Source organism: Colletotrichum jinshuiense, chromosome 6 (assembly GCF_051148585.1).
Source record: "Colletotrichum jinshuiense chromosome 6, complete sequence".
NCBI classification, from domain to species: Eukaryota; Fungi; Ascomycota; class Sordariomycetes; order Glomerellales; family Glomerellaceae; genus Colletotrichum; species Colletotrichum jinshuiense.
This window is the reverse complement of record NC_139313.1, coordinates 571248-641691: the sequence shown is the minus strand read 5'-3', so window position 1 is coordinate 641691 and position 70444 is coordinate 571248. Positions and strand designations below refer to the sequence as shown.

The 70444-nt window shown below is 47.2% G+C and overlaps 10 protein-coding genes across 10 annotated transcripts; 4 read left to right on the top strand and 6 right to left on the bottom strand.

Moving 5' to 3' along the window:
- Window positions 1-24245: 24245 nt before the first annotated feature.
- EsH8_VI_000148 (class I SAM-dependent methyltransferase) lies at window positions 24246-25442 on the top strand (the record flags this gene model as incomplete). The annotated part of the gene is made up of 1 exon (XM_083271401.1): window positions 24246-25442. One exon carries the CDS (start codon window positions 24246-24248, stop codon window positions 25440-25442), a length of 1197 nt encoding a protein of 398 aa, XP_083126575.1.
- Window positions 25443-26854: 1412 nt separating this feature from the next.
- On the bottom strand, window positions 26855-31187 carry EsH8_VI_000147 (P-loop containing nucleoside triphosphate hydrolase protein; the record flags this gene model as incomplete). The annotated part of the gene is made up of 3 exons (XM_083271400.1): window positions 26855-29883; window positions 29965-30892; window positions 31080-31187. 3 exons carry the CDS (start codon window positions 31185-31187, stop codon window positions 26855-26857), a joined length of 4065 nt encoding a protein of 1354 aa, XP_083126574.1.
- A 2249-nt stretch (window positions 31188-33436) lies between these two features.
- EsH8_VI_000146 (uncharacterized protein) lies at window positions 33437-35019 on the top strand (the record flags this gene model as incomplete). The annotated part of the gene is made up of 3 exons (XM_083271399.1): window positions 33437-33963; window positions 34031-34681; window positions 34749-35019. 3 exons carry the CDS (start codon window positions 33437-33439, stop codon window positions 35017-35019), a joined length of 1449 nt encoding a protein of 482 aa, XP_083126573.1.
- A 4274-nt stretch (window positions 35020-39293) lies between these two features.
- Window positions 39294-39857, top strand: EsH8_VI_000145 (uncharacterized protein; the record flags this gene model as incomplete). The annotated part of the gene is made up of 1 exon (XM_083271398.1): window positions 39294-39857. The coding sequence occupies one exon, from the start codon at window positions 39294-39296 to the stop codon at window positions 39855-39857; it is 564 nt and encodes a 187-aa protein (XP_083126572.1).
- Window positions 39858-40744: 887 nt separating this feature from the next.
- On the bottom strand, window positions 40745-41935 carry EsH8_VI_000144 (putative cyclase-domain-containing protein; the record flags this gene model as incomplete). Its single annotated transcript, XM_083271397.1, has 3 exons — window positions 40745-40920; window positions 40999-41654; window positions 41733-41935. 3 exons carry the CDS (start codon window positions 41933-41935, stop codon window positions 40745-40747), a joined length of 1035 nt encoding a protein of 344 aa, XP_083126571.1.
- A 1628-nt stretch (window positions 41936-43563) lies between these two features.
- EsH8_VI_000143 (flavin-containing monooxygenase) lies at window positions 43564-45501 on the top strand (the record flags this gene model as incomplete). The annotated part of the gene is made up of 1 exon (XM_083271396.1): window positions 43564-45501. One exon carries the CDS (start codon window positions 43564-43566, stop codon window positions 45499-45501), a length of 1938 nt encoding a protein of 645 aa, XP_083126570.1.
- Window positions 45502-46447: 946 nt separating this feature from the next.
- On the bottom strand, window positions 46448-47054 carry EsH8_VI_000142 (uncharacterized protein; the record flags this gene model as incomplete). Its single annotated transcript, XM_083271395.1, has 2 exons — window positions 46448-46713; window positions 46772-47054. The coding sequence occupies 2 exons, from the start codon at window positions 47052-47054 to the stop codon at window positions 46448-46450; spliced, it is 549 nt and encodes a 182-aa protein (XP_083126569.1).
- A 5406-nt stretch (window positions 47055-52460) lies between these two features.
- Window positions 52461-53835, bottom strand: EsH8_VI_000141 (uncharacterized protein; the record flags this gene model as incomplete). Its single annotated transcript, XM_083271394.1, has 2 exons — window positions 52461-53350; window positions 53526-53835. The coding sequence occupies 2 exons, from the start codon at window positions 53833-53835 to the stop codon at window positions 52461-52463; spliced, it is 1200 nt and encodes a 399-aa protein (XP_083126568.1).
- A 7509-nt stretch (window positions 53836-61344) lies between these two features.
- On the bottom strand, window positions 61345-63081 carry EsH8_VI_000140 (DNA protein crosslink repair co-factor UBX5; the record flags this gene model as incomplete). Its single annotated transcript, XM_083271393.1, has 2 exons — window positions 61345-62432; window positions 62493-63081. 2 exons carry the CDS (start codon window positions 63079-63081, stop codon window positions 61345-61347), a joined length of 1677 nt encoding a protein of 558 aa, XP_083126567.1.
- A 1000-nt stretch (window positions 63082-64081) lies between these two features.
- EsH8_VI_000139 (proteasome stabiliser-domain-containing protein) lies at window positions 64082-69765 on the bottom strand (the record flags this gene model as incomplete). The annotated part of the gene is made up of 3 exons (XM_083271392.1): window positions 64082-69440; window positions 69499-69545; window positions 69598-69765. 3 exons carry the CDS (start codon window positions 69763-69765, stop codon window positions 64082-64084), a joined length of 5574 nt encoding a protein of 1857 aa, XP_083126566.1.
- Between the last annotated feature and the right edge of the window lie 679 nt (window positions 69766-70444).

Below are 70444 nucleotides of genomic sequence, written 5' to 3'. Positions count from 1 at the left end.
TCACTGGGGGGTGCAGCTATTGCTGAATACTATGTAGACTAGGGATCAGTGCATCAGCGCAAGTAAGCGACACGATAAATCACCGGTTGCACCAGCAGCTTCGCATAGATGACAAGCGACAAAAACATCAAACGGCAACCCGAAAGGACGAAGGAAGTCACGGAACGCCCCATAGTCAATACAGTTGACTGAATCATTTCTATTGACGCAAAAGAGACAGTTGATAGCCCCTAAGCGTCACCCACGAAATGGCATCCGGGTGGGATTAACCTGTCGTTTGAGCGTTCAAACATGACATCTCTGTTGATAAGTACTCCTGATACCTGCGCGGCTTTACTAAGAGAAATCCACGCCACCCTGTTCTTCCTTCAAGATACCCTCAAATATGTCGATATTCACATCCCCAGTGCTCACATGCACCAGGCATACTCCGGGCTCTATCCCCCCTGACGTCATTTCTGGTCTCGCCGAGATAAAGTTGCCGTAAGATCTTGCCTGATAGAGTGATTATCTGCATCCTGCTGAATTTGAGGTAAAATGTTTACTGGAATGGATCTGTTTGGGTTACAAGAAGGGAAGCGAATATGAACACTGTGCCCAACGGCAAGAAGAGGATGCCACCAAGGTTTTAGCGTCATCCACCAGGTAGATACTGCAGGTTCTCTGGCCAAAACAGCGTACTATTTCAAGGCTACACTTGACCTGCGAAACATTATCTGAGCAGTTTCCTCGTCTGAACAAAATGATATTTCGGGGAGTTGGTGTCAACGTCTTTTCGTCTAAGTCAACCAGGCTTGGCATAGGACACGTGATGGAACACGTGACCGCAGTGTATATAGACAGATACACGCCAGAACCCATAGGGGGGGGTTCAACCTTAAAGATATCACTTTGCTTATACCTAGCTTTCACTTTGCTGCTTGTGTTGTTTAATCCTTTCTGCTCTATTTACCTGATTTACGTTAACCCTCTATTTGCAACATCTTATAATCCCTCCGGGATTAATCCCGTTCCTATAATAGTCTTACCCCTTCTAGTAGATCTAGAACGGCTGCTAGAAAGACTATAACAAGTAGTAGCACGACCTCTTACAACACTAGGAATTTTCTTTTTGTAACTAGTTACAAGAAGGACTCTAATTCCAACCAACCTTAATATATATACCCTATATTTATTACACTAGGATATATTAAAGAGTACTATAGGTTTACAGCCTAGCGACAGGTGAATCTACAAGATCTATACGTATAGGAACTTAATTAATTTTTCCTTAAGGACGTCTAACGACTATATACACTAGATTAAGACTCAGCCTTTTAACTAATATATATAGAGGAAGAGTAGGAGAATAGATTCTAACTCCTAGTAGGATACAATAGCAACTTATAGGCAGCAACGTTAATAATACGTATAGTAATTAGACTTATATAAGTAGTATAGAAAGACCCTCTTTTTAACGTACAACTTTATAAATACATACTACTGCCAGCCCTTAGTTGTATAAACTTATAGACCTCCTATATAGAAGAATAGATAACACCTCTAAGACTATAATAGATATAGGAACTACTCCTACTTTAAAAACCGCCCCCTATTCTACTAGATGAAGTAACTATAGTAATCCTAATAACTACACTCTAGAACCCCTAGTTAGAGGCATCCTTCTTAAAAGGAAAGGAACCTATAAGACCCCCTTAAACGAGTTAAGGAGATTACGTTATCCCTACAGCCTAACCTCCCGATTTATCTAAGGGATATTATAAATAACTGCTTTAACAGTAAGGGCCTTATAATACACCTTTAGGACTACTCTTAGGACTTCTAGAGTAATATCTAATAACAACTTAGGCCTAATAGGAATATAAGTTATACCCTTAGTAAGGTTTTTAGCAACCCCTACTAGGTCTATATTAATACTAGAGATAAGCCTATATACTAAATATAGTATACTAGAATTTTAACCCTCTACCTAGAATATATCCTAATATCTATAAGTAATATCCCCTAGTATAACCCTTTATACCTAACAGTATACTACTACTCTAGCACCAGGCGGGACCAGCTAGTATGCCTTTAGATAGGATAGTTAGGTAACATCTACTACTATATCTAACAGCGCTTATATAGGTATAATAAAACACCCTACCCTACTCCTAGTAATATATAGGTTATATACTATATAACCTGTAATACTAGGAGATAAATATATACCTTATAGCTATTTTAAACTAGTAAGTTAGTTAGGATATAGTAATCTACTCTTTTGTCTAAGTACTTATAAAAGCCTTAAAAACGACTCCAGCTTTAAGGATATTAACTACGCCCTACTAACTATATATAATAGTAAACCCGGCTATTAGTTACTTCTACCTAGATGCTAATATAAGAAGATATAAAACTAACCCTATATTTACTAATAATAGGGTGATAGTACACCAAGAAGTTAAAACTTAGATATAAGGCGTTAACCTATATATAGTAGACTTAAGCGAGGCCTACTAGCTATATAGTAATATACACCTTTATCTCTAAGGAGCTGCCTGTAACTAGTAGGACTTCTAGCTGCTAGACTTAAAGAAGAACAACCTAAGGGCTAAAGGATAGGCTGTAATTTAGAAATAAATCCGACTTTAGTTTAGACCTTTACTAGTAGATATAGAAAAGTGGTTTTAGGAATATTACTTTATAATAGCTATAATATATAGTAATAGGGACCTATAGTTATTTACTTAAGACTATTTTAAATACGTAAGGGTATAAGGAGACTTACAGCTATATTAGTAGTTAACCTAGTTCTACTAAAACCTTACTTTTATATTCTAATAATTCCTTTATAAGCTAATAGTAATAGATACTATTAACTTCTTCCTTATGCTGGTAGAGGAACGCTAGAAGGCTATCTAAAAAGCCTACTTAGCGGCCCCTACTAGATCTATATTTATTAGTATAGAGGAAAGTAAAGATTACTATACTACAACTTCCTTAAAGGAAGCATATTAGGGTGCTAGATAAGACTAGAACTAGTGCACTAGAAGCTACCCCTATAGTAGGGATTAACTACATGAAAGGTAGAACGACAACTATAACGCTAAACGGCAACTAAACGGAGTTAAAACGTAGCGGATATAGGATAATAACGCTAGATACTACACTTAATACGGAAACATAGGGACGGAATAGCAACTCTAGGACAACCGGTATAACAAACTATAGCAACAGTACTAGCTATAGCAGGACAGACGCCTGTTCTACTAGAACGACCAGGGTAATAGCTGTAGATACGCGTTATACTACTAAAGGAATAGGTATAATATAGATTACGTATAGGTAGTATAGGAAGACGATAAGGACTAAGATAAACGTATTAATAAACTTGTTAATAAAGGATATATACTTAATATAATAGGGAGAGATCTTAAGAATAACAATAAGTATAACCTAGTAGATTTAACTGTTAACTAGACGGATAAACTAAAAACTAATACCTAACGAAATAAACTTATACTACAACTAGGGATATTAGTATTAGACGATATACCTCTATAGACTAATATAGAGGATTACCTATAAGGCGTAGAGGGAGATACTAAAGCTATATTAGCTACAGACAGCACTTACAGCCTACTTAAAATTACTTTTAGAAACTCTACTAACTTTATAATCTTAAAAGGATAGATTCTTAAAGCCTTAATGCAACCCAACCTTAAGAGGCAACGCTACTAATAAATATATCTCTAAATTAACATATAGGCAGACCCTAACGGTAAAGACCACTCTATTTATATTAATATAGAAGCATCTATAATTCTTGTAGATAGGCAGTAGGTGTTCTAGTTTACTAAAAAGGCTTAGATCCATCTAATAGAGCTATAGGTAATAAAAGCAGTTAACTCCTTGTTTAAAGTTAATAAGGTAGCTATATTTAACTTCTACCTCCTAGGGATTATCTATAATACTAACGTAATAGCTTATATTATAATTACTATTAGATTAGTTAATAGCCTAGAAGCTAAACTTCTCCTTAAGATACTATTTTACAACAACTATAGCGTTGTAGTAGACTTTAACAAGAAGTTAGTTATACTCTACTTAGCCTAGAGGATAAATATACTAGCAACTATTAAGTCCTGCTTTCTAGTAATCTATAGAATTACAGCTATAGTAAACTTAATAATACTAATAGGGGTAGTCTACTTAGTTCTAGTAGACTTTATCCTACTCCCTATAAAGGAAGTAACTAATAGTATACCTGCTGTATATATGTTTTATACTACCTATAAGTTCCTTCTTAAAGTAATAGTAGACTATTATATACTACAGCGTATACCTATCTTTAACACTTTAGGCTGGCTAATATATATACGTTAGGGCGTAAAGCTGGGAAGATTAGTCTTATACAGCAGGAAAGAGGTAGCCTAGCTGATTAATAAAGATAATTTAGATAAGATAGCTGCTATAGAATACGTAAACTTTACAGATATACTTAAGAACATTATAACTACTATCCACCAGCTGGAGCAGCTAATAGATTAACTACTAGTATACTAGGAGCCACCGTTATATAGTATATTAAAGCTACGTATATACCTAATAAAGAAAAGCAAGCTAGGTGTAGAAATATACGCTAACGATAAGGATTTCGCCTTATAGCTCCTAGAGTTAATCAACTAAAACGATATATATAAGGATTACAGGATAATTCTTATACTAGATGAGGATAGGATGCGTATTAACTTACTAGATGGATAGTAGAACTAGAAGTAGAACATTAAGCTATTCCTACTTAGCCTAAAAGACTAGAGATTCCTTAATAAGGATATAGATAAACGCTATACAGCTAGGAAAGCCGGGTGGATAATACAGCTAGCAGTAATTACTTGTCTCCTATTTATTATATAGAAATTTAAGGAGGATAAGACTAAATATAAGGGCTATATAGTTAGTAATATACGCCCCCTTAATAGGTAGGTAATTCTAGACGTATACCTACTCCCTAACTAGGAGGATATTATAGGAGTATTATATAGAAAGAAATAAATCTTAATATTTAATATATTTAGGTTCTTCTACTAACTTAGCGTATACTTAAAACATAGGGATAGGATGGTAATAATAAGTCCTAGAGGACTTAAGTACTCTAACGTAGTCCTAATAGGATTTAAGAACGCTTTAGCTTATACCTAGCGATTTATAGATAGACTGTTTTATAAATACCGCTACTTTATTAAGGTATATATTAATAATATTATAATCTTTAGCAACTTAGAGGAGCAACACCTCTAGCACCTAGAGGTAGTCTTGTAAATATTAGATAAGAACTAGATCTATATTAGCGCTTTAAAATCGTTTATTAGGTTTCTATCTATATAATTACTTAGATACGTTGTAGATAGAGATAGAATCTAGAAAACAGATAACTATATAGCTATATTCTAGAAACTAGAGTTCCTATAAAATCTTAAGGCACTTAAGATATATTTCAGAATGTTAGGGTGGTTACGCTATAGGATACCCTAGTATAACGTAATAACTATACTACTTTAGTAATAGAAAACCAACATGTAGGTATAAATATAGGAGAAAGGCAACTTACTTAAGGAACTATCCTAAGCGATATAAGCAGCTTGCTTCACTAAGGCTAAGTTTAAGCTAATAGAGTTAGAGCTTAAGGTATAGCAGGCCCTATAAAACTAACTTTATAACTAAACTATAAGATATTACTACAACCTTAAGAAACCCCTCTTTTTTAAAGTTAACACTTATCTTAATAGGTTCAGCCTTATAGTGTTCCAGCTGGATGAGGAATAGGATGGCGTAAAGATCCCTAGTAGGGATATTATATAGAAATACGTTAAACCTATACTTTTCCTATTACAGACTACTATAACAGCAGAAAAACGTTTTAATGCTACTAAGGTAGAGGTAGCAGCTGTAGTCTAGACTGTAAAGAAACTTAGGAAATTAGTCTAGTTAAATAGGAATAAGGTAAACATCCTTACTAACTATATAGTAACGGTTAGGATTATTACTTATACCTTGTTAAGGACTATAAACCTTAATAAGGTAAACCTTAAACTAGTAAATATAGTAAACTACCTCTTGTAGTTTAGGCTGAAGATCTTTTATATTTTAAGAAAGCTTAATGTAGTTCTAGACGCACTAAGCAGACTAGCTATAATGCACCTAAACATCTCAGCTAGGTTCCTATACTAGGATGAACTAGTAGATATTAATAATAAAGACGATATAGATAAACCTAAAACAGTATACCTAATAGAATAGGGTGGGGTTTAACCTATACGGCCTATATAGACATGTAGACAGCAGGGCTACTTTACCCCTAACTATATTACTATCCTGTCTTTTCCTTAGTTATTAGTAGGTATTTAAACCTAATTAGAGCAGATTAAGCCTAATTAGATATTAGTAGATACTATTACACTAATACTCCTTTCTTTATATAATCTAGAGATCTTCTATAAATTCACTTATATGTATATATAACTGTAGTAGAGGTAACTACTAAGCAATAAGGTAAACTCTTAACCCTCCCTATACAGCCTAGAAAGTATAATTATCTACTTAGAATAAGCCTAATTAAGCCTATCTCTAACAGATAATTAATACTTCTATTACTCTACAGACAGGAAGTTACTTTATAGTAGGCGGAACCTAGGGTGTATAGTAGTCGCTAGGTGTATTATAGTGTTTTACATCCATCTATCCCTACTATTCCACTTTAATAGTACCTTATAGCGGAATTAAACTACTAATCTTCTTATTACGAATAAGAGGTTAATAACCTCTTACACTATAACAACAAACTAAATTCTTTAGCAACAAGATGAATCTAATCTAATTAGAGGAAAACTAATATATACAACTACTTTAGAAGAAGATATTTAACCCTAAAATAATACTAATTAATTAACTAATTAATTTAGTTAACTAATATTTCCTTAGCCCCTATTAATCTATATATTAAAGTAAGGTTGTAAGGAAGTTAAGTTAACTACTAAACGAAAATAATTAACATACTAACATCGTTTAGCCCTCTAGATATTACAGGATATAAGCTAAACTATATTAGTTTTATAGGGGACAGCTAAATTATATCTAGACTCTAGATTTAAATAAATATTAGCCTGATTAGGAGTAAAATATTAATATTAAGTAAAAATATAAAAAGGCGGAGTAGGGTGGTAATAATTAAGTATTAGTAGACTATAGTAAAGTTAGGTTTTAGACTTATCTATATTCCCTAGTGTTAAGATATTATAACCGCCTTACTTTAATTAACTTTAAGATAAGTAGAAAACATTAGAATAAGCCTAATTAGGCTAATTCTAATAGGGGTAGCCGTCTTTATAAAAACTATAAAAGGAATTATTAAAACTGCTATCTAAAAAAGGGGGAACTATTTAAAATATTATAAATAGTAATAATAATAAGATTACTCTATATAATACTAGAATTACCCTTATAGCTAAAAGATAGGCTATAATGTGTTGCTTATTCCTAATCAGGCTATAGCAGTAACGACAGCTTCCTTAAGTGCAGCGCCTACTAAACCAGGCAGCTTGTACTTATTTACTAGTTAGAGGAAACCTAGGCTTTAGATTCCTAATAAAGGAAGCAACAACCTAGACGAAATACTAAGAACTCTACTGCTTATAGAACTTATAATAGTGCTAGAAATAGTATTAATACCTATTAGGTCTAATTAAGCTAGAATAGCTATAATAATAGCTTAATTTACCTAAATACTTAAGAATACTATTAAGGGGGGAAGCAGAAGGTTTACTTCTAGTATTAAAATGCCAGCCTTTAAAACCACTAGAGCACCTATATTTAATAGTTGTAATATATTAGAATTTATAAAAAAGTTTAAAGCACTTACTAGACTATCCTATTACTCTAAGAAAGATATAGCTACTGTATTCCTATAGTATTTACTAGAAGAATATAAAGCAACTATAAAAAACGTAGTTGCAACTAGTAATTAGGAGGCAGTAAAGACCTTTATAATTAATATATATAGGCTACTTAATAAAGAACTTATCCTTAGGCCTAATAAGCAGCTTAGGGACCTAATTAGAGGACCCTTAATCTAGAATAATAATCTAATAACAGCTGCAACACTATTCTAAAAGATTAATAGTATTAAGGCTAAGGTAAAAGTAAGGGGTAAGTCTGTAATCTCTAACCCTAAGCTTATTAAGTTAGTTACTAAGAGGTTTATAGAGAATACCTTTATATAAGTAGCCTAACAACTAGGTATAAAGCCTAGAGATCTATTTAAAGAAGGACGGTTAAGCTCCTTTAAGCTGGTAATACTTTTCTAGATTAATAGAAAGGCTAGGTATAAAGGCGTATTTAGTAATACTTAAAAAGAAGCAGCCGCCCCGCCTACTTTAACGACAACTAGGAAAATAGTATCTAGGCCTAATTAGGGTAAGACTAGCCTGAAAACAGTACTAGAACAGAACGACGTTACTCTATAAGGAAATCCGTCCCTTAATCACCTAGCAGCCTAGATGCAAGCTCTAACTCTAGCTTTCTAAACATTAGGTCTTCTGCTAGTTAAAGTATATACTACTAGTACTATAATACGTAGTAAAGCTAACTATAGGGGATTCTAAAGAGATACTAGTCTAAATAGTTTTAGGAAGCCTGGATTTATATCTAGCCACCTAGATAGATGCTAGTATAATAGGTGTAACTTCTAAACTTTCTAAAGGTGCCTATAGCTCCTTAAGGATAAGAGTGCTAGTCTAATTATTTATTAGGATAACTATTATAAATATAGCCTAATTAGATTATTATCCCTAAATATAACGGAAGTCCCTAATTCTATAATTTAGGATGTAAGATATAGCTTCTAACTAGACCACCCTACTATACTAGCCTATATTACTAACAATATAAGATACCTAAAACTATTAGCTGTAATAAGAACCATCTTAAATAACAACATTAGGCAACTAATATCTGCTACTATAAAATTTATAGCCTCTAAGTTGCCTACTGTTAGTGTCTAGGCGGTTAAGGCGTGCCTCCAGCCTTTATAGATACACACTAGTATGCTTGCAACTTTATATACTAAAATTAATATAGCAATAAGGTCTTAAGTATAATAGAATAAGCCTAATTAGACTAGAATTCTAAAATCCCCCTTAATAGGGTGAGTTAAAAAGTTGAAATAGACACTAAGGCGAAACAGTAATACTAACTAGCTATATAAGTATATACCAAGCAGGCCTAATTCTCTAGAAGTTAAAATAATCTTACAGCCTACTTATAAAGCATCTATAGAAATAATAGACCTTCTAAGCGTAAGGTAGTCTAATTAGGTTAGACTTAATAAGAATTCAGCTGCTATACTTACTATCACCTAGAAATTAACAGGATTAGTAACTATACCCTTTAAAGTTGCTTTTTCTATATAGCTGGCTTTTAAGTAATACATACTAGCCTCTACTAGGCAGTTGCTTAATAATAACAGGTACTAGGATATCTTCCTTAAGGTGCCGGATAAGCTCTTAAGCATAATAAAGCCGTCTAATAAAGAGGCTGCTAAAGCTATTATATATAAGTATAAGGAAGAACGTTATATATTTAACTAAAATACTATATAGGTTAAAGTAATATATACTGTTAACCCTAAACTAATTAACAAACTTTTACTAAACTTTATAATACTACATCTAGTCCTTAAGGTTTTTATAGGAGGAGATACACCTAATTAGAACGTAAAGATTTAGGCTATTCTAGATATAGGAGTAGAAGCTAATATCCTCAACTAATTATATACTACTAAGTACAACCTACTAATAACGCCTATAATAATAAGAATATAGACGTTTACTCCTACTACTATTAGGAGATCTAACTTTAATAGCGTAATATATAAATAGGTTTAAGTTAGTAAATATAAGATCCCTATAACGCTCTTTATTACTAATAATTAAGTAACTACTAATCTATTGCTTTTAGGCGGCCCCTTTTAGGTGTATTCTTATCTTAATTTTAAGTATAATAAAGACCTAATTAGTACCGTCTTAACCTCTAAAACTATAAGGCTATATATTCCAGTAGGTTTTATTAACCTTAGAAGTATAAAAGATTTCAGCTTCTACTTCCTATAATAGGATAAGTATATAGAGGATTTTACTACCGCCCCTACTCCTCTACTCAGCTAGGGAAACTAGAACCTAGCAGTAATACCAGGATGTATACTAGAAGGAAGGAATACCTTAAGCTGGAATTAGAGGAAGACAATAAGGAGGTAATCCTATTAGACGATAAAGACTTTACTAAAGTATTTAGAGTAATTACTTAAGAAACACTTAGACTAGTTTTAAAAAACGTATAGAAGATAATAAATAAACTTAGGCGGTATTCCCCTAACTATACCGACTACTAAACACCATCTAGGTATTAATATACGCCTAATTAGGCCTATTTAAAGATTTATATAATAAAAGCTGTAAAAAGGAAAGATAAACGTATAGTAGAAAGATAAATCAACTCTATTATTATAATAGTAAGAGAAATAGAGGCAGTATAGGATTAATACTAATTACGTATTAAGAACCAACAAGTTATTAATACTATAAACTAAAAGCAACCTACACCTAATCAGGCTATAGTTAAAGCTTATACTATATATAAGATAAAGAATAAGAAAATCAACCTAATTAATAATAAACTATTAGATAGTACTACCCCTAAAGGCAACCCCTTATAGAAAATTAAGAATCTCTAAGAGGCTAAGAGAAGGATGATTTAAGATAATAGTCCTTACTCTAGCCTAATTACGCTAAAGTTCTCTAATATTAAATAAGGATTACAGCTTACACCTAAGCGTCTTAAAGATATACTTATAACTATTAAGCACCTACTACTAAATAAAAGGGAGCTCCTCTAGTAGATCCTATACAACTAAGAAAAGGCTTTAGCCTGGAAATTTAGTAAGTATAAGAGTCTGGATTTAAAGGTAGCTCCTCTATAGATAATTAAGATAATACTATATAAGGCCTAGCAAGTAAAATTAATACTAATTCTAAAGGGTCTTAAAGACTAGGTTCTATAGATGCTTTATAACTAGATTAGGCGAGGCGTATTAAAAGAAAGCTATATAGCTTATAGGAACACTTAGTTCTTAGTTATAAAAAAGGATAAGAATATACGCCTAATCAACTTAGCTATAAAGATAAATAGAGTTACCCTACAAGATGCCTTTACGCTACTAGGGGTTAATAAGTTTTTAGAGGACTTTACTATATACTAGATGATTTCCTTACTAGATTTTTATTCTAGGTATAATTAGGTTCTACTAGACGTACTAAGTAGAGATTTAACAACTTTTATAATACTACTAGGATTATTAAGAATATATACTTTACTATAGGGGGTAATAAACTTAGTAGTATAGTTTATATAGGTTATTATAAGAATCCTATATAACCTTATCCCTTACTGCTACCAGCCTTTTCTAGACGATATAGCTATTAAGAGCCCTATTTTAATATATAGTAATAAGGAATTACTTAATCACCCTAAAATACAGCAGTTCGTCTATAAGCACCTTTAGAATGTTAATAAAGTTCTACTTAACGTAGAGTTAGCAGGATGTATAATTACAGGAGGTAAATCTTAATAGTACTAGCTTTCAGCTGTTATTATTAGATATCTTTATAGATTAGGAGGATGTAAACCTAATTAGGCTAAAGTTATTAAAATCCTTAAGTAGGCGGTATATAAGAACGTTAGGGATGTTAGATTATTTCTAAAAGTAGCTATAGTATACTACTCTTAGATTAAGGACTTTACTATAAAGTCTACCCTACTGCTTTAATTAATCTAAAAGAATATACTATTTATTTAGAGACCTAATTAGATTAAGGCTATAGATAACCTTAAAGCAGCTCTAACAACCAACTTAGTCCTAATCAGCCTTAACTACAGCCTAAACGCTAGTTTAATTATTATTTTAATAGATATAAGCCTATAAGGTTGGGGTGTAGTACTAAGCTAGATGATTACTAGTAGGCAGGTAGTAGTAAGGTATAAGAGTAGTATCTAGAAAGGCCTAGAGCTAAGCTATAATTCTAGAAAGCTGGAATTAAGAGCTGTTCTAATAGCCTTAAAGAAGCTAAGGGGATACATCTATAGGGTGAAATTCCTACTAGAGACTAACGCTTAAGTCTTAGTTGCCTAGCTTAATAGAGGAGTAAGTAATCTCTCTAGCATACTAATTACTTACTAGATCGCCTGGATACAGCTTTTTAACTTTAACGTTAAGTACGTACTAGGGATAAAGAATACTACTGCTAATAGGCTCTCCTGCAAGCAACTAGGCCCGTCTAATCTAGTAGAAGTAGAAGATCCTAAAGATATTAAGGGTTTTATTAACACTAACATCTTTAAAGTAAAAATCTTTTTTACTAAAGTATATATAATAACTATAAGGAAGACTACTATAAGGATCCCCTATAATTTAGATCTCTACAACCTACTAGTAGAATAGCTCCTATCTAATTAGGTTTAGTTAGATAAGACTTACTAGATTATCTTCTATTTATATATACTGCTTCAACTAGACGGTATTACAGCTAACTAATATATAAAGTTTAAATAGAAAGCCTAGATGTTTATAGCAGCCTACAGCCGTCTCTTCTAGAGACTAACTAAAAACTACCTAATACTAAGACTAGTTGTTAATAATTCTAATAAGCGTAATAACCTAATTAGAACAGCCTATTATAAATTAGGATACTAGGGATGTAACGTAACGTTCTACAGACTTACCTAAAGATACTTCTAGCTAGATATATACTAAAGGGTTTAAGAAGTAGTAGCCTTATACTTAGGCTGCTAATTTACCTAATTAGGCTGAAAAGATAATCGCTATATTAGTATGCTAGTCGGCAGCTTGCTATTTATAAGGGTTAGTCTTAACATCTAATAGATTAGTAAGTAGGTATACATTAAGGTATACTATATATTAACAGGCTGGCTAGAGGCAAGGTAGTCTCTTATAGTAACGTCTAAGGTAGTAGCTAAGTTCCTGTTTAAAGATATTATCTACTAGCATAAGGTCTATAAGAAGCTCCTTATAGATAGAGGATTAGAAAATAAGGGGTGTATTAACGTACTTAACGTAAAATACAGAGTAAAGAAAAAGGTTATTTCAGCCTACAACTTAAAAGCTAATAGACTTAATAAAAAGGGTTACCAGCCTATTGCTTATACCTTATAGGTCTAGTTAGGTAGAGGAATAAAGAATTAGGGCCTAATTCTCCCTTTAACGCTATTTACAGATAGGATAATAATCTAGACGCCAACTAGGTTTACCCCCTTTTATTTTATCTGTAGCTATAAGGCTATTACACTAATTAATAGAATAACAGTAACTTAGAGAGTCCTTAACTAGGGATAAGTTATAAATTAGGAGTAAGAACTCCTTACCAGGCTGCAAGCCTTTAAGCAGCTAGATAAAGACTAACGTCTTGCTATTAAACGAGTTAATAAGGTTTAATCTAATTAGGCTAAACGTTTTAATAAACGCTATACCTATACCCTAAGAGAATTAAAATTTAAACCTAAAGATATAGTATTACTCTTTAACAAGCAGAAGGCTATAGATAAGTTTAAAAATAGAAAACTCTACTACAAATAGATAAGACTACTTAGAGTAAAATCTATATTTAATTAGTCTTCATCCTACCAACTAGAGACCCTCTTTAGGGAGGAAATTATATAGGCAATATATAGTGGTTATAAACTAAAGAAGTTTATTAAGACCCCTAAGGGATTCTAGAAGCTAGAGGACCTAATATAGGCTGTAAAGAAACTCTAGAATGCAATTTTAGAAGTCTTCTTATCTCCACCTTCTACTAACCTATTTAACTTAGAATTAATATACAGCCCTAATTAGGGTGAATATACGCTAATTACGTAGTTATAGGTAAAGGAACTTAAATAGGTATAAGAATAATAAAAACTAAAAGATAAAATTACTACCTAAAACTAATAATATAGCACCTTAGTTGTTAACCTTTTAAACTCTAGCCTAAAGGATAAAGATTAGTATATTACTATAGATTAAGCTTCTTCTAATTAGGCCTATATATAGCTGCAACCTTTATTTCTATTACGTATTCTATAAAAAAGTATCTACCTGTACTCTATAGGCTGCTAGATACTTAGAGATAAAGATAGTAGAACACCTAATATTAGAAAGCTACTACCTAAGTTAACTATAAAAACCTAATATTAACAACCTCTACCCCCCTAAACCTATATAATCTAAAAGCATGCCTACAGGCTTAAGAGACGCCTAATCAGCCCTAAGTACTATCCTCCTTAACCGCCTAGATATTATTTATCTTATACTAAGTACTAATATATATAGAAGGGATAAGGTCGGATTTACTATACTTAGTATGCTACTGCTTTATAATAAGAAGGAGATCAGCTTAATAAATATAAATTAAGTTAACTAAGGGGATATTATATAGAAGAGCTAAAGGAACTCTACTACTATTAGTATAACAAGTACTATTAGGAAGACAGGCTCTATAGCTAAAGTAGTAATAGAAGTTATTATTATAAAAGCAATAGTTAGTAGTAGTCTTATAATACAGGCAGTTAGAGCAGGCGTTACTAAATTTATTTAGAAGAGAGACGTATTCTTAGAAAGGAGCTATAACTCAGCCTTAATCAGGCTTAGCTGGATTAACTAAGAGAGTTTACTAGTAATCCTTATAGCAGTAGTAAGGAATAGAGTTGCAGCTGCTAAAGGCGTAAGTAAGAAGAGTATAAGAAGCTTGCTAGCAACCGTTAAGCTTCTAAGCAAGCAGGCTGAATCCATCCTTATAAGTAATACTAATAAAGACGTAACGCTTAAACGTACCTAATTAGGAGTATTTCTTAATAATAGACTAAGCGTACTAACCACCTAGAAGAGCCTACTAAAATACAGATACAACGTCTATATAAGTCTACTTCTTAAGAACGGTATTAGCAAACTAGACCTCAGTATAAAGCTTGCTGTATAAATCTTCCAGCTTGTATTAGATAAAGGAAGTAGTAATCTAGACCTAATTAGCTTTATCTAAGTCGAATAGTATAAAAGGAACTTACTAGAGTTATAGTAAGACTAATAGAGATAAAGGTTACGTTAATAGGCTTATTATAAAAGAACTACAAGAAGGCTGCTTCTTTAGGAATACGTTAGTAATAAACAACCTTACTAGTCTTATAGGGATGAGATATATTTATAGTTGTATATCTAATTAGGCCTAAAGTTAAGGAAGATATAAGAATTTCAGCTGGCTGCTAAAGAAAGGTCGTTTAGAGTAGTTAGTAGAGGAAGAAAAAGTTGGAATTAAGAATTAAGAGAAGAATCTACCTTTTTATTCTCTAGCTGGAGAAGAAAGTAAATTATAGGGAAGATTTAAGATAGTAAGAAAGTTGCTTCCTTTATTACCTAGTAACTTTACCTTTAACCTATTTACTATAGATACCTATAATTAAATAAAAAGGAGGAATAATTTACAGGCTCCTTTTACCTAGTTACTAAATTACAACCCTTTTTAAGATCTATATAAGTAGGAACCTTTTGCTTTAGTTAACCTATCCCTCTTTTTAACTATATAATAATTTAACTAACTAATAAAGCAACTAACAACTAATAACTACTTAATACCTACAACTATTATACTTTACCCTCTTAACTTTTTCTTCTTTTTTCTTTATTTTACACCTAATTAAACCTCCCTTATTACCTCCTAATAGCAATTAGCAATAATTACTTCTTTCTAGAAATAATACTACTTTCCCTATCTTATATAACTTACACCTACCTACCTATTATATCTTAACGACCCTCTAGTAGAGACAGTACTCCTTAGGATTACGGAGTTACTCTAGGCGTCTTCTCGTCTTGTAGAACCCCTACTATTTCTAATCCTACTACACCTAGCTTCGTAAGAAGCAAGCCTAAGCTAGGTAATAAATTAAGTAATAACGAACTTTTACCTCTACTAGACGTTATAGTTACACCTAATTACCTTAAAGCAAGCTTAAAGCTACTAGTTTAGTAAGAGAACGCCCCTCCTACTATAGAATAATATTAGATACTTAGTTAGGATGGCTATATAAACTTCTAGAATACAGGACATCTAGAGAGACTTATCTAGTTTTACTATAATACTAGACGTAACAGTAATTATACTTTTTAGCCTAATTAGAACAAGCTGCAGCTAAAGGACCTAAAGAAATTATAATATCTCTTATTAAAAGAGACTAACCTATTAGCTAGACTTCTAAAGCCTGTTAGTATACTTATAGATCCCTACATGCCTTAAAGGAATTTCAACCCTAGGGAGAATAGTAATACTCCTGCAGCCCCCTAAGTGATTCTTAACAATAGTAATAGTATAGTATAACTTAAAACCTACTTCCTGTATACATCTATACCCAACCTACATTAAGCTGCCCTCTACAATATATAGGGACACCTAATTAGGCGTAAATAGCTGTAGATAGACAACCTAGAGGCAGCTACATACTTAAGCTTGGCTGATAGAGATATATTCTTTTTAACTATAGTCGCTAGCATCTAGTTAAATAATCCTACCAACCTATTTCTATAAGTATATATAGCTAATAGGAAGATAGTCTAGAAGAGTAATATAGTTGTATTTATTACAACCTACAGCAACTATTTCACTAGGCTAGTAGTTAACTAGTTAAGTAGAAGGGTTTTCTAGTATAACAGCTAGTAGAGCTCTAAACAGTCTAAAACAAGATTCTACTTTAATATAAACAACCTATTTAAGTAGTATAAGTAGATTAGCGCTCCTCCCAACCTAATTAGGTGTATATAAGCAACTACTAGCATTATAGCAGGACCTTAGCAGCAAGATGGATAGTCCTACAGCCTCTATATAGTTAAGTAGGTTTAGGCTTTAGGCTGAAAAGGCATACTAGACTTTACAGACTTACCTATCTAGGCTATAGTGTAAAACATTAAGCCTATACAACAGTAATAAATCAACTAGATTACATTAGAGTTCTATACTAACGTTAACTAGGGATAAGGACTACGCCTAGAGCCCTATATAAAGATTAGCCCCTACACTTAGAAGTTCCTTAAGGATGCTGTAAAAAGAGCTATAGAATCAGGCTAACCTAATCAGGTAGATAATAAACTTATTATTTAGAAAGACATCTATAAATCGTCTCTATAACTTAAGCAGTAAAAACCTTTTAGACTAGTAAATCCTCTAGCTCCTCTACAACTATAGAGCTGATCCCTAGGCCTACCTCAGCCTCTAGTTCAGCCGCCAGCTCTAATACGCCTAACGTACCCCGCCTGCCCTATCAACCTAGGCGATCTCACTAATATATCTTCTAGTATATATATAGTTAATAAAGGAAAGTATAGGATGCTTATAGAGGAGTATATACACCTAATTAAGGTTAGAAAGGATAAAGAGGATTATAGTATAGTCTAGATCAGTTAGTACTCTAAAGAAGAATAAGTAGAGAGATTTAACAACCTATTTAAGGTTGTAGCCTCTAAAACAGCTGTATAGGCGCCCTTCTTGCTGCCTACACGTCAGGAGGATTAAGAAGGATTAAAGCGATAGGAGGAAGGTTTTAAATAGAATAATTATATAGACCGGCTTTAGCGTAAGGAGGAATATAGAACGCAGTAGAAGCAGCCTACTAGCTGGTATTCTCTATACTAACGTTAAATTAGGTCTAATTAGATATAGTAGGATTAGTTTCTTTAGTTATTTAGTAATTATTTTAGGCGTTTAGAAAAACAAATTAGGGGACGATTAGAATAAGGTAGGGTTTAACTTATGCAGCCTATACAGACATATAGACAGCAGGGCTACTTTACCTCTAACTGTATTACCATCCTATCTTTTCCTTAGTTATTAGTAGGTATTTAAACTTAATTAAAGTAGATTAAGCCTAATTAGATATTAGTAGACACTATTACACTAATACTCCTTTCTTTACGTAATTTAGAGATCTTCTATAAATTTACTTATATATGTATGCAACTGTAGTAGAGGTAACCACTAAGCAATAAGGTAAACTCTTAACCCTCTTTATACAGCCTAGAAAGTATAATTATCTGCTTAGAATAGGCCTAATTAGGCCTATCTCTAATAGATAATTAACACTTCTATTGCTCTATAGACGGGAAGTTACTCTATAGTAGGTAGAACCTAGGGTGTATAGTAGTTGCTAGGTGTGTTGTAGTGTTTTACATCTATCTATCCCTACTATTCTACTTTACTAACTACTACAGCAGGCATGCTATTAGGAATAGTAACTATAACGTTTACTTATATTCTAAAAGAACTTATATATAAAATTATAACAGGATACTAAGGTGACAAACAGCTATACAACCTGTACGCTATAGTCTAAAAGATGGAAGTAAGTAACATCCCCTATATCTCCCTATAGGAAGTAAGAAAGTTAGTAGAACAGCTAAGATGTAAAAAACTAAGATCGTATAGGAGAGTAAAACTATATATAATTAATAAAAAGAGATACCTATACCACCTTATATCTAACGGGATGTATAAACTCTATATACTTAAGAGCGTAGTAGTAAATATACTTGCTCTTATATATAACGTAAAATTCCACCTAGAAACAGACAGGATGTTAGCTAAACTCTAGAGTATTTACTTTAAAAACAAGAAATATACTGTTAAACAGTATATTACATACTACCTAACGTGTTAGGAAAATCAAACGGATTACATAAAGCTAGTAGGTTTACTTTAGTCTATCGTTACACCTAGTATCTTATATTACACTATTATAATCGACTTTATTATAGATATACTAGAGATCTCCTTAACAGCCTTATTCTAGATAGTCTCTAGCTATAAGGTGTATAATAGCCTATACACTATAACATGTAAGTTTAGTAAGAAGATCTTATTAATTCTAGAAAATATAAAGTATAAGGCCTAGAACTAGGTATAGGTACTAATCTAGGTACTTCTCTTCTACAACTAGAGACTTCCTAAGGAAATTATTAGCAACTAAGATCTAAAGTTCGTATCAGCTATATAAGGGGGGATATTCTACACCCTTTACACCAAGTTACTTGTAGCTACAGCCTACTACCTGCAGACAGACGGGTAGAGTAAGTAAACAAACTAAACGGTTGAAATTGTAATCCGATATTACACTTTTACTAACCTAGAAATACTATAGACTAAGATCCTCCTGTTACTTTAATATACAATTAACAACACGCTATTAGTTACTTTAGGATGCTCCCCTAATAAGTTAACGCTAGGATTCCGCCTATAAACTATAATAGACGTTATTAGTAAAGCAGATACGCTAATAGAGTCTCTAGATGTACTATAGAATATATACTAGAAAGAAGCGTTAGTGCTTATAGATGCAGCTAGGCTTATTCGTAAGGAATAATATAACAAGCGCTACTAACAGGTGGACTTTAATATAAGAGATAAGGTGTATATCCGCCTTAACTATAGGTACTTCCTTTCAGGCAAGCTGAAATATAAGTAGTCCCTATAGAGAGTAGGGTTATTCTAAATAATCTAAAAAGCAGGACTACTTGCTTGTAAGCTTAATATCCCTAGCTACTAGCAAGTTTACTTAGTAATATCTATAGCCTAGCTATAGAAGGCACTATAGGGGGAGGATCCCTTTAATCGTAAGGTATCTCTCTTAGAGCTAGTTAAGGTGGACGGCGTACTAGAATATAAAGTTAAAAGGATTATTAAGAGAAGGATTAGGTGGCAACGTAGTAAACACCTAGCGCCTAAGTATCTTATATAATAGTAGGGATATTTAGTAGTAGTAGATACCTAGAAACCTTATAAGAACTTTAACGCTAAAGTAATAAAGGAGGTAGATAAGTATAATACTATAAATCCTATCGACTAGGTAGTAGAATTCTATAAGAAAGGCAAACTATAGTCAGCCTTAGATAACTTCCTAATAGTAATAAAGCAAGAAGCTAGATAACAGCCTAGATAATAGAACTAGGTATAAAGAGATTATTTACAGCCGGATTATAAACTACTACCTTTTAATAAGGTTAGCTTCCCTTTTACTTTAAATAATCCCTTTAATAGGAATAAAGCTAAGGGATTATTCTTACTAATAATAATGCAAACAACGTAATATTTCCAGCCAGGTGGGGGTAATACGGTAGGTAATAAAATAAATAGTAGATTACTACGTTAGCCGTACTTACCTACTCTACCCTTACTTAAACTCCGCTTAGATTTACAGCTCCTACTGTAGTTATATAGATTTACTACTCCTACTGCAACTACCTATATTTACTACCCCTTCCGATATTAGCCTAGTACGGTTATTTATCCCTACCTACAACTACTATAATAACTTTTCTTTCTACAACTAACCTCTAGTAGTAAAACTATAAGAATCTTATAATATCTACCTTTTTTTTTCTTTTTATTCTACTACACCCTATTCCTCCCTTTAACCTATACAGTAGGTATAAATATTTATATATATCTCTACTAGTAACCTGTAATACAACCTAGAATAAGTAGTAACTATTAATACCAACCTGCTTACCTGCCTACTAATATAGCCGGCAACTTTAATAAGGCAGTATTTAACTTTAAATAATTTATTATAGAAAATAAGGCTTAAATAGAACAACTAGTTTATAACGAGACTATATTTAACGTATAAGATAACAAGTAAGTTAAGGAGACGATTATAGATAAGGAGGACCTCTAGGTCCTAACTCCACCCTAGCCTCCTGTAGGAAATAAGTCTGCTTGTAAGGAATAGAGTATTAAACACATAGAGGGTATTAATTCAGCTAAGCCCTTATTCTCCAACCTAAGAAGACGCTACTACACCCAAGCCAGTAGGGCTTAAGATCCTAAGGATAGTATAAACGATTATAAGGATACTAAGACCGACTTTAATTAGGAAGACAACCGGTCTAATAATACTAATAATAAGTTGTTTAAGGATTATAAGGATAAACTAGTTGTTTTAGGTGTTAAAACCCTTAAGACCTTAAGGAATATATACTTGTAAACCCCTACAACACCTAAGGGTTTCTATACTATCTAGTACCTAACTTACAAGTAAGCTAAGAAATACACTAAACAGGCGTTTAAAACCAACCTAAACCTAGAACTTTATATTAAAGTTTAGAACTAGATTAAGAAATTCTATAAGTCTAAGGAGTTATACAAGCGCCCTAGTATTATATTAGTTGTATACTTCTATACGGTTATAGACAAGATTAATAAGGTTTATAAAGTATACCTAAAAGGTAAACTATAGATAGAATACCTCTCTATATACATCTAGATCCTTAGTATAACTTTTATAGAACTACCTAACAACCTTAATACTAGTATTACTAACACCCTCCTTATAGTAGGACGACTTAACCTGCTAACTGCTGCTTAACTTAAGTATATTTATATTAATCTAGCAACTTATAACGTTATTAAGGAGCTTAATAAGAAAGTTAATAACGTCGTCTAGATAATAACGGTATATAAAGAGCGTATTAAGACGCTAGAGACAGCACTCTAGGGTGCCCTTAAGACTATTAACAAGCTTTCTATAAACCTTAATACAGCTAACGCAAACTACATACATCTAGGTAACAATATTACAAACAAGCTTATCCCTAAGGTTAATAAGAACACTATAGAAATTAATAAAGTCTCTACGTATATTAATAACATATAAGAGGCTGTATGTAAAGGGTTTAAGAAGCATAAGGCTACTATAACTAGTATTAAAACTACTATATTAGCACTTAGTAAGAAAGTCAGCCTAGCGGCTGTACTTAATAAGTTTAAAAAGGGCTTATTTACTAACCTTATTACGAAAGTCGACGATATTATAAGGAAGGTTGGTACCAGCTAGGCGAAACGCCTGGTAGAACTAGTAGAGGAAGAGGAAGTCTATAAACTGGCGCCTAAAAGGACTTAACTATTATTTGTATAAGGATTAAGAGAATATATAAGACTTATAAGATATTTTATATTTATATATAAAGGATATAGGGATTAGTTGGAGTAATTAGGATGATTACCTCTTAAAGGAGGGGTACTTGTTAACGTCTTTTCGTCTAAGTCAACCAGGCTTAGTATAAGATACGTAATAGAACACGTAACTGCAGTGTATATAGATAGATACACGCTAGAACCTATAGGGGGGGGTTCAACCTTAAAGATATCACTTTGCTTATACCTAGCTTTCACTTTGCTGCTTGTGTTGTTTGGTCCTTTCTGCTCTATTTGCCTGATTTACGTTGACCCTCTATTCGCGACATCTCACGATCCCTCCGGGATCGATCCCGTTCCCACAACAGTCTTACCCCTTCTGGCAGATCCGGAACGGCTGCCAGAAAGACTGTGACAGTTGGACTAGGCGTGCAAAAAGGGGTGGAAAAGGGGGGGAAAAGTTGTGTTCAAGGAGGTTGCTATGAATTGTCACAATGCTGACCTCTGTGATATGACCATGTTGTCTGAACGCCCTGCTCAAACAGTGAGAATAGAATAGAACGAATGTTTTACGATGTTTGCATTTATTGCGTCTCATCAAGATACTTAGGCTCGAAACCTTGGAACATGCGAAACCGAATAAGAGCGAGTACCTCAGACCATCTAAGGAGCCACTTGCTCTTTGGCTTCTGAGAAGACTTTGTGGTCAAGTTGTTGATAAGAAAAATCCAAATGGTAACTAATGAAACCTCCCCAAGTTTTAACTAGTTATGTACTCTTTCAACAGATTGGCCTTCGGCCATAAGCGGGGTTCACGGGACCAGAGTCAAAAGTATATTAGTTTTTAGTGCCGACAAATACCTCCCAGGTCCAAAATACCTGAACACTTACTTGATTCCATGCAAATCCACAGTCATGAACCTGTTAATCGTTGTAATTTGTTCAGGAACTCGACTAGAGAGGATAGCCCCGACAAAATGTGAGACACACCATACTAACCCCTGGCTTAATGACCTAGCATGGCTGGGCGATGTAAGACAACAGAGACATCAAAAGATTAATGGCTTGTATTCACAACATTCAGGGGAAATGTAACCTCTCAAGATCCAGGCCGCAGTAAGCAAGATGCGGACCGTTGCAGGCCCGTTCCGTTGGTCCGAGGCCGTGCCCGATGCTAAGCAGGGGGGCTATTTTCAACAGAAGAATTAAAGTGACGACGGCCGGGTGGCAAAAGAAAAAGCTTAAACAGCCGTCATAAAGAAGCAGATCCTAACCCTTGATGCATGCCCGTATTCGCAACCTCACCATCCCAGTGATGAGCGAGTTCACGACGTAGCCAGGCCTGCTGAGCCACACATGGCGAAACACAAGCGGCCGCCATGACCTTCAGGTCGATCTTTTATCGAGTTTTCCCGTCTCCAGCCACATCAGCCCTATTGTTACTCATCTGACATGTCGAATATGCACAAGTCATTGGTTTTACTGGAGACACCCCCGGGAGATTGTGTTTGGAGAATCCCGGGAGTAAGCCGGCAGAGCCAAACGGGAGGGCGCCACAATGACGCAGAAATGCTACGAACAACGCGTAGCGAATAGAAAAAGAGCGGGACATAGGTCCGAACGGCGAAAAACGCAAACGCACGCAACGCAGCACGCTGCGCCGGCCGCCAGGTTCTTTATCGAATAACCAGGCAAGCTAGGGGTGACTCATGTGCGCTGGGGTCCAGGTCCGTTCCCACCATATTTTCGACCCGTTCGGGAATTGCTTTACTCTCCAAGGGTTGGTTTCCTGTTCCTTAGCTGATGATGGGCTTTAGCTAGACCCAGCGCCGGCAGCTCCTCTTGGGTGGTCTGGTGATTGTTGACCCCAGTCGGAACTACCGGACGTTGCTCCGTCAGTCCCGAGGACGTCACGAGAGATTAGAAAGCAATCCGGTTTACGGCTCCGTCAGATCTTTCTTCTTTTTTTCTGTTGGACAGGTTGTTTGGCTGAACATGGATGTAACGAAAAAAATACGGTACTTGTATAAAGGAGGAACTTGCCCGTCGCCTGTCTTTTACCTTTCTATTCCTCCAGGATGCACACTGTGATAGCCAGTTTGATTTGTTTTCCCCTCTCTTCGCCCTGTCACTCCTACCCACGGATTTCACCTGCTCAACCCCTGAGTCCCTTTTACACGTCATCAAATCATACCACTGCCCATAATGTCAGCAGCGGCAGCGATTGCGCAACCGCCATCGGCGACAAGGACTGAAGTCAGCGATACCAGCCCGAGGATAAGCGAAACCTCAGATGATGTCTCAACCTTCAAGCCCGCAGCCCAGGCATCATGGAAGAAGAAACATGGCCATAGTAGCAACAACACCAGCATCAACCCCACGGCGTCGCCCAAGCGATCTAAGACGTTCTGGAAGTCTTTTAAGTACCTTCTCGACCTAACGCCTAAACAGGTCGATGACTTCATGGCCTCGTACGTCATCTACAGCCTTGACTGGGCTGACGAGGAGCAAATGGTCAAGACTCTCGGCCCTGACTACAGACAAAAAGTCGGAGACTGCTTGCAGTCGTACTATGGCGTCTTAAATCATCTCTGCGCGCTGGGCGACGTGGAGAAGATGTACATCCCGCCTCTGATGGACAAGAAGGCATCCGTACTCGGCAACCAGATGTTGTACGAGGAGTCAATCGCGCGGGACATTGACCTGAAGCCCGGCGATAGAGTTCTGGACCTCGGCTGTGGACGAGGAAGAGTCGCGGCGCACATGGCTGCCGTCACGGGCGCGCAGGTTACTGGTTTGAACATCGACCCGAACCAAGTTGCCCAAGCGAAAGAGTTCAATGAGCAGATGGGTCTGCAAAACAGCTTTACGATCCAGGATATGAACGAGCTGCCTCTTCCGTTCGAGGACAACTCCTTTGACGCCTTCTACCAGATCCAAGCCCTCAGCCTGTGCAAGGATCTGCCGGCGCTATTCAGCGAGCTCCGCAGAGTGCTCAAGCCTGGCGCCAAGGTTTCGCTGCTGGATTGGGTTAGTCTGCCGGCATACGATGCAGGCAACCCCGAGCATGCGGAGCTGATGCGGAGGACGAAGCCCCTCATCGGAGCTGTGGGGACGCCGACGCCTGAGACCTTTGAGAAGGCCCTGACCGAGGCGGGCTTCACCGTGCAGAAGTCGGATAATGCAAGCATCGGCGGGCTACAGGCGCCTTTGATAGACAAGGCTGACGTCTATTTCCGAAGTCTGAGGCAGGTCATTCTGGGGCTTGTCAAGGTCCGGTTGTTGCCGCCTCACTTCAAGACCCTCATCAACAGGCTATGCCTAGACGGCCAGGCATTTGTCAAGATGGATACCATGAGGCTGGTCACCACCAGCTACCGCGTAATTGCGCAAAAAAACTAGTTTTATTCACCACTGATTCGTAGGTATGCTCTTGGCAGGCGCTGTGCGCAGGAAATTTTACCAAGATGACTTCACAAAGCTATGCCGTTGTACGCCTACGACACTAAGGTTGGCGTTTGTTTGGATTGGATATTTTTGGATACCTTGTTGCAAAAATTTGTTTCTTCATGATATTGGAGTCATTTTCATCAAATACTACAGATAGACAGTGCAGCGTTGATCATAATCCATAATTTTCAGAACTGCCCTCAAGTCATTGGTCGTCTCCTATTTCAGTATTCCCAAGTAAGGTTCGCCTCTTTCCATAAAATAACTCAAATAGAAACGTCAAACAATGTAATAATCCAAGGGCGCCATGTGATAGTTTTTGTGAGGGCAGTCCGTACCTACCTTGAATTTCTTTTTGTGTCAAGTTACGATCAAAATGAAGAGTGCACCTGTACACATAAAATAAAGTCGTGACTGAAAATAGAACGACACGGAGACATTTAAGCGCATTTTAAGTCAATGTGCTTGTGAGCTAAGACGTAAACGCGTGCAAACTGAAACACTTTTAGTAAGTTTGTTTCCTCACGATGGAAGTCTACCAGGATTCCAATACTCGAGTAGATAAATTCTGTCAAAGAGCGTGATAGTATTAAAGGGGCACGTTGAGTTAGTTATCTTATACAGTTGGAGATAAGGTGAGTGGAACTGAGTCGCTACCTAAGAACATAACAACGTTGGTTGATATGAATGGGCAGGGTTCCTAACATCTAGTCATCATTGCTATTGTGGTATGAGTTCTAATGATTTCCGCCGCCGTCCCTTCTTCTCCATGTTCACAATATGAGGACCCTTCAACTCTCATAAAATGGCTCCTAAGGACCGGATGCAGACACATTTCATCGACGGACTTGGTGGACTACTCCACAACGATAACATCAATGACACCCTCGTATAATGACCATTTATAGTGAGCCTCAAGATCACCTTTTGCCGTTCCATTACCTTTAGGACACCAAGTCTTAGCTATGTTGTGTAATTGATAGAAGGGATTGGTATTGGAAGAAACAGCAGGATCTTCGACCATTTGTAATACTCTCACCGAGCCGATCTACGTCTCTTATTTAGTTACCCATATTGCCAGTCTCAAGGAAAATGTTTAACTTTAAAACACCTATTGCACGCGAGGGTCTTTTATATCGACGGATTCAAAAGTAAGATAACAACCACTGAAATTCTATAATGCGCTGATACCATGAAACGAAAACAATGCTGTTGAGGTATTATATGAATGTACAGATATATGCAAATTTTGAGATCCCCCTGCCTCCAGAGGCGGTGCAGTCAGTACCCATGCGACATGCCATGCTTTTTATCCTACTTATTACGACTTGAACCCAAAAATCAAAGACACCTCAACGACTCTCTCACTGCAACATCTGCTGCATGGCGTTGATTCTGTAGCTCTCTCTTCTCTCCATCAGCTCCTGGTGCGTTCCGCTGTCGGCGATCTGACCACCCTCGACCAAGAGAATCACATTGGCCTTGTGCACGGTGTGCAGACGATGGGTAATCGCCAACACGGTCGTACCACGGGACGCGCGCTCGAGACCCTCTTGAAGGGCCGCTTCACTGGCAGCGTCCAGGGCACTTGTGCTCTCATCGAGAAGCAGCAGACGCGGCTTGCGGACGAGCGCACGAGCAATAGCAAGGCGCTGTCTCTGACCACCCGAAAGACGGGACGCAGAGGGGCCGCACTCAGTGTCATAGCCTTCGGGAAGAGCCATGATGACATCGTGGATGTTGGCGAGCTTGCAGGCCTCTTCAATCTCGACCTGGGTGGCCTCGGTGTCTGGCGCAGAACCAAGGCCGACGTTGAAGCGAACGCTGCCGTCGAAGAGGGTCGGGTCCTGGGGGACAATGGCCACGGTGTCTCTGAAGGAGGTGGGGAGGTTGGCGATATCGTGGCCGTCGATGAGGATGCTTCCGGCAGAGGGGAAGTATAGACGCTGAACGAGGTTCATAATGGTAGACTTTCCAGCACCAGAGGGACCGACCAGGCCGCAGAACTGACCGGGCTGCAGAGTGAACGAGACGTCGTCGAGAATGTTAACGTCTGGGCGACTGGGGTAAGAGAAGGAGACGTTCTTGAAGGTGACCTTGACACCTCCGGCGTTGGGCCTCTTGGCCTTGATCTCTCCAGTGGCCTCAATGTCCTCTTCCGTCTTGGAGTCGCCGGTGATCTGCTTCGGCTGGGTGCCGGTCTTGCTGAGATCGTCATTCTTGCCAATGTTGATAACAGACATGATGCGCGACAAGGCAGTGCGGGCGCGCGAAAACTCGGGAGCGAGGGAGAACATGGTACCCCACAGCTGGGCGCTGATGAGCATGGCGACCAAGACGATCAAAAACTGGGTCTGAGTGTATTCGCCCTTCATGATGAGTTGCGAGCCCCACCAGTAGGCCAGAGCGTTGACGAAAGTGCCGGTGACGTTGGAGATGGCCAGCCAGATGTTGGTTGAAGCGGAAGCGCTGATCATCTGCTTCTGGGGGGGAATAAGAAGACGGGAGTAGTTGTCCATGACCTGGCTCTCAAGGGAGAGGGCGGCGACGGTCTTGATCGACTGGACAGCCTCGGTAGCAACAGATGTAGCGGTGGAGAATGCCGCAGAGTGGCGCTCCTCGTAACGTGCCAGCATGCGTAGCTGCATGAAACCAGAGCCGAGAAGGATGGGGATAGTAACCAAGCAGACGATGGCGATCTTCCAGGCGATGATGTGAGACAGAATAACAGCGACGAAAACGTTCACGCAAATGGCGAAGACAGTACCAATGGTAGAGCCACTGAAGCCACCGATGGCAGCGCTGTCCTTGGTGATGATGGTGAGCAGACCGGATGCGGTACGGCCGTCAGACTGATGCCACTGGACATCTTGGTCAAGTAGGGAGCGGAAAGACAGGACTCGCACAGAGTAGAGGAGCTTCTCGGCCACAACTCCAAAGCCTGACCAGGCGAAGAAATTGGCGAACAACTCGATGCATGCGAGGCCGAACAGAAGACCGGAGAAGAATCGGCCCATAGACAGAACACGCTCGACAGTGCTGGCGCATGGGTTGAGAGCACCAACTGTGAAACCGAAGATGAGACCAGAACCAGAGAAAGTGGCTCCGACAAGGGTGGCAGCAATCATTGCAACAACCAACCAGGCAAGGGAGGGTCTGATGAGACGAGCAAGACCCTTCAGGACAGTGCTGTAGGGCTTTGACTCGTCCAGACCACTGACCTCGGGCTCCTTCTTCTCCTCGTTGGACTTTGCCTGCTTCAGGCTCTTGGTTGCAACGTGCTCATTAGTATCGTCTTCCTTTTCGTTGATGGTGTGGTCCTCCTTCAAGGTCGAGGCGTCAAGGGAGTCGCCAGAAGCAGAGCCAGCGTCAGGTGCACGCTCTGTGGTACCAAGAGTTTGCAGTCTGGCCATGCGGGCAAAGGCACCATCCTCGCGTGCCATAAGTTCCGTGTACGAACCTTGCTCGACGACCTGGCCAGCTTCCATAACGACAATGTTGTCTGCGTTGCGAATCGTGGAGAGGCGGTGGGCGATGGAGACGATGGTGCGGTTCTCGGTTGCGGCCTTCTCAACGGCACGCTGAATGCGCTTCTCACTGGCAGAGTCAAGAGCGGAGGTTGCCTCATCAAGCACCAAAATCTTGGGATCCCGGATCAAGGCTCGTGCAAGGGCAATACGCTGACGTTGGCCACCGCTGACAAGAGTACCACTGGGACCGGCCGAAGTGCCATAGCCGTCGTCGAGGCGGTTGATGAAGGTTGAGGCATCGGCTTGATCAGCCGCGTGGCGGACGAGGTCGACAATTTCCTGGATCTCGGGTCCATAGTTGTTCACAGAGGACAGAGCGTCCTTACCCTTGGATGCAAGCTCGGCCAGCTGACCTCCGCTGAGGAAGGGCTTCAGACGCTCATGCTCTGGCTTGGGGGAGTTGATGAGACCAAGAGCGATGTTCTCCAGGATGGAGCGGTCGAGAAGAGAGGGCTCCTGCTGCACGAAGCTGATGAAGCTGCGAAGGCTGCGGACGTTGAGCTCGCGGATGTCGTGGCCGTCAAGAAGAATTTCTCCCTGATTCGGGTCTTGAAGACGAGCAAGAAGCGCAGCGATGGTAGACTTGCCACTGCCAGAAAGACCAACGACAGCAGTGTACTTGCCAGCGGGGAACTCGACATTCACGTTGCGGAGAACGGGTTGGCCGGGTCGGGCTGGGTACTCGAAGGTGACGTTGCGGAGCACAATGCCCTTGGGATCATCCAGGGGTAAAACCTTGCCTTCCTCGGAGGTACCGTCAATTTCCGAGGGGGCTTCGATGTCCTCCCACAGACGCTGGTAAGCGGCCGAGGCACCTCCGAGAAGGGGGAGAATAGGGGCAATAGAGCCGAGCATGATGCAGGCTGAAACGCAAATGAGTGGTTAGCTACTGTTCGCGCCACCAAAGGCATAACGGCCTCGAGAATAGTCGGATTGGAACTTACCATCAACGAGGAGGTAGACAACCGCGTAGATCTCTCCAATAGTGGCACCATCGCCACGGCCAGCCATCGAATCCGCGATTTTGATACTACCCTGCCAGAAAGCAAGAGCGTTTCCGGCGTAAGCAATGAAGTAAAGAAGACCAGCCTGCACCGCAGCGGCGGCAGCCTTCTTCATACCGGCCTTGCGGGCAACGATCATGTGGTCGGCAAACTTGGCCTCCAAACGGGGGCCAGCGCCGAAAGCCTGCACGACAGAGATGTGGGAAAGCGCCTCGGACGCAATGGAAGAGGCCTTTGCAACCGCCTCGGTCATGCGGCCGGCGTGCCTGGTGATGTAGCCACCACCGACAAAAGAGGAGATCATGAAAGCCGGAAGCATCGAGACGAGCATACCCGCAAGCTTGGGCTGCTTCATGAAGGCGATGATGAAGACGGTGACGAAGAAGCTGAGACTGGCGAGGACGACACCAACCTTCTCGGACGTGCCGGACTGGATCGCCGTGATGTCGCCGTGAAGCCGACTAGAGACCTCGCCGGCAGCAGCGCGCTTGTCGAAGTAGGAGGGCGGCTGGCGCAGAAGAGCGGAAACGTACTTGGTACGCATACGCTGGGCGAGTCTTTGGCTGATAATGCTCCACGAAAGGATGTAGCTGTAGATGAGCACAAGGGCGATGGCGCCAACGTAAGTCGTTTGGATGACCTTCTGGTTAATAGCGGACTCGTATGCGAAGGCGTCGACGTTGTCTTCGGCAGCACAGGTTGCAGCGTTCATGTTGTCAACTAGTTCACCGAAGATGATACCCATGAGCGGGAACGGCACGCCTGCAGCGATGGCAGTGATCGTGCCGAAGATGATGAGAATGTAATCGAGCCATGTCGGATCGGCGGCGAAGAGCAGTTGGAAGTAAATCAGGAATTGTTTGCGGAACTGTGAAAGATGTCAGCATTCACCAGGGTGGTAATTGAGACGCGATGTTCTGCGTTATTCTGCGTTGTGTTGCGGGATTCCGTCGTGATGCGTCCCGATTAGATTCTTGGTGTTTCGAGGGATGCGGGACGGCCCGGCACAGCTAGAAAGTGCGTGCAGCACAGCACAGCGACTGGGAAGGACTAACCGGCATGGCCTTGTGCTCCTCCTTCACCTCCTCCTCGACGTCCTTCTTGGGCTGCTCCTCAGCCGGGGGAGCTACCTGCTCAGGCTCCTGCTTCTCAACTACCGCCATCTTGCCTTAGATTGTCACTGATTATCAGATCAGATCGGTCCCAAGATAAGGGGCCTGTGTGATGGGCGCCCTTACTCAGATCCTTCGCTGGGTCCCGTCGAACGATTCCAGCAAAGAGATGTGACGGCTGTACTGGGGGGGCAAAGGGAGGTTGGGGGTGGTAAGTTCGAAAGCAGCTTCGAGGATGAAAAGACAAGACAAGCAAGTTGAGCCGGATCTCTTTTCCCTCGCTGACTCTGCGTCCCCCTCGCGTAAAAAAAATTCAACCGGCTGCGTGTCAAGACACAAGGGCACATGCGGCGAGCGAGGTGGTGGCCGATTCCGGGGCTTGGCCTGCGCGGGTTTACGACCAGAAAGAGCAGCGTACAGATCGGCTCGGTGACGATCAGGGTGTTTTTTTCGGACAGAGGAAGAATTTGCAATGGAACAATGGAGCAATGGAGCCCTCCATGGGCCGGACAAGGGGTGATGTGGCCAGTCATGTCGAGGCATGTGGTGAAGGGTGTGATCAGATAAGATGATCTGATTGATTAGATATGACGCTAGCAATGTCGCTAGTCAGGTTAATTTGCACCCGGGTGGGTTGTGTTGCGTCGGCCCAAGTTTCGTTCGTGGCTCCTGTGCTCCTGTTTCTCTGTCTGGACTAGTTCCTGAGGCACTGAGGCAAAAAGTTCTCAGTCAAAGGGAACGATAGCCAAGATAGCGTTAGACGTTGCAGAATTAAAGTAGGCGGGGTTAAAGTTACGTACTCGGTGCGGTGACACCTGTTTGCCATTACATGCTGTGCCTCGTACGGATACGTACGACAAACAGGAACCGCCCTGGCCCCTCCCCTCCTTGCCAATTTTGGGGTTTCCAAAAATCGGATGACAGGGGGTTGGTGAGAGCCAAGAAGCCACACTCGGCCGGACAGAAGCTTGTGCTGCATTGCCGCTCTCACCTCAGCTGCCAGAATGGATACAATCCCAAGGCAATTTGGCAACAATTCCGATGGTTTGTCTACTTACCTTCCTGGCTTGCTACATAGTACCGGTACATCAAACTTGCATGGACGCCTTACGGCGTCCTCGCTTCACCCCCACACTGAAGCTGGGTCGGGCGCATACATCTATAGTGTACTCCGTACAGAGTCTACACTAGTGTAGAGTGGCGCACGAAGCATACTTGTGGATATGCGAAGCCTAAAAGGCAGTCGTCCCTACCAGAGAAGCTGAATAATTGCTCATCACCCACCTCGGTTCGAAGCCGAATGGCGAGGACTAAGCATAAACCTGCCAACCCGAAACCGACAGCAGCCATTTGTGGACCTTGTAGCTCATAGGTCTGTCCAAGGCATTGCATCCCAGTCGCAGGGTTTGGATGAAGCTGAACCAACCTTTTTTAGACCTCATCGCCCACTTGGAGGCCGGAGCCACCCGTGAGGCCTAAATTGTACCCCGGTATAATAGCTCCAACGTCTCCATTCGTCGACTTTATTTTGCTATGTGTCAGCGGGGCGTCGGCCACCGACTGGTGCCGACGACTGTTAGTACGCTCGTGTTTTGACGACCGATTCAAATTGCTACTGGCGAACTGGGTACGTCGAGGTCCTACAGAGCCTCAAATCACCAGATGAGCGCATCACCACGGAGTTCCGTTGTTACCTCGGCGGCGTAAGCAAGCATCTGCTCCGCTTTTCAGCCGACGGGAGGCGCTATCATACTATCATGCACCCTGTGGGCACTTTTGTTCTTAGGCAACCATATGCGCTACTCATTCCTCTCACGGAGTAGCCCAGAACGAGCGGGTTAGGCTTTGTATCGGGAATTTCAGCCGAAAGGATGCGCCGTCGTTTGTACCCTGTGGGCACTTTTGACCTTCAGCGAATATTATACTCTCACGGAGTAGCCCAAAAAGAGCAGGATGAGCCTATACAAACAGCGGGACTGCACCACTTCTGCCGACCACTGATGGCCGCCATTCGGTGACCATTCTACGCTGCCAAGACTCCCGGAGAAAGAGATAATCTACACTGGATGATACGAGCGAGAAATGATTGCGTGATTGCATGGCTTTTATCGATCCTACGGCTCTTCTTGCCCCATCGCTGCAGAATATAGGGTTTCGACGGACTTGGCGTCGATCTGACGGCCGATAATGTCCCACGCCCAAAAAGTAATAAAGCCAGCGCTGTGCCGCAGGATCATTCCCTACGCGATCTTGCTTGTTCTCTATAGTTGTTGTGCAGATTTACCGCCACAAAAGGAACCATGTCGGAAAGAAAGCGGATACTCCTGATCACCAATTCGGAGCTTGGCCAGGCCAATGTCTACCTGGCCGTGAGCCAGGAGCTCCTGAAGCAGGACCCTACACTTGACCTGCACATTTGCTCCTTTGCACCTCTCGAAAAGGGCGTCGCCGCCGCCGCTCCCGGTGCCACGTTCCACGAACTCAAGGGGGCGACATGGAAGGAAGCACTCTTCACCCGTCCGGAGCACCGCTTCGAGGAGATTTGCGGCCTGCACCCAACGATGTGGAACGCCGAGGAGGCCGCTCTGATCATGCCACGCATTGCGACTCCGTGGACGTCGGAGGAGTATGTCGACTTGGTCCAACAAACGGAGAAGGTTGTCACAGAAGTCAACGCAGACCTCGTCCTCGCGGATAACCTCTTCACCCCCGCCATCACCGTGTGCTGGAAGCTGAAGCCCAACTGGCATGTGCTGTCGCCCAACACGTACAGAGAATTTATCATGGTCACCCAGCCTCGGTACGAGGCTATGTGGAAGCACCCGCCGTACGTCTCCCAGTCGTCTACTATTTGTCATTCCAACCAGCATCTGGACTAACATGAATTACACTAGCCCCCGATCTACCATTCCTTACCCTGTACCCTTCTACCTCATCCCATCGGCCGTCTATCAACTATACCAATACATCAAAAACGCCCACAACCCTTACGTCATCAACCATGCCAAGTACATCTATGAGAAGATCGGAACAGAATACTCCGACTGGGGTCGTGTAGCCATCTGGCCGCCCGAAGGACTGAAGGTTATTCTCCCAAGTAACTCAGCAGTCGACTTCCCCTTCTCCCATGTGCCGGATCACCTCGTCTCCTGCGGTCCTATTGTCCTTCCCGCGAAGCCGCTGAAGGAGGCCGACCCAGGTCTCGCCGTCTGGGTGGCCAAGCGCCCGACTGTTTACATCAACTTGGGTACTCACGCCACATACGAGGAGGCAGACGCAAGGGAACTGGCTGGTGCTCTTAAGATGTTGCTGGACGCAGCCAAGAAGAACGGCCAGGAACTCCAGGTCTTGTGGAAGCTGAAGAAGCGCGGCGATTACAAGGGCGAAGGATTCTCGGCCGTGTTGGAGGCCATCGGCTCCGAGTGGGAAGAGAACGTTCGCATCACTGACTGGTTGGAGGCGGAACCTATGTCTATCCTGGAGTCTGGCTCGGTTATCTGCTCTGTGAACCACGGAGGTGCGAACTCGTACTTTGAGGCTGTCAGGTATGAAGATCCCGCGTCGATTGACTCTACAACAATAACAGAAGCATGGCAACTAACGCTACAGCAGTGCTGGTATTCCGCAAGTCGTCCTTCCTGTATGGTTCGACACTTACGACTTTGCGACGCGAGTAGAGTACCTGGGCATTGGAAAGCGCGGCAGCACGAACCATGCCCCCAAGTGTGCTGCCAAGGAACTTGGTCCCATCTTGAAGCAGGTTGTGCTGGGCAAGAGCGCCGAGGTTTTCAAGAAGAAGGCACTTGACTTGGCTGAGGTCTGCAAGGCAGAGGGTGGTGGCAGAGTCATTGCTGCGAAGGCCATCCTGAAGGAGTTGAAGTAATAATTGTTTACGAGCACTAGATACCAAAATCTTTATAACTTGTTCCGGTACAGGCCATAGTAGGCTAAAATTACATCGCAACACAAAATGTTTGATTCTGAGTATATAAATACGCAAGTGTGATTAGATTAATAAGATGCCAGCGTTAACCGTGTCGGTTAACCCAGTGGTCCCTCGACATTAGGGGCTATAGTACTCAATTTATCACTCTCGCATGCTGAAATGGCAGTTTCGAATTCAAACCATAGACCTAGCTCTGACTGTTCATCGCTATAGAGGTAAATATGGACCGGACCTATTTCTCAACTGGAGATGCAATGTGATTAGGATCAACAACACATGGAAGCGTGTTGTCAACTAGGCTTTGGGTGGTCCCTAGACTGCCGGTACTAAGGGCTCGTATAGCGGTGGAAACAAAGTACATGGATCAACGTCCCGTATATCCAACCCCTTGTGGCGATCTAGCAGTACCACGCCGGTCTTTGCTTGAATTTGCTCGGCCGAGCTAGGTTTCGTACAGAGACCTTGGTCCGGTTTCGGTCTTCGCATGCCAAGATGCGCCCCTGACACACGCGGCCCTTTCTAGGCTCCTTTCATTTGGGATACACTACATCACAATGCTCGTTCTTGAATTGATCATATACGCGTGGGTCTACAGATCTCTTAAGCCAAGACAAAACGGTGCTCCTGCATATTAGGTGACGTGGCTTCTTTAGTCTCGCAGCGCAACATACAAAGGTAGCAAATTTGGTTACCAAACCTGGTATGCGGCGGGAAGATTGGCAAACCGATGAACGGATCATGCCTTGAAACAAGAATATGACCGGGAGGCGTATGCTGCGCCCTCAAGGAAATAATGAAATCATGCATCTTTGCCATCGCCATAAATAACCTTCTGGTAAATTAGCACAGCCACGGGTGTTCTTCAAGTACCCTTTTTGGCCTCTTTCTTGCCATTCTATTCGGATTTTGCTTCAGTATATTTTCTTGCAATGCAAGATTTCTCTATTGCTTTCAGAGGTCAGTCGCATCGCTTCATCAATTCCAAATGAAGAACCAAGATTGTTGGATTACTCAGCCAGAATACGAGGTCAGCATCAGCCGGCAGCCGGCCGCGGCAACGGCCGCGGCAGCGGAACCCGGAGATCCAACCTCCGAGCTGCCAACAGCGATATCTTCACTACTGCTGCTGCTGCCAACCTACCTACTTTCTTCTTCCACACACAGATATACAACCACCAGAATACAGTACCAGTTTGACTTTTCGTTACCATCGTTGCTTACGCACGATTACCTCCCGTACGGGTAACCTGTGATTCCAACAAAGATCAATACGAGGCTCCGACGTTGATCTGGACATTCAAGCAAACCTTTCAGAATCCTTTTCGTTTTCCTCAAATCTTTCGCAACCATGGTCTTGCTGAGTATCTAGTCTTGCTACAAAGTGTTAAATCCACAAATGGAGGGAATATGAACTCAGTGTGCAATTGTTCACTATTGACTTTCTATCACAACATCGACAGCGGTAGCAGCATCTACGTCGTAGACTAGACAAGAGATTTCGATGACACCACCACTGCAAAAGATTGCCATCTGTAGGTAATGTCAATAGGGTCCTGTTGTTTTCACTAGTAGTTACAGCTAGGTTTTGTTCACGGAGCATTCATGACTCCATTATGTCTTCAGACGTACAGTTTCTGTTAAGCTACAAGAAATAGGGGAGCCACAGTTGCTAGGCGCACCGTCTTTGCTATATAAATTAACCCGGTGAAGGGTACGGGGTACATAGCACCCTGGACAACGGGGGATTTCCCCCCTAGCTACTCACTGAATTAGAGTAAGCGTGTCAAGAAATTGAGAATCCGTCACCAGCCCAACGTTGCCTGGCTCAATTGTTCTCCGGCAGAACATGACAGCTATGCCGACGCAGCGAGTAATTTACGCCTTATCTTCTCTCGCAATGTTCATATCAACGAACTCGGTCAAGCCCTATTGCAGGGGGGTTCAGCATTCCCCCAACAGCATTGAGAGTCTTCGCATCTACTGCCAGACTTCTGATAGTTTTTCCAGAACAGTTAAACTGTGACTGGGCCATTTACTTTCAGGATTACTCTTAAGCAGATATGTATTTCCTAATTGCACAACAGCGTCAACTGGTCAATTCTAGGGCGATCATGTCCAGCGAATTTCTCTCGGAGTCTCATGAGTAGCTGTGGGCTAACCTGACTTACGTGTTGGGTATTATTAGGAGAGTCTGACTTAAATGATTGTCTTTTTTGCCTCATCTTTCGCTGAATCACTCCAACTGTTGTTATATTTCTTGGATATGGTATTGAATGGTGTGTAAATACTGCTGCTGTAGGGTGCTTTGGACTGGCTATGTGCTCCTGGGTTACTTCATTACCTTGTATCGGAACATTTAATTCACAAAATATAGGATTATATTTCATGTAAGTATTCTTCTGGCCTGGATTGTCATCATGGAGGCAAATACCCCCGCTGCCAACTCACTCTGCCGAGCAAAGCCATCGGGACTCGGACACCAAGCCGGGGCATCTGTGTAAACAGCGACAAGCAATGCTAAGTGAACGAGGTAGAATTAGGGACCATCAGAATTATGTATGGTCTGATACTTCTCATTGTGACTTTCGTTCCGATATCCTCCGCATCGGGCAGCCACGACGGCACGAGTGAGGTCGAGTTGAGGCTTTGAGTCTTTCGACCAGTACATTATATGCCCCCATTGCTATTAGACTACTTTCCATGCCAGTGACTATCCCGGGATCGATCAATTAAGGACGAAAAGTCATAGGAAAATCGGTGCACGACCTAGGCGCAAGTACATTCATTTCCTGATAGCACGGCTCCCGGCCCTCTATAATCTGACGTTATTCTCCCACTTGGTAATATAAATAAACATAATCGGCTGGAAAGGGATGACTGAATGGGCTGCAGTCACACAAGACGCGTTTGGTCAAATTTGTGGTGCAAACCCAACCTGCAGTTCTATCAATGTGGCACAGCAGTCACACGAGACCAAATGAGACGATTGATAGGCTGCACACAAAAGAGGTACAAGAAAATGGTGATTTCAGGCTGTATCCAAATGCATCATGTACTTGGCGGAATTTCCAAGGAGAAATACATTGCCTGTTCTCGATGACATCACAAGGTATCAACCAAACAGGTGCTAAAGCTATCTGGACGAATTCGGAGCATCTTGTGTCACCACGGAGTTTTCGACTCATTGGCTCAGCCTTGAGCTTGCTGCTTCTTTCGTATTTCTCATTTTAGTATGCTACTAGTATGTGAACGCAACCTGTCTGTTCATACGAGTACAATTGAATGACTACACTGGGATGCTCATCTAGTCATCATACGGACGTTCGTACAACTACAAACATCCTCCGCCCGGTTTGTTCCCATGAGGCACAGCTAGCCCTAAATGTCAGCATGCATGTCTTTGAACAAACTCTTGTACCCATGCGCAGGAACGGCGGAATATCCAGGGGTATCCAAGCATGACCCCACCAGAGCCCATGTCAATTGCTGGCCCCAGAATGAGGCCAAATCTAGCGGTCTGGCCGATCTAACCGATGCCATCCGTATTCCTCCGTGGTGAGAAATCAGCCCTGTGCATAAATGAAAAACACGGAATGCTCAGCATCTTGGCTTCGTTATTATGTTCATTGCTATAGGGCAATGGTTCGGGCAGTGGCTCGTCATTGATTGCCCCCAAGATCTTCTCGTGGCGAAAATGCCTACTTCTCTGGCGGTTCGTGTCGTGCCCGACGCCCGGCCACTGTGGCAGGTATTACCAAGTTGCTAATGAAGTGGGCATGGCATCTGACAAAAAAATTCCAGGGGGGCCCAAATGAGGCCCAACACCCTATCAGTTGACCAAGATTAGCAAACAGATGAAGCGCTAGACGCCAAGTCGTAGGCAGCCGTACGGCACAGCACAATGCCTAGCTGGGATGAACATTGTTGGGTGTGATTGACTTAACCTGGAAAGGCAACTGACCGATCAACTTCACCCCAGGGCAAGGCTTTCTCATTTCGTTACGGAGTCATCCGGTAGGGACTTCTGTTCGTCAGTGTAGGCAACAGTCCATTTGCAGATCGAGTCCAGCCCAAGTATCCATATAAAAACTACTGCCACCGCAGAAGCCATCGCAGTCGACCCTGACCATCGCATCATTATTACAAGCTGAACATCTTTGGAAAAAAAAAACTTCAAATCACCAGGCCTTCGTTTACCATTCATTCCAGCCATGCGCGCCGCTACCATGATCCTCGGCGCTCTCGCCGCCACCGTCTTCGCCGCCGGCGACGTCCGCCTCAACAACCTCCACAAGAGAATCGAGCCAACCAAGATCATTCATGTGATCGAGGCCCGCGGCACGCCCGAGTGCACGAACGCCGCCTCTACCTTCCTCAGAGCCCTCACCGGCTCTGATCCCCTCCCCACGCCGCCGTATGCGCTGGAGACGTGGGCCGCTACCGCACAATACGCCAACGCCACGCTTGACCCTTGCTCTACCATCTCCGTCACCGACTCAATGAGCGCTATTTACACCTCCTACTCATCCGCCGTCGAGTCGTGGCAAACGGCACACATGTCCGAGATGAAAGAGTTCTGGCACCAGTGTACCGATATCCCCATCATCTCTGCTCAGGTCAAGAGCCTCTTGGCCTCTGGCGGGTACTGCTCCAGCAAGCTGGCTGCGCTTACCAGCGAGCCTTCTTCTGCTAGCCAGAACATCGGCCCGAGGGAGACTGGTATGGCTGTTGCCGCCGCCGCTGCCGCCGGCTTCGCTTTTGCTGCGATGCAGTAAACGGCGTTCGCAATGCACTCACTTTTACAACCAATGTACACATGTACATGAGGAACTCAAAAGAGGCTGTGGCTTGAGAGCTTGCGGCTGCTGGGAAACAGGTGCTTCGGATTTGCCATGATTGATGTCGGAGAAGGATACACACGCATAGGCTTTTTGATACCACTTTAATTTCTAATGATAATGACTGTTGTCTAACCTTTCAATGACCGGTGGCTATGATTGTGCACAGCTTCCGGAGACTCAAAGAGAACAACTTCATAGATATCTTGCCATGGATGTAGGATTATCAAGTTTAAATGATGAACCAATATTTTCTGGCTTAGTCAATGCTTCTGAAACTTGGGGGCTTTACAATAAGCTTAAGCAAATATGATGCTGCCGACCTATGCTTTAATATATTTAACTCTAATGTTTAGAAAGCGGAGACCATTCCATACTATTGGACATCAAATTGCTTCTACTCCTGCCGCTCAGGCAAGTTCAAACATGGCTAGATTTTTTATCAGTGCTCCATTAAGAAAGACGAACCGAAAGATTTGTTTCCCCTAATGTCTTGGGAGGAAGCTACAATATGCCCTCAGTTTATTAACTGAATAATGGAACTTCAAGGTAGTAAGTCTGCAATTTAAGACCTCGAGCAAACTACTACTTCGCCCTGTCTTAAAAGAAGAAACTTGTTGTCTCAAAGACAAAAAGATTCATATGTCTGAAATCCGCACTCTGCGATAAGGTTGTATGATAGACGCATATGTCTAGCCCTGCAGATGTGAATGATTTACAATTCTCTCGAATCTCTCTCCCTGAACGCCAACACTATTATCTCGCCACAAAGTTGCATACAATCCCCCCTCCATCCATATGTAATCCAGTTCGTTTAATTACACTTAGAAGATTGCCAGAGCATTCGGCGGAGACCCAACCAGACACGAGACATTCATTGGTGCCGAAGTGAGCAAGAAGGAGTATCGACCAGTCTTCTTGCAGTATACTGATAGACGGCTCAGGTCCCAAAGCTCGCCAATGGGCAGGCCAAACAGACTCAGGAAGTAGGGGTGCAGAACTAAAGCAAAACTGGTTAGCGACGGTCGATTCAATCTCAATGCGCAAGCTACTCCGTAGGCGTGACATCAAAACTTACCCAAACCATTCATTTCCGCCTGAGTGCCATCAGGATTGACCGGAGGGTATGCCTCAAATGCGTTAGAGTCTCCGGCGACGGCAGCGAAGTGCTTGTTCCAGAACCACTTTGCCGTCTCTTCCGCGCCGTGCACGCCGGACAATTTCATGCTCGCCATCTTCGCGAAGTCTGCCGGCGTCGGGTTGTCAATCACCTCCGTGATTCCTGTCCTAAGCAAGAATATGTCGCCGTGCTTGAACTCTACGCCCTGGTGTGCGGCAACGGCCTCAATGTCCTCGATGGTGATGCGATAGCCCTCCATAGGGTGGTAGTCGATTTCCTTCTCTTCGGTGTAAGCCTTGTAGTCGATCAAGACGCCGCGGCCCACCACCCCGCCGCGTGCGTGCCAGTGGTCGATGGTCGGCATGTTGTTGGTCGCCGTAGAGGTCGCCGACAGTTCTTCCAGAGTCGGTTTGAAACCATTGTAGGCGAGACCAGTCGGTTGGTGTTGCCAGTGAACGAGACTATCCCATTGACTGCTGCCCTGGGTATTGAACTCTAGTTCGTCATCCCAACCGAGCCCTGTGCCCATTCCAGCAGATTCGAGCGAGTGCACGTGGTGCACAGCTGGCTTGCGCACCTTCATGCCGAGCTTGTTCATGCTGTCCAGAGGCCAGCTGTTGCGATTGGATATCAGAGATTGAAAAACTCAAAGGCGGCAGCGAAATAGCCTCAAAATGAGAGCGGCGACTTACTTGAGGGAGATGGAGACGCCATCGCGGATCTCAGCGCCGGCTTCTTTAACGACCTCAGGCGTCAGCAGATTCAGCGTTCCGTAGACGTCCTTCTTTCCGTCCTTGTCGAAAAGCCCCCACGCGCAGCCCTTGGGCATGCCCTCAACTGGCGGGAGATCGTCATAGTCGGGGAGGTTGAAAGCGGTCTTCGGCTCAGAACTCATGATGATTTGTTGTTGACGATTAAGCTGTAAACGATTTGTAAGGTTGTGAGGTTGTCAGGTAGGTGATGGGATCTTTGGTGGATGAGGAAATTCCGGCCGCTCATATACTTAGCCAATTGGATGGACCTTAAAGTTCCTTGGAATGTTATCAGTTTACTACGCAAGTCGACCGACCCTCCTCGTCTCCCGGGGGACAGCACAGCCCTCGGTTCAGGTGGTGGTTGAGGGGTAATGAACCGGGATGGTTGAGCTGGGCAAGGTTCTGTCCGTGACGCGATAGGCAGGCCGGTAATTTGGTGCGGACAGCAACTTCACAGTGTGTTTGCGAGCCGTGGGGCTTGGCCGGAGGGCAAAGTTGTATTTCCGGTTGGCTGCAGACGATGGAGATATAATAGCGGATGGCTTCAACCGGCGTTTCAATGGGCCCTGAAGGATTGCGGCGCTGTCGATTGTGGATACCGACTCAGCTAGCTTTGGGTCTCCCACCGGCCGTTTTGCCGATAAAGATGACGAACTCCCAACGCTGTTGGCAACATGTCCTCTCCAGCTTACGACGCGGTCTGTTCCACACAACTGTCTTCACTTTTGTTCTACACTAAAACAACAAGTCCGGGTCCTCATGCACAGCCCCCGAAGTATGAAGAGTCCGGTGGGATAGGCTCAGCCGTCCCATTTCTGCCGTGGAACGGTTTGAAGACCGACACAAGCCTATTCCTTGATTCTACCCCATCGTATCAAACCTTCCAAGCTCTTACTCCTCAACAAGTTGCCAGTTTGCATCAACGTGGGTTTCATCCGACGGAGCATTGGGTTCATGTCATGTCAGTCGTAAGTTAATTAGAGTTTGGGGTGGTCCCTTCACAGCGGTCACTCCCGCGCGCAGGCCGCTGGGGCGCCACCTGTCGGGTTTTCGCTCGGGTTCGGACTCGCAGCGCTCAACCAGTCGCGTTGCGAGTCTCAGAGTGAGTTTTAACGCAAATGCCCATAACGCCAAGCTGACTAGACGAGACCTGCAGTGCTCCCCTCAGTTTTAACGTTAGTGCGGAAATGACACGCCAAATCTTGCGGGGAATTACATCTTGCGCCACTTACACGACTGATTTCTCCCCGACACCCTTACAAAGCAGCAGACGAGCCTGTCATAACCCATCGGTTAAGGGAGAACCTGAAAAGATCGTCTAGCACCGCGGGACAGCATGATCCACCATTCACGCCTGCATTTCTCTAGCTTATCGAATTGATGTCTCGACGTTGCAATGATGATACGCCTGCCGAATACGAATACCGACTCGGCAGGACCACTCCGCGAATCACCATGCTGTGTATGCCCTTCCCGGTCCTTCGGGCGCCTGTCTCGTTCCGAGTTCCCCATACCTCGCAGTTTGAATGAGTCGTTTACGTTTACGTCGAGGCGCGTTCGATGGACCTCGAAAGAGACCGGATGAAATGCGCCAGCGCACAGTGGGCGCTTGGACGTGCTTCCCCGGCATGGCCCTTCACACATCCCGTACATCTAAAACTCGACTTTCCGCTGCTCCTCCATCTTTGTTTGTACATCTCATCTGAACATCTTGTTGCTTTTTTCATCTACACCGCTTCCTGGGCCGAACCAGCCGTCGACGTCCACCATGTCTGCACCTCCAGTCACGGCGGGGACCCCCGCTGGGGCCGCCGCCTTTGATTTCATGGCCATGAACAAGAAATACACCGAGGAGAAGGAGAAGCGCCAACGCTCCGATGGCAACGACCAATACGTAGAGCTGGAGTCCGACGAGCGTTTCAGCAAGCTCGCCGAGGACCCTTGGGTCGACCACGAGAAGCTTAACGCGCAGCCGCCCAACCTCAAGGACGGCGATGAGGTCAAGTTTATCATCCTGGGCGGCGGCTACGGTGGCCTGTTATTCGCCATTCGGTTCGTCCAAGCCGGCTTCAAGCCCGAGGACATCCGCCTCGTCGACACAGCCGGCGGTTTCGGTGGCACGTGGTACTGGAACCGTTACCCAGGTCTCATGTGCGACGTCGAGGGCTACTCGTACATGCCGCTGCTCGAGGAGATCGGCTACATGCCCAAACACAGGTACTCGTACGGTCCGGAGCTACGTGCACACGCAAACCGGATGGCGGACCATTGGAACCTGACCGACAAGGGCGTGTTCCGCTCGCAAATCAAGAGCTACGAGTGGGACGACGATGCGAAGCGGTGGATCGTTGTCATTGAGCAGGGCCGCGGCCCCAACGAGGCGCCCATAACGATGACGGTGCGATCGCAGTTTGTTGTCCTTGCCAATGGTGTTCTGAACCACCCCAAGGTGGCGAGAAACCTCGACGCTTTCGAGGGCGACATGTTCCATACGGCGCGTTGGAACTACGGCGTCACCGGCGGAAGCGGCGACAATACCGAGAACCCCGAGCTCACTGGCTTGCAGGGAAAGCGAGTGGGCATCATCGGCACTGGTGCTACCGGGATCCAGATCGTTCCGCAGTTGGCAAAGTGGGCCAAGGAGGTCTACGTCTTTCAGAGAACGCCTTCGGCCGTGGACGAGAGAGGCCAAAGGCCTACTGACCCTGAGGAATGGAAGAAGATTTCCAACAAAACCGGTTGGCAAAGGCGACGCATCGAAAACTTCAACACCTTTGTTGCCGGTGGCGAGGCAGCGGAGAACTTGATTGGAGATGGCTGGACAGGGTTGAAGGCCTACAAGACCCTCATCGGAGGACCTCACGAAAAGCCGCTCAGTCTAGAGGATGTCCCTGGCCATATCGGCAACTTGCTTGCGTTGGATACGCCAAGGTCTGAGCGCATTCGCCATCGAGTCGAGGAGATTGTCAAAGACAAGACAACTGCCGAGGCTCTCAAGGCGTGGTACCCGGGTTGGTGCAAGCGCCCGACGTTCCACGACGATTATCTCCCAGCGTTCAACCTACCACACGTTCACCTCGTTGACACGGATGGCAAGGGAGTCGACCACGCCACCAAGAACTCCCTCGTCGTCGGCGACACCGACTACCCACTCGACGTCATCGTACTGAGCACAGGCTACAGGCCACCAGGAGCGGACATGTCCGAGCCATCGGGCGCATCCAACATGACCATCAAAGGTCGTAATGGGCTTCTGATCTCCGAGCATTGGTTCAGCAAGGGCCCATCTACGCTACACGGCGTGCTCACTAACGGCTTCCCGAACCTCTTCCTGACAGGCCCGTTGCAGGTGGGCGCGACGTCCAACTTCTCATACGTGCAAGACATCTTGGCGCAACACTCAGCGCACATAGTTGCTGAGGCGATGAAGCGCTCGGGGAAGAACACAGACAAGGTCGTCATTGAGAGCACCGTCGAAGGCGAGAATGCCTACGCCGGGCTCATTATGCAGCGTGCGGCCTGGTTCGCCGGCGTGAGCATCTGCACGCCTAGTTACTTGAACAATGAAGGCCACAAGAGCAGCCCGGAAGAGCAGATGAAGATGGCCAAGGGCGCGCCTTTCCCGCTGGGAATGAACGCCTATACCAAGTTCTTGGAAGATTGGCGCGCCGAAGGTTCGCTGCAGGGACTTAAGATCACAGCGTAATAGCTGGGATAGCTTTGAGATAGCTTCTTGTTAGTTTAAACAGGCACGCGCTTATATTAAATTTTCAGTGTATAAATTTCGTATTTGCGTTGGTCACCACATATGTTGCAGCCGCGCGTAGTGAGTATCATGTGAGAAGTGGCATATGAAATCTAACCTCAGTTAGTGGGGATGATTGGAACTATGCCAATTTCTTGTAAATCATGCATGATCCTATGCAACACAGTAAAAACTTCATGGAAGGTAGTGTTGCGGCCGGAATGCTTTATTCAACGGCCGCCCCTTCCCCTTCCGCCTCAAGGGCGTCGTCAATTTAAGGATGCGACTAACAACGTGAATAACAACGTGACACTTAGCATTATATAAGAGCTTAGGAGCCTGCCACAGAACCTCTATAGCGGTTGTAACACACTTTCTTTTGATATATTAGGCCGGCTTTTCGGAATTGGAAGCTGAACGGGGTCAGAGAGAGGAGCGATAAACCCCTTGCTGCAGGTTTGGATAAGACTTTGAAAAATACCGATGTCGATATCTGTAGTTGTGCCCTCGTACATGGAGATTCCGATAAATCCTGACCTATCCATGCGGCCCAAGCCTGTTAAGGTTCACTATGCGTACCTGGCTTCCGACTCGATGGTTTCCTTTCGTTATTGTCCAATTTTTCTACGTCTCTCACCCCTGCCGGGAGTTCGTCGCATCATTTGATGACGTGGGAAAAAACTGCAACGGAGGTCATGCGGCTGATCTGAAGGAATATCGCCTTTCATAAGTCGCTCACAACGGGCCGTTGAAGGAAGCGGGTGGGGCAGTTAACCCCCTCCCCCCCCCCCACGATCGTTACACTGCTCTCCCATCATGGATCATTCCACATAGGCATACTATATCTCAGCACTAATTTTAACTCATTAAAATTTGCCATGGTATCATTACAACTGTTCTGTGGATTTTAAAAGATTTTATCCAGAATTTTCTCGCCGCCATCCAGCCTGTCGGCTTCCTTCCTCAGGGCTTCGGCTCTAAATTTCCTGAATGCATTCTCGATTCTGGCGCGGCTCTCGGGGTCCTTGCTGATAGTCCTGGCTGCTGAACCGGTTCCCGAGAAGAAACCAAGTTCACCGCCTAGGAAGAGACTTCCAAGCCCAAGGAGTGAATACGCCGCTACATCGCCCATCTTTGATGGTGCCATCTTTTCCGTCATATCGGGGATGGGTTCTGCCAACATGTAAGCTTCGACACCCCGATAATAATGGAGCCAGTGGATTAAACTAACCTATTCTTCCACTTGCGAATTGCACATGGGTTGGCCTTTCTGTAGCCCGGAACGCCGCAAACATGTCCGCGCGGGCTCGCCTCAGCCGGAAAGCGAGAAAGAAACCGAGACCGAGTCCCACTACGGAACCAATCGTCGCATGCGTGCCAACTTTACTGGCGGCGTTCTTCAATAGGTCGCGATCCGAGTCTCTAAGATCGTGTTCGAGGTGCTTCTCGGCGATGGCAGCAAGGTCATCCGAAGATGGCGACTTGCGGAAAGCAGCAAGTGAATCGCGAGACATGTTGGTAAGGCGCGTGACCTTTCGGCTGATTAACTAATTAATGGGTGGGTGTAGATTTGGTCAAAGCAAAAGAGGACGGCGATGTCAACGTCTATGCCAATTGAGATAAAGGTTGAACCGATTATAATGTTTTTGGAGAGTTCATATTGAGAGAAAGGCATTCCGAGGGAGCCGCACGTACCAAGGTTTGGGAAACTTCCAGCACGCGCGATGACGTCCTGCATACGTGACCGACTAGCAATTAAGGTGATGGACCGTGCGGCGAAGTTTCCAGGCTCATAAGACGTTATTTCCAATGATTTCGGCATCGTTCTGTTCAGCCTGCGAGAACAAGCCAGCTCCGGTAAAATAACTCGATTTTCAAGTGGTCTCTGTCTGGTCAAGGGTTCTGTAATCGGCAATACACAAGTGAAATGGCAACCGGGGGAGGTTTCCATTGAACCATCACCCGGGACATTAGTCCATGCGCCATGGGTGGCCCTACGCAACGCTGTGTAATAGTTGCCAGGCTAGTTATCATTGATCTGTCGAATTACGAGAAAAGAAAGAATGATGTTAGATTCATCATTAATTTTCTTCGGAAGCGGAGGGGAATATGCTGTGACCATTGAATTTCAAGTTCCCAAGATCATAGTGCTAATTTTATGCATTGTAGGCATCACAAATTGGAAGGGTGGCCGAGTTGGTTATGGCGCCAGGTTAAGGTCAGCTTAACATCTGTTTCCTGGTGGGGCAACCCGCGCGAGTTCGAGTCTCGTCCCTTTCATTTTTCTCTTTTTGCCTTCCTACTCATATTTGCAACATCTTCTTCGCAACTGTTTTCAATCTTGTGCCATCTCTTTACGTATGTATTTTCTCTGTAGTTTATTGAGCTGTCTTAGGTCCACTTCTCCAGGAAGCCGAAGGGATAAAGCGCACCCGCCCTTGGGTTATGGAAGACTTGGTCGCGACTTGGAGCAATTGGTTTGTAGCTCAGGTTTTTGTTTCCACGACGGAAAATATTACTCATGAAATTTGAGAGACTACATGCACGCTAACCCACAGCCGTGTGCCATTGTTGATACGAACAAAAAGGTTTCCGAGGACATCTTGTAGCTTCAAGGGAGATAGTCACACTAAGCATCGAACATCTTTGCCGTTCTGATTATTAAACATATTAACAGACACATTAACTCCCTGCCCCATTTTCTTAACCCGTGTATTTTAGCTTGAACGATCGCGAGCCGTTACGAGTGAAATCAGCACTCCGTGGTTGAAACGACGGTAGTTAGTTATACTTCAACCATGAAGTATAACATTACAGACCACACAACTTTAAACGCGAATACGGCAGTATTGTTCATGCATGTACTCTGGCGCTAGTTTTCGACTAATTGCCATAAGGAGATCATACGGTGGTAGGAAGTCAAGGCGAGTCGCGTAGTGGAAGTCAAAAGTAGCGTGTTGTAAGTCGGCGTCTCGAGAGGAACCTTGGGATTTGTTACCAAACAGCCGGGCTAAACCTTTGTGAGTCCTGCCAAGGCTTTTCACACACTGGCCGGGACATTTCAGTCGCGTATATATGACCTCGATTGGTTATTCAACAAAGCAGCTTTGAACTACCTCTCCCGAAGAATTCTGATCAGCATTGGTGCGTAATACCTGACAGCTGCTGTCTCATCTGTACTGATCACCTTCTACTGCCTGCAACCCTACTACTTGAGATCATGTCACCAAGTCAGATTCTCGATTTCCAAGCGTAGGGACCTCTCCTCACCAAGGTGACAGAAATGATTGACGGGTCTCAAACTGTTCGAAGGGTTCAGTTAGGAAGGAGTGTTCCGTAACTCTTCCCTCGACTTTCTAGATCCATCCCAGTGGCCTTAATGCTTGCTGCGCTGCATACGACGATGGCTTAAATTGGTCATTGGCATCTTCGTCAGTCCCATTGCGATCCTACTCGTCCCGATAGCCATGAGGATCCCGGATATAACTAACGCAGGTGCCATCACCGTTGCTCTTAACAACGTCTTCAACTTCGACCCTTCTCTCGCTGGACTTACACCTCTTTGATAATGCTTGAGTTTTCTCTAGGTTCCATCTCCCCGCTAATGAACTTTGGGTCACGAAAGATACTTGATCATCCCTTGCTGAAACAGTGACAGAAATCCTCCCGCCTCTCTGGCCTTCGTAGGGCCGAGAGGAGATCATCACAACACAGCGCCTTGCTCTGAATGGACCGGGCCAGTACCGCAGAATGTTTCACTTATATTCAGGCCAGGCGATAAAGTCGCCGTCCATGTCCACTGTGTGTTATAATTTGGCACTTGCAAAGTAAAGCGACGGAGACCTCGCCGCAGCCGGTTCAGACCGTGAAATAGTCCCGAGTATTATACCATTAATCCCCCCCGCATCGCTCCCCAAGGATAATCACGGATGAACTGAATCTAGCCTTATAAGGAGAGATTATATCCTAGAAACAGGTTACCATATGCACTAATATCGATGTTCTGTGTATTATTATGAACAGCGTTCACTAAGTTCGTTTTCGGGACATTTTTCTCTGCCCAGGAACCCCCAACAACGTCCACCAGGCACTTTGCACGGCCGTTTTGGTTGAAACGCTCGTATTAATAGGCATATAACATCGGCAGAGGTTTGGACACGCGCATTCATGTCGTTAAGACCCCCCTGCTATTACTTGGGATATTGTAGACTTTAGCTTCAGAATCTCATCTAAATGGGTATACGGCTTCTAGAGACTCATTTCGGCCAGGCCTTGGTGTTAAAGCCGTTGCTCAAGGCCGCTTATCTAAGGAGTCGCGTATTCTGTCGGTATCATGGTATTCCCATCGGCTGATAATTGCCATATGCCGGGACAATATTCCCAGAACGCGTGGACACGCAACCAGAGAACTTTGTCGACGGCCTCTCCGAGCAAGAAACCTCGTGATTGCCCCCTATTCAATGACCAATCTGCGAAACAAGAAGGCGGTTGGAGCGAGCCAGGACTTTCATGCCTGCCGGCTTTTTAAGGGTTATGTGTGTGCAATAATGGCGTATCATCCCAACTTTTCCCGATCTACGCTCCCGGCAAAGGCGCACGCAGCACGAACAGGAACCCCCGCATAACTATGTAGCAAAGCGCATTTCTGAGGGCAAAAATGCCTGGAGCAAGAAACAGCAGATCGGCCCCCAAACCCGTACAAGAAACGCCCATCTCGTCGGCAATATGCATTGTTTGGTAGGCCATGAGACGATACGGGGGGGCCGGCGAGTGCTATCTTTACCCGAGCCGATGCAAGGCCGACCCCCGTCGCCTTGGTCCCGAACCAGGCGGGGTGATCCCGGGTGCTCTTCCGGGGGTGCCTTTGTCAAGGGGGCGCGGCAATGACCCCCAGCCACAGCTGAAGCCACTTCGGACTCTTGCCGTTGCGAATCTTGTCGATGGATCGCAAATCCGTATCATAGAATGCTCCATATACCACCCTATAATGGCCCATCTGCTATCGTCGACGCGAAGGAGATCGTCAACTTCGCTGTCGCTTCGAATCCGAGCCATTCCAGCGCGGCTGCACATCACTCCTGCCTCATTCCCGCCCATGCGAATCTTTCCACAGAAGTGTGAGATCTCGACAAGTTTCAGTGATGGTGGGAAACACGCTTCGCCATTCATCTCGTCTCCCTCCCGGCTCTTCCCAATCGGGCTCCCGCACACTGCCCCCAAAGGCATCGCCCGAACTTCATCACCTGTCAAAACAATCTGCCAAATCAAACTTTCCCGTGTCCTCCCGTCCCCTCCATCTACACTACGGTGCCCACCAGAAAATCTGAAAGCACCACTCGTGGCGCGCAATTGGGTGGTGTTTTCAGACTTTTTGGTAGGCACTGTACAACAATAGCTTTCTCACCTATCGGGTCTTTGGCCGCCTCGATACAAATGTGAAGTCATCCAAACGCAACACTGGCCCATCTTTATGACTTCTCGTTCCTTTCTTCCAAGATTTCTCCCATGGCCCCCATTTCAGAAACCACCCTCGGCCATCCCACACTCAATCTGTCGGAAACGCACCAATTAGGCAGCGAGAGGGGCCAGCTCTGCGTCTTGTCCTACGCTATCGCTCTTCCATCGACAATAACACCTGATGAGACGTCGCGGCAAACTCTATTTCCGTGCCATCCCCTGCACCCCTGCGTTGCACAGACGGGACCAGAGCAACGACATCCACATCTTGGACACCGGGCTCAGTCACGACGTCGCCCACTCACACTTCACCCACCCACACATGACAGCTGCTACCAGAATGTTGACGAGATGTTGCACGGTAATTCCTCTGATCCCCAATGCTCGCCACCGGATGACATAGGATCTCTTATGCCAAACACCATCCCCATGATGATGCCGTTCCCCATCCCCGCGGCAAAAAATACACCGTATCCGATCCACGAAGGGGGTAAAGATCGGCCCTTTCCGATGGGGAAATAAACCAAGGCATTCCCTCCATTCCTCCCGCGTCTCTCGTGGAGAAGCGGACCCCAGCGGGGAGGGCAACGCGAGAATCGACCGGAACCACGCGGGAAACCCCCGGGGTTCTCTGCCCGCCAGAACTCGAGCTGCCGATCGAGGTCGGGCAACGTCAAGCTGCAGCACGAAGAGCCGCAGAGGACCCTCCCCTGGCGATCATTACCTATCGTGAGGCACTCGGCAAAGGCGTACCCGATTCTACCGTCCCCTCGCCCCCCCGTCCAAGATACTACATACCCAGGAAGCCAGAACAGAAGAAAACCCATAAGGCGCCGCACGTGGGTTCTCTTTTTCTTTTTCGACGAGGGGCGGAGGGGCGGCACCCCATTCGTGGACTTTTGTAAATGTTTGGGCGAGTCGCTGATCCGGTCGGCCGGTTGCGTACCCGGATCCAAGGTGCCGGTAGCACTCTATCACTCCACCCACCGTGTCCGTGACAGACGCCACGATGGACCGGCCGTTCAGTCATCTTAACGGATGAGTTTCTTGGACGATGTGCTCTTGCCAACGGTGATGTGCAGAATAATGTTCAAATACGTGAATCATTAGCCCGTTGACATCCAACACAACCCCCGGGGCTCGGACCAAACCAAACTCGTGCCATTCTCACATCGAATCATCAGTAGAGCCGTATAGAAAAAAAGCCGCACACCAAGTGAGAAAAGGTGGTAGAAGTAGATTCTCATAAACCATAAAGTAAAATGTAAGAAAAAAAAAGAAAAGAACGTCCCGCTATCCAAGTTGAAAGGTATCTTCCCAATCACATACACCTCCCCCTGTTTTTTTTCTTCTGTGTATACATGCGCCGTCTCACGCCATGGCGTCTCTCCCCCTTCTCCGAGTCCCTTCTCGACGGCCCTCCTCACCACCACCCCAAACGCTCCAGACGCCTTGCCGCCGCGCTACGGCAGCTCGTACAGGCTCTTCTTCCTCCCCTGCGGCGCCTCGACAATGAGCGTCTCTTTGCCGTCAATCTCGGCCATCTGGTAGTTGCCCCCGAAGCCCCCCGGGCTCCCGTCCCACTCGCTGCTCGTCCTCCTCATCGTCCCCGCCGCGCCGTACGTCCCCGTCCCCATCGAGCTGACCGTGCCCGTGCCGTTGCCGAGGTTCATGCCCCCGTACGCGATCCGCCCGGTGTCCGGCCTTGATATATCGCTGCCGCCGCCGACGCCACCGGCGCCGCCTACGAACCCCCCGCCGTGGACGCTGGATCCATCGAGCTCCACGGGCCCCCTCTGCCTCCGCTCCTTCCTCAGGTACCACATGACGCCCACGGCGACGAGCAGCGCGCCGCCGACGCTCGCTCCGACGCCCATGCCCACCACCGCGACGTTCCCCAGCCCCTTCTGCCCGGAGGAGTCGTCGCCGCTGCTGCTGTCGTCCGCCGCCCCGCCGGTGGCGGACTGGCCCGCGTCCGCGCTGGCGGGCGTCGCGGGGATCTTGCTCGTCATGGTCGGCACGGCCGTGATCTCGGGCGTCTGCTGCGACGGCACCAGGTCCGACGGCGTCCCCGTCACCGCCGACGACCCGGCCCCGCGCGAGCCCGACGCCGTCGCCGTCGCCGTCGCGCTGCCCCCCGTGTTGACCGTCTGCACCGCCAGCGCGTTGCCCGGCGTCGCGGCGATCAGCGGCCCGAAGACCGCCGCCGGCGTGCTGCAGCACCGCGTCTTCTCCGCCGCCGACTCGCAGCAGAACTTGCCCGGCACCCCGAACCCCTGGCTGTCGCACTGCCACACCTGCACGCCGTTGAACCTAAAGTCGTACGCCGTGTTGTTCTTCCTCGTGTCGGGGTCTATTTTACCGGCTTGTCAGTCTTTATGTTTCCGATGCCCCCCTCCCTTATTGGAACGAGGAGGGGCCGTTCGCTGCCCAAGACACCCAATAACACTAAACACTCCCCTCCCCAAATACAACACTCCCAAAAAGAAGATGAAAAAAGAGGGCAGGCAACGAGATTGGTTACTCACTCAGGACGCAGTTCTGCGGGCAAATCGGGCTCTGCCACGTCGGGTCCGAACACGTGCCGCGGGCGTACGCGATGCCCGTGTTGTTGGACGTGTCCTCGAGCTTGCACAGGCCGTTGCTCAGGCAGGCGTTGACGCTGCCGCAGCACATGCTGACCTCGGCCTTGGGGTCGCACGGCACGTCGAGGGCCTGCACGCCGCCGGGGAAGAAGCACAGGTTCGCCGCCGCGCGCGCGCCGGCCGCGAAGCCGCTGCTGCCGAGCAGCAGGAACAGCACCGCCCTCGTCGCCATCGTCGTCGCATGTGACCTCATCGTGGCTGGGTTGCCTGTGGTTTACACGCCGTTCGTCGTCGTTTTGCCGTCGTCGTCGAGGATTGTTCTCGGGAAAAGGCCGGACTGAGATTCGGATGAGTCGGGACTTAGACCAAACACGTCCGTTCCGTTGGCGGTAGTCGAGAACCAGTCTCTTTGCGTGTGGCCGTCCGTCACAGTCGTCGCCGGAACCAAATGGTCGACCGGTCGTGTGAGAAGGGTGGTGACGAAAGACGAGATCGATGGTCGGCCCCCAAAACAATGCTTCAGTGTCTGGGATGAAGGGGTGGAGAGGGAAGGCGAGTATAAGTGATTATGAGATGATGATGAGATTGGTCGAATGGGAGGAGTAGGAGGAGGCGGCCAATATGACGTCCCTGGTAATAAGATATTGGGTGGGTATTGTATGCAACGTCTTCGAGGCAGTACCGGCTCTTATCTCTTCCCTTTTCAAGCAAATTCGAAACGACGACTTTAAAAAGAACAGACGGTTGTGAAGAATGTCCCAGTGGTAGGTAGCAGCGGTAGCAATAGCAGGCAAGAAAAGAAGCTCTCGATCCTCTCCCGTAGGATTAAGATTACCTTTTTGCAAGAAGGTAGTAAATGAAGAAGCAAGAAAACGGAGAAGAAAGAAAAAAAAAGCGTGGTCAGAAGAACCAAAAGAGTGTAAATGGGGTGAGGTGCCGTTTCCCTTCTTTCCCTCTCTCCGTGTTGCTGAACAGGTTTTGTGTGTAAGCGGTTGGGTCGTGATATACCCAAGCAGGTCAAAAAAACGTAATCAACACGTTGTATTCTCTTCGTTCCATTAGCCCACGATGTCAAAGGGGCAGGCAGGCGAGTAGGACGGGCCAAAAAGAGCGAGAAGAGTTGCAAAGAAGGTTCAAAAACCTCCCAAACGGCCGGCGGAACGGCGGCGCTGCCTTTCCTTATGAGAAACTTCACATATCCCAAACCCCCCCTCCCCCCATGACAGGATCACTCTATCAGGGCCAAGGCAGCCTCTGCCACTCCCAGAGAGGTTGAGGGAAGGGGGCAACCCAGTCGCAACTTTACAACCTGGCCCTCCCCCCCTTCCTCTCTCCACGAACGGGACGTCTCGCCGGCAGAACGCCGAGCCGGCCTTGACTCAACTGATATGGACCACCATGTAGGGGAGAGGGACAGGCTGAAGGAGGGCAATGTACGCCGGGAAGACGAAAGGCCAGAGGGGGGATCCACGGTCCCCAGGGCCAAGCCTTGCTCCTCATCCTGCAGCGCCCAGCGTCCCAACTATGTGCGCAGTTGACTCGTCCAAAGGCCCTCTGGGGGGAGGGGGGCGCCTTTTGGCTGGTATGCCCAGGGGTCATGGATCGAGTGCGGCTTAGCTCTCATGGCGTAGCCGGTACCATGGCACGCAGGTAGTGTAATGGCGGGAAAAACAGGCCTGCGGTGCCCTATTTCACTACCTACCCTTACCATGGTGCCTTTTTTTTCCCTCGCTTTTCCGCCCAACAAGGCCAGCCGGCGCCAATGCGGTGCGGGTGGCCCGCCCCTCCAGGGGTCCCGTCCATGACTCGCATCTCTGAGCTGAAAGTGTGTATGTGTGAGCGCCATGCCCAGCACCCGCCCCACGCGCGCGTCTGGTTTCAGGTTGTCTGCCGCTGTTACTACCACTCTGCACACCTAGCTGGCATGCGGTTGTGCCTCCATTCGATCGATTTCGGCCTCAGACCCGGGCAGGGGTGTGTCGTAGACAGAGTCATGTCAACACCACCACACATACACCACATACATAGTATAACTTCCCCCCCCCAGTCCCCCTAAGCCTCCCAAACGGTCGAAAAAAGAGCGAGCGTTCTCCCAGGCTGCTGCCGGCCAAGGTTCGCTTACGGCATGATAACGGCCCTGCAGGGCCGCTGCCTGCGTCTAGACCGCACGCCGCAGAGTCCCTGGCCGCTTGGCATCGAATATCCCGCGGGGCCTCCAGGCTGAATCTGGCGAGTGGAAACCGGTCCCTAGGTCCCCCTAGATGAGGAACGGGAACTGCTACTGGGCAGAAAAAAAAAAAGGAAAAGAAAAGAGAGGCGAATACGGCATCGCTTCTCCCCCATGATCCTCAGCCCTGCATCGGTTGCTCCGGGGGTCGCCCAGGTCTCGAGAGAACGAGCACGTACTCTATTCTTGGTAGATGCTGGGTATAATACATAAGTGAAATAAATAAAAAAGTGAACAAAGGGAATAAGGGAACAAGAAGGAAAATAACAACCCACCCCCCCCGTCTTGAACCGGTCCCTCTCCCCATCCCTCAAACCCCAAACTCGCAACCGGTTGTTTCCTCCCAGTCTGAGAACGTCAGACGTGGGCCAAGACTCCGTCTCGTACCGTGTCGTCTTCTTTTCATTCCAACAAGCTAATGCCTTTCGTGTGTAATCTTTGTGCATATGTACCGATAGTATCCTCCAAAACGCCATTTTGTCGTCGTGTGTCATCGACGGGGCTCGCAATATTCGTTGTTCCCATCTTCCATCCCACCTCGCCGGTCACTCGTGCCAGCGGCGAGTCGAGCAATCGTAGCATATGCTCGTTGGCCCCACCATGCATTTCCCCCTGCCTTCGTCCCGCTTCGCTCACACATGCACATACATATCCGCCAAGACCATCAGACGGTTCATGCCACAGCTTCCTCCTCGTCGAGGGGTTCAACCCTGACGAGGATTTCCTCCAAAAGTCCTTCCAGGAAGGTGCCTACGTCCCTTCCCATGCCCACGGGCTCCGCCTTGTCATAGTGGTCAATCTCCTTGCATACATGAGCGAGCTTATATACGAGCTTGCGCAGCTTCTCGTGTGACGCCTCCGCTCGTTGCTGTTTGGGAGTCACCTGGTTCATGGCCGCATGGCTTGGCGGGGCCTGCTGGGGCCGGAAGGCCTGCTGCAGTCTAATTTGCCTCCTCTTCAGCGCCTCCTCCAGCGCAGGGAAGATCACGTCGTTGAGGGCATCCAGCTCCCCGTTCGGGTTGGATGGCGCGGGCGCGGGGAAGGAGGAGGGAGCCGCGGGTTCGGGAGTAGGCGTCTGCGTCTTTGACGGCAGCGCGTGCGCCCTGGCCGGCGGAGGAGGAGGCACCACCTGACCCGAGGGCTGGCGATATTGCCCGCTTGTCGATTGGCTCGGTATCCTAAACGGCGCTTGCTGCGATGCCTGCTGCGGGCTGCCGCGGTACGGCGGGATCTCCGGGAGCGATATGGGCGCAATCTTGCTGTTGCTGTTGCTGGTGTAATTGGGCCGCGGCCCGTGAGGTGGGGGTCGCGGCGTTGTTTCCTGGTTCTGCAGTTCGACGGGCTGGATCACGGGGCCCAGACTTAGCAGGCCAAGGTCTCTCTGCAACTGAGCCTGCAACTCTCGGTCGTAGTCCGGAGATTGACTGACAGGGACGGCAGGCGGGATCAGCCTTGAAAAGGGCCGCGGCGTCTCTGGCCCTCGCTGCATCATCATCTTCTCTGGCGACAATGGGAGAGGCACCTTGGCCGGCGACTGGGCCGCGGCTGTCGGGACTGGCTTCCGCTGCGGCGAGGCTTGTCGGGAGGTTCCCGTGTTGGCGCTAGCCGCCTTGAGGGTGTCTGAGGCAATGGCAAGATCGCGGCCAAAGTCGCGGAGCTTTGTCGGGCTGTTGTCTCTCGACCGCTCGCCATAGTCGTCCGAGTTCTCCATTGACCTGGCCGCTCTCGCGTTGGTGGCAGATTCGTCCAGGGCGCCGAGCCCCGGCCGGCCAACGACACCGCCTCGGTCGCCCACGAGCCTCACGGTGCCAAAGTCCCACATATCCTCGTCTACCCGCTGGCGCTCGTAGTACTCCTCGCCCCCTTGATCACTCTCGTCGTCGTCACCCTTGTGAGTCGCGGCCCACCGGGAGTGTCGCTCAATTAGCTCGGTTAGATAGCTCGTCTTCTTCGCGCGCCGTATAAAGGGGTGCTTCAGCAGGTCCTTGGCCGTGGGCCGGTCCTTGGGGTCCCTCTGCAGGCACACCTCGATGAAGTCCTTGAATGCCTTTGTGAAGTTGCCCTCGAGCCGCGGCGGCGGGTTCTTGGGGATCAGGAACAGGACCTTCATGGGGTGGATGTCCGCATAGGGGGGCTCGCCGTTGGCGAGCTCCAGTGCCGTGATGCCGAGCGACCAGACATCGGCCTTGTGGTCATAGCCCGATTGCTTAATAACCTCGGGCGCCATCCAGAAGGGGGTGCCAACAAAGGTGTTCTTCTTGGTCATGGTGGCCGAGAGCTGGCCTGAGACGCCAAAGTCGGCGAGCTTGACTTGGCCATTGGAGCTCAGGAGCACATTGGCAGCTGGTCGATGCGTGTTAGCTTTCCCTTTAATGGGTGGCTGCGGGCGCCGGCGCATGGCGTTAGTTTACTTACCCTTGACGTCTCGGTGCAGCTTCTTGTCCGAGTGCAAGTAGTCGAGGCCGAGCAGCAGCTCGCGGATGATGATGGCGATGTAGTCCTCGCCAATCAAGCCGGGCTTCATCAGGTCGGCGCAGCTCCCTCCGGAGCAGAACTCCATGACGATCCATAGCTCGGCCCCCTTGGCATACGAGCCGTAGTATTTGGTGACGTAGGGCGACTGCAGCTCGGACAGGATGGCGATCTCCTGGATGATGTCTTCGACCTCGTCCTCGGCGCTCTCGATGTCTATGATCTTGATTGCGACGGCATGGCCGGTGCGCTTGTCGACTCTGGACAATGCGACAGTCAGTCTCTCTGTTCGGGCTCACGAGAAGGGCTCACGATCCGACCCGGGAAAGGGGGGCTCTTACCCCTTGTAGACCTTGCCAAAGCTTCCTCCGCCTAGGACGTCCTGCGTGTTAGCGAGATGCCGTCTCGGGCACGGGAACGGCGCATACCGATGCAGTACTCCTTGGTGTAGAGCAGCTCGGGGTCAAGCGCCTCGTTGCCATCCTCAATGTCCCTATCGCGACCTCCCATGATTGCGGTCTGGCGACGCACGGGGCCGGGGGGAAGGGGTTCCAAGGTTGCGCGACAGAGCTCGGGACGTGGCTTGGGGGTGCGTGATGCGGCGCAATGGCGAAGTCGGTGGGGTTTGCGCGTGGGCGGGATGCCGTTCGGCGACTTGCAATCGTGTGGGTGGGCTCGCGTCGGGTAGGAAGGCGGTCAGTCGAATGTGCTTTCGGGCGCGAATCGCTGAGGAAATTGGCTAGAGGGGCCAGGGACTCTGCTTCTTCTCGTGTTTGGGACGTGGGTGGGAGCGGGCAGGACGGTTGAAGAGGGGATCCCGGAGTTGAGGTAAGGCGAAGCGGAGCGAGGCGGTGGGGGACGACGGATGCGGCTATCGTCAAGCTGAATTGTGGGCGGCGGACGGACCAAGGCGACGGAGCAGAACTGGAGAAAGAAGGCGATCTGGAAGACAAAGTCAGCTCGGTGCTAAGGCAAGGTTGTCGTCTGGGCCTAACGGCGGTTCAATTAGGTCACGGGGCGGGCGGCATCGGTCGTACGTATCGTATCGTCGTGGGTGTCTCTCCTTTCTTCAAGGGGCAGAAGCAAAACACACCAAAAAAAAAAAAAAAGTTCCAGAGGCCGGCGAGACACTGTAGCGGGCCGCTGTAATTCACGTTCCTCGCAGGTTTACGCAGGCGGGAGAATGTCAATGCCTAGGCGGAGTAATGGCCATGAGCAAAACAAGCAAAGGGCCGTCGTGCAAGCAATAAAGAATCGAGGCAGGAAAGGGGATGAGGGCAAAGAAAAAGAAAGCGCCGCGGAGGGTCGAGTCGAGTCGAGTCGGATTGGGATAGGTAGCTGGGTGCAAGTGACAACAGCCGCCTGGCCGTCGGCAGCTAGCTAGCTTGGTTTGGTTGGCGTTGGGCACGGCTTCGGGTCGATGAGATGAGACGAGATGAGCTGGGCCGGACTGGAAAGGATGGGATAGAATAGGACAAGACTGGACTTGGATGACTGGATCCAGGCAAGATCTGGGGACGGGATGATGGATGTTGGCGCCTGCTCCTGCTCGGGCTAACCAAAGTTTACTCAGACGATAAGACGCACCGGCACAGGAACACACACGAGGCAGAGTGTGGGGTAATCAAAGACAGACAGACCCGACCAAGCCAGCCTCAACCTGGACAAGACGATGGAGGGGGGGCAAAGGGAGAGAGAGAGAGAGGGGCACAAAGAAAGCGAGAAAGCGGCGGCTTCGGCGTGGCTGTTGCCGTCTCCGTCGTCCTGGATATCATGACTATTTTGCTTGTTCTTCTGTTTTCCGTTCTTGAGCCTGTCAGTCAGTCTGTCCCGGCTGTGGCTTGCTCCGTCCTGTCACTGACTGTGATATGCCTCACCTCTCTCTCACCTATCTCTTTCCCCCCCCGCAAGTCTTGCCCGTACACGGAGTGCTTTGCTTTCACCTTATTTTCATTAGCCGCGTGTGGTGCGATTCGATTGGCCCCCCCCAATGTTTATGCCATGACGCGAAATGGCTGCCGAGGGGTCGGTTCACCAGCAACCACCGCTGTTGATGTCAACTTTCCCCCTCATCGCCCCCTCCCCCTCCCTCCCCTGTCCAGTAAAACGTCAGCGTCCTCCAGCACCCAAAACAATTGATTTTGTAAGCGAGCCGTAGCCACCAATGACGCCCGCGACGTCGATGCACGGACCACCAATCCCCTGTTCGTCTGCTCTGCACCTGGGAAAAATGGTCAGTTCGGCCCAGTGAGGCAGATAGACAGTCTCACTCTATTTACACGTACACTAGACTAGGTACAGAAACCCAATTCAATGCCCATCAGCCACCCCAGATGCCTAGATACCGGTACTCCTGGTTGACCGAGAGTCCCGCCTCTCAGCATCATCGCCATCCAATCATCCTCCCTACATCTCTCATCGGCGGTGACACGTCCCGTCCAGGAACCCGTCCGGCATCCCCACTTGATTGGCCATTTGGACGCGCCGTCGACCGACGTGAACTAGCCACCGAGGTGAAACGCCCGCACCTTCTCAGGTGAAGACCCTCACCTTTATTTCTTTGGCCTGTGACCAACGGTGACACCGGACTAGCCCAGAGGCCTGGGACAGTCGGTCTGTCGATGAAGTCAACTGCCTCCGTCAATACCACTCACTCCCTGTCAAATGTGTCACGATGCAAACGTCGTCATCGCTTGTCTTGTATTCCGCGTCTATTGATGTCGCCTCTGTAACAAGCTTCTACCTTGGCTGTCCGTCCGAGGATTCACCCCAAGCCGGCCCGCCACCTTCTGCTCTGTCTTTGGCGAACTGCATCCTTGCCTGCCCTTGCCATCATCAAGCCGATGCCCCGTCACCCCCCGTCATGGTATGTATGAGAAAAGCCCAAACGAGAAAAATAGAAAGGAAAAAAGCAAACAAGAAGAAAAACAGCGAGGAACCCTTTCTCCCGCCTGTCCTGTCCCGGATCTATTGGCCATGCCCTGGCCTCTGTGATATCATGCACCTTGTTCCCCCCTTATCAGGTGTGTCGTCTGAATCGTCGTGCTGGGTTAAATGCAGGCTCTAATCCTCAATGAACTCAATCATCACCGTTCCCTGCTTGAGTCCGGCCTCCAGAATGGTCTTGTCCAGATCCTCCGTCAGATCCTGGCCCTGCGGCATACGCTTCAGCTCAAACTCGATGCCGTCTTTGCCCTCCAAAGGCGAAGCCTTGAGCCACTCGTAGATGCGTCTGACCGAGTCGTCCAGGTTGAACCGCCGGATGACACGCCCCGTGGGGTGTCGGAACTGTATCCGCGTCGTCGTCGCCGGGTTGTTTTCGGGCTCCGTGTGCGGCTTGTCGCTTGCGATCTTGGCCCAAATGCTCTGTGGGGCCGCCGGCTCTGCAGGGGGGGTGACACCACCGGCCGCCTCTTCCGCCGGCGCCTTGCCCTTGTCTCCGCTGGGCGACTCCGACTTGGTGAGTGCGTCGGGGTCGAAGACGCTCGACTTGGGCTGGGAGCTGCTGCCGGCCTTGGATGACTCGAGACTGTTCTGCAACGCCATCTCCAGCATCTCCTCCTCCGTCATCCTGTCGACGTCAACTGTCTTGGGGCGCTGCGTCCCCTGATCGGCCACCGGGTTCTTGCTGTTGGCCGCCAGGCTGTAACGGTCCAGGAACTCGGCCAGCTGCGCGTGGAAGTCGGAGGCGCTGGGGAACGGCCTTCCACTAAAAACCTTGACCTGCTCTCCTGTTCTCGGGTCGATGATGGCCACGTGCGGGAAGTTGTCCGGGTTCTCGTGCCCGCTGCCGTGGAAGTAAAAGGTAATGTACTGCTGTGCTGCCAGGGCATCCTTGTCATATTGCAGGAAGATAAAGCTTTCCTCAAGCAGCCGCCGGATCGCTGCGTCCTTCCAGATATCCCTGTTCAAGGCTTGGCAGGTGAAGTCGCTCATGTCCTGGAGGTTGACCAAAATCCACTTCTTCTCGTCCTTGCCTTCCTGTCTCGCCTCATCCCATTCCAAACGGGACATGATGTCGTACGGAGGGCGGAAAAGCTCTGCCAACCTCTGAGCGCGGGAAGCACCTTCCGTCGGGGTTGCCTGGGGCTGGGTTGGGCCGTCATCGTCCCAAATCGACAAGTTGTGGCTGAATGGATTTCTGCCACCACCTGGATGCGTAATACGTCAGTAACAGGACTTTCCCAATGAAAGCATAGCACCATACGTACCTCTGGCTGCTCTGGCGGCCTCTCTCTGCCTCATCTGTGCCCGGATGATCGTGTCCATATCCATACCACCACCATCGCCGTCGTAGCCTCCGACCAGCGTCTCCGTGGTTCTAGCAATAGGCGACCTGACTTCGTCTTGCCCGCCGCTTGCACCGCCGCCACCACCGGGGCCGCGCTCGGAGTACAGTTCCTCCTGTAATCTCTTGGCCATGGCGGCGTCTTCGTCCTCCTGCGCGCTCCGGGCGATGGCCGCCACCTGGGCGTTGGCTGCGATTTCAGAGTCATCGTGTCCGAAGTTATCTTCCATATCATCCACTGTCATGGCAGTATCGCCATCATCATCACTGTCTATGTGAATGACCCCGCGCTCATCCTGCCGTCCAACATTCGGTCGGGTGCTTGCGGGCACTGGGGGCGCGGTGGATGAGGTCGCGGGCGGGGGGGCGTTGAAGCTATGTTGTAGGTCGGGGCTCTCGAAGAAGAGCTGGATAGCCTGCTCGAGGTTGTTGTTTGCCATCTCCAGGTAGCCGCGAGCGGCCTCTGCGCTGGCGGCCGTGATGGCAACGAAGTTGGAGATGTCCTCGTCCATGGTGAGGGTTTTGCGCTTGCCGAAAGCTGCAGGAAGTCGCAACGGTTAGATGTCGGAATCGGTAAGTAATTTATTCACTGGAAGAATAATGACAAAGTCGAGCGGAAAGAAGTTATTTTTTTTCTTCTGTGGCGGTCAGAGGAGGAGTCGTGAAATGCAGAAGGGGCTCTGAGAGACGACGGCACCTGTGCCCCACCTTCAGCCGAAGGTACTGGAGTCCGGTACAAGGCGAGGGGCAGCTGCAGGTCGTTTGTGGGCTGCGTGAGGTCTGGCTGACCTGTCAACTAAATTTCAAGGCAGTGGTCGAATCAAAAAGAATTTGGCGGCTTCGTTCGCAGCCTCGTTTTGGGTAAAGGACAAGGAAGGCTTGTACGCGACAGGTTCTGGACTGGCTTGTCCCGGCGCATGAGCAGGTGAAAGCGCAAGTGCTGCCATCAAGCCAGTGCCACCGCGAAGGCGCCAACTCTGTGACGCAACCGCCGGTCGGACCTCGGACCCATCTTTTTCGGACAAATGGGGGAACATTAATGCGACGACGTGGTGCGCCACGGCCACACGGGTTCCCATCCATCAGGATCATATGTGGCTGATGCTTCACAAGCCACTTCGCCCACCCTGTTACCATCATGAGTTCTTCAGCAGCCCAACCACACCCTAATCTTTGATAGACGCCTTCCTCTTGGTCTGTCTCCTGAAACTGAATGTTTCGTGGCTGATTTCAGTTGTAGCGTTAAATTATCGTCAATTTTAGCATGATAAGGTTTTGATTGGAGAAGAGGATAGGCGGCTGGCATGACCTGACGACACAAGCAGGCATATAGACGGACGTGGCGATATGTACAGTCACAAAACCATGTAGAGAGATATTTTAATCATTCTATAAGCAAAGTCGTTTCGTGTGCAAAAGCAAGTTTGAAGGGGTATCTCGACCCCGCGGTTCCCAATCCTGCCGCCACCCTAGACCAACATTCCCCTCAAGCCATCAGTTCTCCCCTTTGCTCTATTTCTCCAACTCGACCAAGATCTCCTTGAGGTGCTTCTGCACCTCCAACGACCTCTCTGCCGCTAGAACCTTCTTCACCATCTCAACAAAGCTCTTCCTCTCGTCCTTCAACGACGGCCCGAACACGCCCCGTTGCATGGCCTTGAACGCCGCCCCGATGGCGAGGGCCCGAATAGACCGCTGCGATTCCGTGCCGTTGTCGACGGTCTCTGGATCCAGGCTCTTGAGGTACGCAAGCGCAACTTCCTTGCCATCGGCGGGGGCGCTCTCCGGGGCCGGCGCAGCCTCCATCAGGTCCTTCACGCACTCGTACCACACCTCGCGCTTGATGCCCGCAAACTTCGGGCTGTCCAGGTACTGTTTGAGAAGCTCAAACACCTTCATGAGAACAGCACCCGGGTTCTCTTTCATTTGCGGCCGGTTATAGCCCCTCGCAACAGCCTCGATGCCGTTGACGGCCGCCTTCCGGGTCGCGTCGCCAGAGCTGTCGACGTCCATCCTATCCTCGTCGAGCATATCATCCAGGGCGCCACTGACGATCATGGAGATGTCCTCGAGCAGATCCCGGTCCTCTCGCTGTTCCGCAAACTGCCACAGGGCCTTGAATGCATGTGGCCGGTATTCTTCATTGTTCCTCTTCGCCTCCCGCAGGGCAACCTTCAGTTGTTGAGCCGCGATGGTCGAGTCGTTCTTCCAAAGGCTTTGCCCCTTGCCTACGAACTGCGGGTATGAATCCAGCAGCTTCTCCTTGCCGGGGAACGTCTTGAGAGCCAGCGCCTTGTCGAAGACGGGCCAGATGAGCCTGAGATTCGCCTCGGATATCTGGCCGGTAGCGTCGCTGGAGCTGACTACAGCCTTGACCATGGCCGCGACTGTGAATGAAGCAGTGTGCTGCAGGTTCCATCTCGGCGCCTCCAGTCCTCTTTTGATGAAGCTGACGATCTCAGGTACGTATCGTGCAACGGTACGGGAGCTGCCTCCGTGCTGGTTCCACACCTCGTCGAAGCACTTGCGCGTGTAGTCGTCCGTGTCGTGCAGGCCCATGTAGGTGAAGGGCACGAACTTGGTCGCCAGGCTGTTGAAGTGGTCTGGCGCGAGCTTTGACACGCCGAGGACCACATCCGACACCTTGGCACGGCGCGCCTCGTCTTCGCTGCTAAAGTAGAGCTCCGTGAACTTGTCTACGAGTCTTTCCTTAGACGCGTCTGGGACGATACGCATGAGGTAACCCACAGCTCGTGCGTAGCCCTTGCTGACCTCGTCATTGCGGTCGAGGGCCTGCTTCTCCATCATTTGCAGAAACTTTGCAGAGACAGGCTTGAAGTCGACAGCGTGGCGCATAACCAAATCGCCAATCAACCTGGCGCAGGCGATCTTGGTCGGCATGCCGATGGCCGTCTTGATTATTTCCTCAAGCTTGGGGGCAAGCTGCTTCATGCCCTCGCCGTCAAGTTGTCGGAGGCAGTTGTCGATGGCTTCCGAGATTGGGGACTGGTTGACCCAGCGAGCTCGCAGCTTGTCGATCTGGTCTCTCGAGTCCTCGCTCACTTTCTGGTACGCGTAGTTGATCTGTTCGGGCTCTATCGTGCTGTGCAAACCAAGCAGTGGGGGAATAAATTCTACGATAAAGGGCTTGAGATTAGGACCGCCCTTCTTAGTGATGTCGAGGATGGTCTTAAGCGAGAACATCTTGACATCGTCAACGCCGCTCTCGAGGCCGCTCGGAGACAGAAGGAATCGAAGAGCTTGCTTAAGCATGGCCTGCGCCGATGTTGAGGAGCCGCCTTCCTCGAGCTGTCGGACGATGGTGTTGGTCAGTCCCATGCACAGCTTCAGCGCCGACTCTCTGACAGAGCCCTTGACGTCGTCGAGGACCTTGAGAGCCGCGGTCCAAATCTCTGCGTAGTACTTCTCGTATTTGTGGAAGGGCTGTCCAGAGATGAGGTCGGAGATGGCACCACAGCTAGCCTGTCGCACACGCCACTCTTTGCCAAGGATGTTCTTCAAGAGGTCCTGCATGATGGCGTCAAAGTGCTCGCCGATGGTCTCGTTAGGGTTCTTGACCAAAGCCTTCCAGATATCATCCATGGATCGCTGGACGTTACTGTTCGGGTCGAAACGGTAACGGAAGAGCTTGGGGTACAGCTTGGGATCGACCTCGGACTCGGATAGGATATTGCTGAGACCGAAGCGGCCGAAGGCGGATCGCGTCGACCAGGTGGCGGCATTCGTTGCCAGGGACATGAACTTGTAGACAAGGCTTTGGTCGCCGACTTCGTTCGCAAGACTGACAATGTCCTTGTAGGATGTGACTGACTTGCCTTCGCCGGTGGGCAACGCGCCAGGCTCGAAAAGCTCCGTCTCATCCTCAACCTTGATCTGTGTGCTGTTTCCGGTGAAAGCAGACACCAAGTCCTTGACGAGATCTTGCTTCAGCCCTTCGTCACCCTTCTCGTAGACCAAGGAAAGTCCGCGAGAAGCAGTCTCCTGTACCAACTCTTCTCGTGCACTCAGCAGCCTCATGAAAGCAGTCTGGGCCTCTCGGAGTCGAGACTGCACCTCCTCAAGATGTCCGCAATACTGAACGACGCAGAAAAGCCAGATTCCAGACGCCTTGAGGAGGGAAGGCTTCGTGGTTTTGCAATCCTTGAAAAGCTTGTCAAGGACAGCGGTGATTCTTTGGCTCCGCTTCGTCTTCTTCCAGGGGCCCGCGGAGCTGTCAACATTCATTGACAACTTGACAAAGTCTGAATCCCAGCATCCAATGGCCGCAGTGATGGCTTCACCAACGGTGAACTGGATCTCCGTCTCTCGTCTTGTATGGAGGCCGAAGAGGTTGCGCAGGATGCTGTCGATGCCTGAGATCTTGCTTGACGGGTACAATAGGCCGTCGTCGGGAGACGCTTCTTCGTCGGGCTCATTGAATGCCAGCGCAAGACGACCGAGCGCGAAGATAGCCTTGTCACTTCCCGCTGCTGCCTTTTCTCTGAGTCTCTCAATCACGTAATCTGCCGTGAGGTTGTTAACATTGTCCGGGATGTACTGCGAGAGGCCGGCGGTCCACAGCTCCGCGTAGCAGTCGAGAATGGCGTCTTCCAGTGAGGGGCGATGACTGGACTTGTCCATAAGAAGCTTGGGCGGCAGATGGACATCAGTCGGGATGGGAAGGCCGTAGTACACGGCTCTAGAGAAGATGTGGCCGAATGCCTGCAGCGAACCTTCGACGGCATTGGCAGCGACTCCAACAGAATTCTCCCATGCCCAGACCATGACCTTGAGGTCCCTCAAGAACTTTTGGATGTTCTCATTCCTCGTCTGATGGGGCACCGCCTCGGGAATCGCCAAGTCCACCTTGTTAAGGGGGTGCGGCAACAGGATTCCAACCGCTTGTCCGGCAAGAGCACGGATGTGTCTGTTATTGCTCATGGTGCATGCCTTTAGTAAGTGAGCAGACCCGGCGACGTAGTTGATGGGACCAGCAGGAGCCAGCGATGCAATGTCCACCATTGACCTCAAACACCCCTCGACAATTGGATTGGCACCCTCCTTGTTCTTAAGACGGACTCCGTCGAAGCAAACCTTTATGAGGAGGCCAATGTACTCCTCATTTACGGAGCGGAGATAAGCCCTGATCTTGTCGCGGGTCTTGATATCGTTCCGCACTTGGGTGTCGAGCTGCTCAGCCCACCCAGGTACAAGGGTGAAATCCGGCAGTGCCGCGATGAACAAGGCTCTCTTGACGTATTCCACTGCGACGGGGTAGGCGAAGACCTTCTCACCCTCAAAGTTCTGCATTGTTGCCATGTCGTCAAATTCGAGCTTCCGCGGCGTCGAGTTGCTCCACTCGGTGCTAGTGATATCGTCCGTAATCTTGTCGCAAAAGAAGTAGGTCAAGAGCGAGACCCAGTTCGGCATCTTGTGGGCCTCACTGTCCCGGTAGGTCCACGGATCCAGCCCCTTGCGGCCTTCTTCGATGACCTCTGTACGTTCACCAACGCGGCCCGCGATGGCCAGAATATCGATCCATCTGCCTCGCTCATCCCACGATGCGATGGTCTGGTTGGCCCACTTCACCGCCGAAAACCTCGCACTGCGTACAGCCGGGTTGTCTTCGGGCAGGTTCATGTAGTGCAGCAAAAGGGATATGAGGTTGATCATGCCGCTGCCGCGTCCATCACCGCTGACTGTCTTGGGATCGAAGCTCCTAGTCAGTCCAGAAAGAGAGCCCTCAATAGTGGAAGCTGCCTCCGGAGTGGGGTCTTCAGAGAGGGATCTAAAGAGCCAGCCGACAAGATGGAGCTTGTCTTGGACAGTACTTGGACTTCCCGCGCCGAGGACACCGAGGAGGTCGTACGCCATGGCGCGAAGCTTCTCCTCGTCTCCTGATAAAGTTCGAGACACGGGCCAACCCTGTTCCTCGACATACGTCCGCATCATATCGATCAATTTAGATCCGATGGTGAAGGGAGCTTGAGTAGGACCAATAGTTGCGGTCCAGTTCAGGAAGTAGAAGAGGGCTTTGTGAAGTCTGGTACGCTCAAGGCCGCCGGTTGCTTGGAGGTGAGTCGGGGCGTTTGAAGATGTCTCGGTGCCGAAATCAAGTGTGACGACAGACAATATCTTGTCGTGCATAGTAGTAGCTATTTTGGATTTTGACAAGAGAGGCAGGATTCGGATGCGGTGCGGCGCAGGAAGCCTGGAATGGGCGTTGTACAGCTCCTCTATGATTGAAGCCTTCTCGAAGTCGATGGTCATTCTCTTCAGGATGTCTTCTCCCGCCTGGGAAACCTGGTAGTCGGGACTCGCAGCTGCGGACAGGGCGGGGAGAAGCCTCTCTTCGTCTTTGAAAGCGCCGCTGGCCAACAGCTGGGCAATCTTCCGTCGCAGATCCTGCATCTTCTGGTATGCCGGCGCAATATCGCGCTGCTCGGGCTTCAGGAAATCCAGATCCGCTGACTGGAGGGCTGGATTCAATCTCTCGAAGTCTTGTCGACTGGGGTTTGAACCGCCAGGGATTCTCAGGAGAAGAACCTTGCCCAGCCACTGTGCAACAAAATAGGCGTCGGCATCGTCAGACAGACCACTGGCTTCTCTAAACGCCATGTCTCCTTCACTGCCGCGGGACGGGATTTGAATGTCTGGGATAATCTTTAGGAGAACATTAAACATGGATGACTGCGTGGGTCCCTGGCTCGGCGATGAGATGCCATGAGCAACCTTGCCGAACAGAATGCGCCTATCATAGTCTTCCAGGCGGCCAATACTATGCTGAATAAAAGAAACATCTAGTACGCGGATGATTGGTGAGTTGTTCTTTTGGTACTGGTCTATGAGAGCCTCGACGGGTAAAATGATGCTATCGCCACTGTCAGTATGCTCGTCCGGGCGCATGCGGAACACGGCGACCGCCATACCTCGGGTGCAGAATCAGTGTCTTTAGCTTTCCAGCAAATTGAATAACCTAGGGAGATTGTAAGCCTCGTGAAAATCACAGGGAAATGGAGGTTTCTCACCTCATTGCGGACTGAAGCATGCTCACTCGTGGCCTTCAGCAAGAGAGCGCATATGTACTTCTTTAGCAGATCGTTGAGCTTCTCCTCATTGTTCGCGGCCTCGAGGATCCGTATCTGGACGGTTCCCACGAGCCTCTTCTCCCGCGCCTCGGGAGATTCGCCCGACATCTTGAACAAGCCGGCGCGACGTCGATGGTGGAATGTGGATGGAGAGTGATGATGGAGAGTGAGGTGTGGGGGTACATGTACCGCCGTAAATGTACCTGACGTGTAGGAAAGTCGAGACGTTGCTTCCGGCTGCCTGAGCTGATTAAGCTGGATCCGAGTGGTTCCAGAAATTCCAAAGACAGGGGTCCAAAGGGTGGTCAGTGTGGCCAGGGTCCGAAACCGGTTTAGCGACAGCGTCGGGGATCGTTTGCGAGATTCTCCGAGACAACTTCGCCTCCTCGAGACGCGTTGACGGCTTATGCCTGGGAAAATTATCCTGGGATTTGACTGTCGATGTTTGTGTTTCTGTGGGTTTATTTGTAGAAATTCGATGGGTTGAGGGGGCATAGATGTGGGATAACCTGGGTTGGAAAAAGGCTCCATTGAAGGAAAGTTGATGTGTGCTTTTTGAGGCGAGTGCTAGTCACTCCAATCAGTTCATTGTCGTTCATTTGAGGCGGGTGCTATTGAGACTCTTGGGCGGTGCCCGCCTCGTGTTATTTCGGTGGTCTCTTCAGAGCTTGTCACGCTGGACGAGTATAGATGTGCCCTGGCCTGCAAGTTGTCGCCATCTTAATTAGGTAAAGCAAATGCATTGGACTTAAGCCTAATCAGGCGAGGGCTTTATCAAATCAAGCGA